Source organism: Coregonus lavaretus (genome assembly GCF_964263955.1).
Source record: "Coregonus lavaretus genome assembly, chromosome: 11".
Taxonomy (NCBI): Eukaryota; Metazoa; Chordata; class Actinopteri; order Salmoniformes; family Salmonidae; genus Coregonus; species Coregonus lavaretus.
The window spans coordinates 30,017,826-30,089,914 of record NC_139998.1 but is presented as its reverse complement, the minus strand read 5'-3'; the positions used below and the strand labels follow the sequence as shown (position 1 = coordinate 30,089,914).

The 72,089-nt window shown below is 42.9% G+C and overlaps 2 protein-coding genes across 3 annotated transcripts; one reads left to right on the top strand and one right to left on the bottom strand.

The window, feature by feature from the left end:
* Window positions 1-39,708: 39,708 nt before the first annotated feature.
* LOC311137324 (isocitrate dehydrogenase [NADP], mitochondrial-like) lies at window positions 39,709-52,797 on the top strand. The gene is made up of 11 exons (XM_084171762.1): window positions 39,709-39,926; window positions 45,228-45,319; window positions 46,078-46,243; window positions 46,435-46,595; window positions 46,677-46,820; window positions 47,197-47,333; window positions 48,844-48,995; window positions 49,158-49,270; window positions 49,590-49,687; window positions 49,957-50,049; window positions 50,237-52,797. Exons 1-11 carry the CDS (start codon window positions 39,812-39,814, stop codon window positions 50,319-50,321), a joined length of 1,356 nt encoding a protein of 451 aa, XP_084027888.1. The 5' UTR covers window positions 39,709-39,811; the 3' UTR covers window positions 50,322-52,797.
* A 63-nt stretch (window positions 52,798-52,860) lies between these two features.
* On the bottom strand, window positions 52,861-58,872 carry LOC311137323 (uncharacterized protein; the record flags this gene model as incomplete). Of its 2 annotated transcripts, none has more annotated exons than XM_084171760.1 (5): window positions 52,861-53,032; window positions 53,563-53,737; window positions 53,827-54,018; window positions 55,157-56,689; window positions 58,828-58,872. In XM_084171760.1, the coding sequence occupies 5 exons, from the start codon at window positions 58,870-58,872 to the stop codon at window positions 52,866-52,868; spliced, it is 2,112 nt and encodes a 703-aa protein (XP_084027886.1). In that variant the 3' UTR covers window positions 52,861-52,865. The 2 variants fall into 2 exon arrangements, with proteins under 2 accessions (XP_084027886.1, XP_084027887.1); XM_084171761.1 differs by having other exon boundaries at window positions 55,187-56,689.
* Between the last annotated feature and the right edge of the window lie 13,217 nt (window positions 58,873-72,089).

Sequence of the window (72,089 nt, the reverse complement as noted above, 5' to 3'; positions counted from 1 at the left end):
TGACAGACAAATTGAGATTGTTTTTCTCCAGAAAATCACATTGTAGGATTTTTTATGAATTTATTTGCAAATTATGGTGGAAAATAAGTATTTGGTCACCTACAAACAAGCAAGATTTCTGGCTCTCACAGACCTGTAACTTCTCCTTTAAGAGGCTCCTCTGTCCTCCACTCGTTACCTGTATTAATAGCACCTGTTTGAACTTGTTATCAATATAAAAGACACCTGTCCACAACCTCAAACAGTCACACTCCAAACTCCACTATGGCCAAGACCAAAGAGCTGTCAAAGGACACCAGAAACAAAATTGTAGACCTGCATCAGGCTGGGAAGACTGAATCTGCAATAGGTAAGCAGCTTGGTTTGAAGATATCAACTGTGGGAGCAATTATTAGGAAATGAAAGACATACAACACCACTGATAATCTCCCTCGATCTGGGGCTCCACGCAAGATCTCACCCCGTGGGGTCAAAATGATCACAAGAACGGTGAGCTAAAATCCCAGAACCACACGGGGGGACCTAGTGAATGACGTGCAGAGAGCTGGGACCAAAGTAACAAAGCCTACCATCAGTAACACACTACGCCGCCAGGGACTCAAATCCTGCAGTGCCAGACGTGTCCCCCTGCTTAAGCCAGTACATGTCCAGGCCCGTCTGAAGTTTGCTAGAGTGCATTTGGATGATCCAGAAGAGGATTGGGAGAATGTCATATGGTCAGATTAAACCAAAATATAACTTTTTGGTAAAAACTCAACTCGTCGTGTTTGGAGGACAAAGAATGCTGAGTTGCATCCAAAGAACACCATACCTACTGTGAAGCATGGGGGTGGAAACATCATGCTTTGGGGCTGTTTTTCTGCAAAGGGACCAGGACGACTGATCTGTGTAAAGGAAAGAATGAATGGGGCCATGTATCGTGAGATTTTGAGTGAAAACCTCCTTCCATCAGCAAGGGCATTGAAGATGAAACGTGGCTGGGTCTTTCAGCATGACAATGATTCCAAACACACCGCCCGGGCAACGAAGGAGTGGCTTCGTAAGAAGCATTTCAAGGTCCTGGAGTGGCCTAGCCAGTCTCCAGATCTCAACCCCATAGAAAATCTTTGGAGGGAGTTGAAAGTCTGTGTTGCCCAGCGACAGCCCCAAAACATCACTGCTCTAGAGGAGATCTGCATGGAGGAATGGGCCAAAATACCAGCAACAGTGTGTGAAAACCGTGTGGAGACTTAGAGAAAACGTTTGACCTGTGTCATTGCCAACAAAGGGTATATAACAAAGTATTGAGAAACTTTTGTTATTGACCAAACACTTATTTTCCACCATAATTTGCAAATAAATTCATAAAAAATCCTACAATGTGATTTTCTGGATTTTTTTTTCTCAATTTGTCTGTCATAGTTGACGTGTACCTATGATGAAAATTACAGGCCTCTCTCATCTTTTTAAGTGGGAGAACATGCACAATTGGTGGCTGACTAAATACTTTTTTCCCCCCACTGTAGCAGACACTCTTATCCAGAGCGACTTACAGTTAGTGCATACATTATTTTAATTTTTAATTTTTCATACTGGCCCCCCGTGGGAATCGAACCCACAACCCTGGCGTTGCAAACCGCAGAGCCTGGATTCGAACCAGGATCTCTAGAGACACAGCTAGCACTGCGATGCAGTGCCTTGGACCACTGAGCGACTCAGGAGATATCATTACGTTAATGATCTTCAGGTCAGAACTCTAGAAAGAGGCCTGAGTTCCTGACTTGGAATTCCGAGTAGGATGACTGTTCAAAACATATTTTCCCAGTCGGAGCTCGTTTTTTTCAGAGTTCCCAGTTGTCTTGAACTCACTGAAGTCTGAGATTTCCCAGTTCCGAGTTTCCAGTTGTTTTGAACGCAACAGAAGTCATGCTGGATTGACAGCATGGCCAATGTTGAATGTTAATCCCTTTACGCTTGGAAAAGAGACTCTTAAACCCAGACTTGGACCAGACATCCACTCCACTGAATAGCAGGCTAGTGATTGTTTTGCAATGCTTGCAGTTAGCCACTGATTCCTTCCAAACCACTCATTGTTGAATTTGCGATTTCCAACTTGTTGTGTAATGTTTATGTCCAATGGCCGATGAGCACCGATACGTTTTATCTATAATTTCTCTTCATAAGTTCTCTTCATATGACAAGGATTGAAAATGACTTGCCAGTAGATTGTCGACTTGATTCATGTTGATGACTGCTAGCTTTGTAGCTAATATTTTGAAAGTGTTATGTTGACATGATCAGTCCAATCAAAGCTACTGTAGATATAACGTGATTTAACGTCATTTTATCAGTGGCCAATGACCTTGAGCTTTCTTGGATGGGCACTACTAATGTAACTCTATGGCAGCACCCAAGGGGCTTGAATTTTTGAGCTATCCACGTAGATTTTGCGGTGACATAGTGTCCCCATGAGTGACAGAACACTGAGCCAATCACGGCGCAACTAGAGAACTTTACCAACCCCTATGCTCCGTATTTTCCGCTGGCTGCCCCACCACCACAGAAAGCACTGAGCTAGGCTGAAACACCTGCATTTTGGAGCTGCCTTTGTATGTGGCTTTATTAACTCAATATTTTTTTTGTACATTGTTTGCAAACTGATATGTGACACGTATTAGTGCCAAAATAACATGCGAAACAGGCAACAAAATATATACAGTGCCAGTCAAAGGTTTGGACACACCTACTCATTACAGGGTTTTCTTTATTTTTACTATTTTCTACATTGTAGAATAATAGTGAGGACATCAAAACTATGAATTAACACATATGGAATCATGTAGTAACCTAAAAGTGTTAAACAAATAAAAATATATTTTATATTTGAGATTCTTCAAATAGCCACCCTTTGCCTTGATGACAGCTTTGCACACTCTTGGCATTCTCTCAACCAGCTTCATGAGATAGTCACCTGGAATGCATTTCAATTAACCAGTGTGCCTTCTTAAAAAGTAATATGTGGAATTTATTTCCTTCTTACTGCGTTTGATCCAATCAGGTGGGTTGTGACAAAGGAGGGGGGGGGGGGTATACAGAAGATAGCCCTATTTGGTAAAAGACCAAGTCCATATTATAGCAAGAACAGCTCAAATAAGCAAAGAGAAATGACAGTCCACCATTCTTTTAAGACATGAAGGTCAGTCAATACGGAACATTTCAAGAACTTTGAACGTTTCTTCAAGTGCAGTCGCAAAAACCATCAAACGCTGTGATGAAACTGGCTCTCATGAGGATTGCGACAGCAATGGAAGACGCATAGTTAACTCTGCTGCAGAGGATAAGTTCATTAGAGTTACCAGCCTCAGAAATTGCAGCCCAAATAAATGCTTCACAGAGTTCAAGTAACAGACACATCTCAACATCAACTGTTCAGAGGGGACTGTGTGAATCAGGCCTTAGTGGTCGAATTGCTGCAAAGAAACCACTGCTAACGGACACTAATAAGAAGAAACCTGCTTGGGCCAAGAAACACGAGCAATGGACATTAGACTGGTGGAAATGTGTCCTTTGGTCTGGAGTCCAAATTGTCGATTTTTGGTTCCAATCGCCGTGTCTTTATGAGACGCGGTGTGGGTGAACGGATGATCTCCGCATGTGTATTTCCCACCGTAAAGCATTGAGGAGGAGGTGTTATGGTGTGGGGGTGCTTTGCTGGTGACACTTTCTGTGATTGATTTAGAATTCAAGGCACACTTAACCAGCATGGCTACCACAGCATTCTACAGCGATACGCCATCCCATGTAGTTTGGGCTTAGTGGGACTATCATTTGTTTTTCAACAGGACAATGATCCAACACACCTCCAGGCTGTGTAAGGGATATTTTACCAAGAAGGAGAGTGATGGATTGCTGCATCAGATGACCTGGCCTCCACAATCCCCCGACCTCAACCCAATTGAGATGGTTTGGGATGAGTCGGACCGCAGAGTGAAGGAAAAACAGCCAACAAGTTCTCAGCATATGTGGGAACTCCTTCAAGACTGTTGGAAAAGCATTCCAGGTGAAGCTGGTTGAGAGAATGCCAAGAGTGTGCAAAGCTGTCATCAAGGCAAAGGGTGGCTATTTGAAGATTCTCAAATATAAAATATACTTTGATTTGTTTAACACTTTTTTGTTTACTACATGATTTAATTTGTGTTATTTCATAGTGTTGATGTCTTCACTATTATTCTACAATGTAAAAATAGTAAATAGAAAGAAAAACCCTTGAATGAGTAGGTGTTCTAGAACTTTTGACTGGTAGTGTAGAATGGCCCATTATCAAATGGGCAGGAACGGGGCAGGAGAAAAAATACATGTCATCATATCCACTCGAATAGCGAATGGAGGACACATTCCCGCCAGTTCCTCATGTCAGGTAGGCTACTCCGGTCTTTTTACTCCACACATCAACCACTATTTGAGGAGCATCCAGCCTCTCGCTGCACGACAGGTGATATTCCATCCAAACTCTGTATACCATGGGCTCTCCAACCCTGTTCCTGCAGATACCCAGTCCTTAATTTGGGAAACCATGTGAAATCTATTCGGGAACATCGATAGTAACATGTGTTAACAATGAAACATATTTAATTAAGCTGTTGACAGCCCCTCTCTCTGCGCTCTTGAGAAATAAATTAAGGAGAGAGGGGAGAAAGAGGAATAGTGAGAAATTCTGTAGCTAAAGGTAATGTGTCAGTATAGCCGGGGGAAGTAGGGGTGCTGCAGCACCCCATGAAAAATCTGAATGTAATATTTTTTTTAGATTGAAAAAAAGTTTTCACAAAAGTAGTGCACTGGGCCTTTACTGGTATTAGCGGACCAATATAGACCTCTGTAGCACGGGCAAAAAACTTTTTTCAGCATCTCTGCTATGGCAAGAAAGGTAGTTGTATAATTTAGAACAGTATCTTGCAGGATTCAATCGTTGGAATTGTAAGAGTTGTGGCCCTGTCTCTTTCTCTATGATTGTCATTCTAATGGAATCCAGAAAGAACAAAACCCTGTCCTCAAACATTTACATCAAAAGGTGCAAAGTTATGGGCAAAGACACAAAACATCCACATCAAATTAAATATTTGTATTGATCAAATAGCATGGAAAACAACCACTTTTTGTGCAGTATTAATTTACCATCATTACAAACCACTTAATTTAAATGTAGGCCCTACATTACTGTTTTGTACATAGGCTGGCCATCTAGGTTTGTACCTGTAGACTTTCCATCACAATGAAGAAAAACAATGCACAACACAGTAATTGAGTACATTGAGACAACAAGTGGTTTGCGATGTGATGATGTGGCTCAGTTGGTAGAGCATGGTGCTTGCAATGCTAGGGTTGTGGGTTCAATTCTCACAGGGGACCAGTATGAAACTGTATTTGCTCACTACTGTAAGTTGCTCTGGATAAGAGTGTCTACTAAAATAGGAAAGTAATGAATAGACCATTTCAGTTTTCACATAGAAATAAGTTGAATTTCCAAAGTATTTAAAGAAACTGGAAAACATACAACACAAAAGTATGTGGACACTCCTTCAAATAAGTGGATTTGGCTATTTCAGCCACACCCGTTGCTGACAGGTGTATAAAATCGAGCACACAGCCATGCTATCTCCATAGACAAACAAGCAACTTCAGCACAAGAACTGTTCGTTGGGAGCTTCATGAAATGGGTTTCCATGGCGGAGCAGCCGCACACAAGCCTAAGATCGCCAAGCTTCGGCTGGAGTGGTGTAAAGCTCGCCGCCATTGGACTCTGGAGCAGCGGAAATGTGTTCTCTGGAGTGATGAATAATGCTTCGCCATCTGGCAGTCCGACGGACAAATCTGGGTTTGGCGAATGCCAGGAGAATGCTACCTGCCCCCAATGCATAGTGCCAACTGTAAAGTTTGGTGGATGATAATTAATGGTCTGGGGCTGTTTTTCATGGTTCGGGCTAGACCCCTTAGTTCCAGTGAAGGGAAATCTTAACGCTACAGCATACAATGACATTCTAGACGATTCTGTGCTTCCAACATTGTGGCAACAGTTTGGGGAAGGCCCTTTCCTGTTTCAGCATGATAATTCCCCCGTGCACAAAGCGAGGCCCATACAGAAATAGATTGGTGTGGATGAACTTGACTGGCCTGCACAAAGCCCTGACCTCAACCCCATCGAACACCTTTGGGATGAATTGGAACGCAGACTACGAGCGAGGCCTATTCACCCAACATCAGTGCCCGACCTCACTAATGCTCTTGTGGCTGAATGAAAGCAAGTCCCCGCAGCAATGTTCCAACATCTAGTGGAAATCTTTCCCACAAGAGTGGAGGCTGTTATAGCAGCAAAGGGGGGACCAACTACATATTAATGCCTATGATTTTGGAATGAAATGTTTGACAAGCAGGTGTCTACATGCTTTTGGTCATGTAGTGTATAAGGCAAGTATTTTTATATTCCACAAGTAGTTACAAATGTTACAAATGCTAGTAAACACTCAATCACACATTTAGTTTACATTTTTTCACAAAAGTAGTGCACTGGGCCTTTACTAGTCCTGTATTAGCGGACCAATATAGATGTCTTCAGCGCAGGCAATTATTTTTTTCTGCATCTTCAAATCGATAAATCACAGTGAGGTGAGTTTTAAAAACACATACTGATTTGATGATAAGTGTTTGATGTGATTTTCGATTGCATTTGTATTGATGTCAGATTGGTTAGAGGGACAATAGAGCCCTGAGTACCAGGCCATTAGCAGCCTGATGATCGTTAGCGAGTTGGGTACTACTAATCAGTGGCGTGTATTTATGGGTGCCAAGGGAAGCCAGGCGTCCCCAAATATTTGACTAATAAATACAGAAAAATCATACAATAATATATATTTCGTCTCTCTCTGTGTTTTCATAATTCTCAGTGAATTCGCAAGTGGCTGAATCTCACCGGAGAAATCATCAGAGCAAGGGAAACAGCGCCCCTCTGTCTCAGTATGTGTAGCCCATGTATCTGATGATGTCTGGACCAAAAGAGTATAACATGTTGCCGCCTTAGCATTTGTTTGATTGATGCCAGCAACATTTGGCCTCCCTTGATAAAAACATTATAAAAGAATTAGCCAATCAGCGTTGAGCTTAGCTCAACAATGGGTTGTCCCGGTGCAGCAAAATGCCCCCCAAGGGAGGCCATTTTGAATTTGGCTTCAGACATATCAAATCAATTCCTTCGCAAAACTTCATTTTCAGAAAAACGTGTCTGTTTCTGGTCTGCTTGTGTTGATGTCCTGCAGTAGCTAGCTTGCTAAATCGGCCCTTTCCTAAGCCATGGACGGAGATAGGGATTTGGAGTTGTGGTTTTGACTTAATTCTCTGTACAGGCCAATGATTATGACGCCGATTCTGATCTAACCATAAATGAATATGTTGTACCACTGGCATGAGACGATTGAAGTTCAATATGTAGCTTAGATGTAGTCTAGTAGGCTCACATTATCTAACGTTAGCTAGCTAGCTAACTTAGTTGGTTCATTGTTGCCCATGCGAGGAAGTCAGGCTAGCAAGCATTTTAGCTAGGTAGCCTATGACACCAAAAACTGTGTACTGTATGACAGAGCCATAGACCGTTTTGCTAATTTGAAAGAGAGAAGGATGGCAAATATTGTTTTACTTGCGCACACATGCGCACACACACACACAAACACACACACACACACACACACACACACACATAAATAAGTACCATGGACAGCCACATGATATTTAGCAACATTGATTGGACTAAATTGATTTTGGTATCTTTAAGTTTGTTGTCAGTGTATTAAACTAAGCATACAGTGCCTTCGGAAACTATTAAGACCCCTTTACTTTTTTCACATTTTGTTACGTTACAGCCTTATTCTAAAATGGATTAAATGAATACAAATCCTCAGCAATCTACACACAGTACTCCATAATGACAAAGCAAAAAAACGTTTTTAGAATTCTTTGCTATATTAATAAAATAAAAACCAGAAATACCTTATTTACATAAGTATTCAGACCCTTTGCTATGAGACTCAAAATTGAGCTCAGGTGCATCCTGTTTCCATTGATCATTCTTGAGATGTTTCTACAACTTGATTGGAGTCCACCTGTGGGAAATTCAATTGATTGGACATGATTTTGAAGGGCACATACATTTGTCTATATAAGGTCCCATAGTTGACAGTGCATGTCAGATCAAAAACCAAGCCATGAGGTCGAAGGAATTGTCCGTAGAGCTCCAAGACAGAAATGTGTCGGGGCACAGATCTGGGGAAGGGCACCAAAACATTTCTGCAGCATTGAAGATCCCCAAGAACACAGTGGCCTCCATTATTCTTAAATGGAAGAAGTTTGGAACCACCAAGACTCTTCCTAGAGCTGACAGCCCGCTTGAAGTTTGCCAAAAGGCACCTAAAGGACTCTCAGACCATGAGAAACAAGATTCTCTGGTCTGATGAAACCAGGATTGAACTCTTTGGCCTGAATGCCAAGTGTCACGTCTGGAGGAAAGCTGGAACCATCCCTACGGTGAAGCATGGTGGTGGCAGCATAATGCTGTGGGGATGTTTTTCAGCGGCAGGGACTGGGAGACTAGTCAGGATCGAGGCAAAGGTGAACAGAGCAAAGTACAGAGATCCTTGATGAAAACCTGTTCCAGACCGCTCGGGAACTCAGACTGGGGCGAAGGTTCACCTTCCAACAGGACAATGACCCTAAGCACACAGCCAAGACAACGCAGGAGTGGCTTCGGGACAAGTCTCTGAATGTCCTTGAGTGGCCCAGCCAGAGTCCGGACATGAACCCGATCGAACATCTCTGAAGAGACCTGAAAATAGTTGTGCAGCGACGCTCCACATCCAACCTGACAGAGCTTGAGAGGATCTGCAGAGAAGAATGGGAGAAACTCCCCAAATACAGGTGTGCCAAGCTTGTAGCGTCATACCCAAGAAGACTCAATGCTGTAATCACTGCCAAAGGTTCTTCAACAAAGTGCTGAGTATAGGGTCTGAATACTTATGTATAAAAACCTGTTTTTGATTTGTCATTATGGGGTATTGTGTGAAGATTTATGAGGGGGGGAAACACAATTTAATTAATTTTAGAATAACAATGTAACATAACCAAATGTGGAAAAAGTAAAGGGGTCTGAAGACTTTCCGAAGGCACTGTATATAGCCTTGTTAATTTGATGTTTAAATGTTTAGGTGGAAATGGTGCTGGAATAGCGGAGGCAGTGCTCCTGTTGTCTTTGTGCTGACTTGCTGTAACCCAGTGGTTCTAAATCAGTAGTTGTTTTGTAAACTGTCGAAAACATTAACTTGCTTGACCATGACCGCTATGCCCTCCGACGAACCATCAAACAGGCAAAGAGTCAATACAGGACTAAGATTGAATCGTATTACACCGGCTCTGACGCTCGTCAGATGTGGCAGGGCTTGAAACTATTACAGACTACAAAGGGAAGCACAGCCGCGAGCTGCCCCGTGACACAATACTTCCAGACGAGCTAAACCACTTCTATGCTCGCTTCGAGGCAAGCAACACTGAAGCATGCATGAGAGCACCAGCTGTTCCCGATGACTATGTGATCACGCTCTCCGTAGCCAATGTGAGTAAGACTTTTAAGCAGGTCAACATTCACAAGGCCGCAGGGCCAGACGGATTACCAGGATGTGTACTCCGAGCATGTGCTGACCAACTGGCAAGTGTCTTCACTGACATTTTCAACATGTCCCTGACTGAGTCTGTAATACCAACATGTTTCAAGCAGACCACCATAGTCCCCATGCCCAAGGACACTAAGATAACCTGCCTAAATGACTACCGACCCGTAGCCATGAAGTGCTTTGAAAGGCTGGTCATGGCTCACATCAACACCATTATCCCAGATACCTAGACCCACTCCAATTTGCATACCGCCCCAACAGATCCACAGATGATGCAATTTCTATTGCACTCCACACTGCCCTTTCCCACCTGGACAAGAGGAACACCTACGTGAGAATGTTATTCATTGACTACAGCTCAGCATTCAACACCATAGTGCCCTCAAAGCGCATCACTAAGCTAAGGATCCTGGGACTAAACACCATCACTAAACTAAGGATCCTGGGACTAAACACCTCCCTCTGCAACTGGATCCTGGACTTCCTGACGGGCCGCCCCCAGGTGGTAAGGGTAGGTAACAACACATCTGCCACACTGATCCTCAACATGGGGGCCCCTCAGGGGTGCGTGCTAAGTCCCTTCCTGTACTCCCTGTTCACCCATGACTACATGGCCAGGCACGACTCCAACACCATCATTAAGTTTGCCGACGACACAACAGTGGTAGGCCTGATCACCGACAATGATGAGACAGCCTATAGGGAGGAGGTCAGAGACCTGGCCGTGTGGTGCCAGGATAACAACCTCTCCCTCAACGTGACCAAGACAAAGGAGATGATTGTGAACTACAGGAAGAAAAAAAAGAGGACTGAGCGTGCCCCCATTCTCATCGACGGGGCTGTGGTGGAACAGGTTGAGAGCTTAAAGTTCCTTGGTGTCCACATCACCAACAAACTATCATGGTCCAAACACACCAAGACATTCGTGAAGAGGGCACGACAAAGCCTATTCCCCCTCAGGAGACTGAAAAGATTTGGCATGGGTCCTCAGATCCTCAAAAAAGTCTACAGCTGCACCATCGAGAGCATGCTGACTGGTTGCATCACCGCCTGGTATGGCAACTGCTCGGCCTCCGACCGCAAGGCACTACAGAGGGTAGTGCGTATGGCCCAGTACATCACTGGGGCCAAGCTTCCTGCCATCCAGGACCTCTTTACCAGGCGGTGTCAGAGGAAGGCCCTCAAAATTGTCAAAGACTCCAGCCACCCTAGTCATAGACTGTTCTCTCTGCTACCACACGGCAAGCGGTACCGGTGTGCCAAGTCTAGGTCCAAAAGACTTCTCAACAGCTTCTACCCCCAAGCCATAAGACTCCTGAACAGCTAATCATGGCTACCCGGACTACCACCCCATCTTTTTACGCTGCTGCTACTCTGTTAATTATTTATGCATAGTCACTTTAACTCTACCCACATGTACATATTACTTCAACTACCTCAACTAGCCGGTGCCCCCGCACATTGACTCTGCACCGGTACCCCCCAGTATACAGTGGGGAAAAAAAGTATTTAGTCAGCCACCAATTGTGCAAGTTCTCCCACTTAAAAAGATGAGAGAGGCCTGTAATTTTCATCATATGTACACTTCAACTATGACAGACAAAATGAGAAAAAAAATTCCAGAAAATCACATCGTAGGATTTTTAATGAATTTATTTGCAAATTATGGTGGAAAATAAGTAATTGGTCAATAACAAAAGTTTCTCAATACTTTGTTATATACCCTTTGTTGGCAATGACACAGGTCAAACGTTTTCTGTAAGTCTTCACAAGGTTTTCACACACTGTTGCTGGTATTTTGGCCCATTCCTCCATGCAGATCTCCTCTAGAGCAGTGATGTTTTGGGGCTGTCGCTGGGCAACACAGACTTTCAACTCCCTCCAAAGATTTTCTATGGGGTTGAGATCTGGAGACTGGCTAGGCCACTCCAGGACCTTGAAATGCTTCTTACGAAGCCACTCCTTCGTTGCCCGGGCGGTGTGTTTGGGATCATTGTCATGCTGAAAGACCCAGCCACGTTTAATCTTCAATGCCCTTGCTGATGGAAGGAGGTTTTCACTCAAAATCTCACGATACATGGCCCCATTCATTCTTTCCTTTACATGGATCAGTCGTCCTGGTCCCTTTGCAGAAAAACAATCCCAAAGCATGATGTTTCCACCCCCATGCTTCACTGAAGGTATGGTGTTCTTTGGATGCAACTCAGCATTCTTTGTCCTCCAAACACGACGAGTTGAGTTTTTACCAAAAAGTTCTATTTTGGTTTCATCTGACCATATGACATTCTCCCAATCCTCTTCTGGATCATCCAAATGCACTCTAGCAAACTTCAGACGGGCCTGGACATGTACTGGCTTAAGCAGGGGGACACGTCTGGCACTGCAGGATTTGAGTCCCTGTCGGCGTAGTGTGTTACTGATGGTAGGCTTTGTTACTTTGGTCCCAGCTCTCTGCAGGTCATTCACTAGGTCCCCCCGTGTGGTTCTGGGATTTTTGCTCACCGTTCTTGTGATCATTTTGACCCCACGGGGTGAGATCTTGCGTGGAGCCCCAGATTGAGGGAGATTATCAGTGGTCTTGTATGTCTTCCATTTCCTAATAATTGCTCCCACAGTTGATTTCTTCCAACCAAGCTGCTTACCTATTGCAGATTCAGTCTTCCCAGCCTGGTGCAGGTCTACAATTTTGTTTCTGGTGTCCTTTGACAGCTCTTTGGTCTTGGCCATAGTGGAGTTTGGAGTGTGACTGTTTGAGGTTGTGGACAGGTGTCTTTTATACTGATAACAAGTTCAAACAGGTGCCATTAATACAGGTAACGAGTGGAGGACAGAGGAGCCTCTTAAAGAAGAAGTTACAGGTCTGTGAGAGCCAGAAATCTTGCTTGTTTGTAAATGACCAAATACTTATTTTCCACCATAATTTGCAAATAAATTCATAAAAAAATCCTAAAGTGTGATTTTCTGGATTATTTTTTCTCAATTTGTCTGTCATAGTTGACGTGTACCTATGATGAAAATTACAGGCCTCTCTCATCTTTTTAAGTGGGAGAACTTGCACAATTGGTGGCTGACTAAATACTTTTTCCCCCACTGTATATAGCCTCCCTGCTGTTATTTTATTTTACTTCTGCTCTTTTTTTGTCAACACATTTTTGTTGTTGTTTTATTCTACTTTTTTTATTAAAAAATAAATGCACTGTTGGTTAAGGGCTGTAAGTAAGCATTTCACTGTAATGTCTGCACCTGTTGTATTCGGCGCATGTGGCCAATAAAATGTGATTTGATTTGATGCTGCAGGTGATGTAATTGTTTGTATACAATATTTGCTTCGTGGACTTTACTGGACAGATGTAGCTTTCCGGTTTTGTGATGAAACAAACGCATGTGTAGTTGAATTTATTCTGCCACTGTGTGACTGTTGTCTTTTTGTTGTCACAGCCTTATTGTACAGTTGAAGTCAGAAGTTTACATACACATACACAGGTTGGAGTCATTAAAACTCGTTTTTCAACCACTCCACACATTTCTTGTTAACAAACTATCGTTTTGGCAAGTCGGTTAGGACATCTACTTTGTGCATGACACAAGTAATTTTTCCAACAATTGTTTACAGACAGATTATTTCACTTTATCACAATTCCAGTGGGTCAGTACACTAAGTTGACTGTGCCTTTAAACAGCTTTGAAAATTCCAGAAAATGATGTCATGGCTTTAGAAGCTTCTGATAGGCTAATTGACATTATTTGAGTAAATTGGAGGTGTACCTGTGGATGTATTTCAAGGCCTACCTTCAAACTCAGTGCCTCTTTGATTGACATCATGGGAAAATCAAAAGAAATCAGCCAAGACCTCAGAAAAATTATTGTAGACCTCCACAAGTTAGGTTCATCCTTGGGAGCAATTTCCAAACGCCTGAAGGTACCACGTTCAGCTGTACAAACAATAGTACACAAGTATAACCACCATGGGACCAAACAGCTGTCATACAGCTCAGGAAGGAGATGCATTCTGTCTCCTAGAGATGAACATACTTTGGTGCGAAAAGTGCAAATCAATCCCAGAACAACAGCAAAGGACCTTGTGAAGATGCTGGAGGAAACAGGTACAAAAGTATCTATATCCACAGTAAAACGAGTCCTATATCGACAAAACCTGAAAGGCCGCTCAGCAAGGAAGAAGCCACTGGTCCAAAACCACCATAAAAAGCCAGACTACGGTTTGCAAATGCAGATGGGGACAAAGATCGTACTTTTTGTAGAAATGTCCTCTGGTCTGAGGAAACAAAAATAGAACTGTTTGGCCATAATGACCATCGTTATGTTTGGAAGAAAAAGGGGAACGCTTGCAAGCCGAAGAACACCATCCCAACCGTGAAGCACGGTGGTGGCAGCATCATGCTGTGGGGGTGCTTTGCTGCAGGAGGGACTGGTGCACTTCACAAAATAGATGGCATCAGGGGAAGGAAAATTATGTGGATATATTGAAGCAACATTTCAATGCATCAGTCAGGAAGTTAAAGCTTGGTCACAAATGGGTCTTCCAAATGGACAATGACCCCAAGCATACTTCCAAAGTTGTGGCAAAATGGCTTAAGGACAACAAAGTCAAGGTATTGGAGTGGCCATCACAAAGCCCTGACCTCAATCCTATAGAAAATGTGTGAGCATAACTGAAAAAGCTGACTCAGTTACACCAGCTCTGTCAGGAGGAATGGGCCACAATTCACCCAACTTATTGTGGGAAGCTTATGGAACGCTACCCGAAACGTTTGACCCAAGTTAAACAATTTAAAGGCAATGCTATTAAATAATAATTGAGTGTATGTAAACTTCTGACCCACTGGGAATGTGATGAAAGAAATAAAAGCTGAAATAAATCATTCTCTCTACTATTATTCTGACATTTCACATTCTTAAAATAAAGTGGTGATTCTAACTGAACTAAGACAGGGAATTTTTACTAGGATTAAATGTCAGGAATTGTGAAGAACCTAGTTTAAATGTATTTGGCTAAGGTGTATGTAAACATCCGACTTCAACTGTGTATCACGGTTGCGTATGAACTAATGGATTATAGAGTAAACAACGCAATTATCACAACATAGGTTGTAATATGGCTTTTTTACTGGCTTGGCTTGGCTTCCTCAGTGATTTTACCCATGCACCGCTACTGCTACTAATGCACGTCCAGAGTGTATAAGACGAGATTACCGGGACTCAACAGTCACTTAGTATTTTACTGTGGTCATGACTCGTGACTGCCGGTGTGGCAGTAATACGGTCACAGCAACAGCCCTACTCATAGCAAACTTTTAGTCTATTCCTGTCAAGAAGAGAGACACAGAAGCTCAGATAGCCTAGCTAGCCTGTAGTTTCAAATGGATGTCGCTAACAAACGTTTTCAACGCTGCAGGAGCTGTGTTTATTTTGCTCTATTCCGGGGACAATGTGGACCATCTGGACTTTCAATGTAGCAACTGTTTGCTTGTAGAGGACTACAGGGGTGAAGTGGCTACTCCTGGCAAACTTACACAAGCTACTGGGGAATCCTTGTCAGCCTACATTTTTCTTTCTCTTCTACTCCAGTAGCTGGACGCAGCTTTGGCCCGGTGGGTGTGTCGCCGCCGTGTCGTCTCTCCACAGCCGACTGGCCGGTGCTCTGCAGGGATCCCTCCCCGAAGGGTTCTCCCCCTTCCCTGGAGAATGGAGTTAGTAGGATGCTTCTGGACGACTTAGTGGATGTTCCTATTCTTGACGCTACCAACCAGCCATGGAGGCACGTCACTCACAAGTCGAAACCAGCGGCCTTTGGCAATACGGGCCTCCTTGGCGGTGGACTTCAAACAGCTTCGCTGCCCTGGATCCAGAGGTTCCGGCACCTTCATCCCTGGGGACTTTGGCTTCGAGATCGGATCCAGAGGTACCTGCGCCGTCCCCTGTTCTGTCTCCTTCACTGGTGGCTTCTATGGTGAATGAGGCTTTGTTGGTTACGTGACACTCGAACCGGTTGCCAAGAGTTGTGGGTGTGCGAGATTCTGCCTCTCGCAAGTCCTCGACGGGTCTCCCGAATCATGCGAGGCATAGGAATGGGTGGATTTCGTCTCCTACCTCGCCAGCTGTTGTTTTAGGCAGCTCTATGCTAAGAAACATCTTGGTTCCTGGAGCAAAAACTCTGTGCTATCCTGGGGCTCGACTACAGAATATTACTAGGCTCCACCCCACCGTTCTACGTCAGCACACGGAGATAGATGCTGTTGTAGTCCATGTGGGATTTAATGACATTAGGAATGGTAGCTCGGAACGGCTGAAACAAGACTTTGAAGAACTGATTGGGTCTCTGCTGGACACCAAAAAACGTCCTATAATTTTTGGCCCTGTGCCTTCGCTGGGTCGAGGTAGTGAATGTTTTAGCAGGCTATTAGCAATTCACAACTGGCTACGTGACTACTGCAGCTCCATGGGTGTAACTTTTGTAGACAACTTTGACATATTTGCAAGCAGAGGATGCTTTATAAGGAGGATGGGATCCACCACAATCATTTGGGTGCCTGGATCCTGTCCAAACACTACAAGGCAGCACTGATCAAATCAAGCTTCTCAAAGGTATTTACTTCTATTATATCGCAGTGATATCTTTCTGCCACAGCTTCCCATGTTGATAGGGATATTGTAAATAGTAATTCTGTGCCTGTTAATTTAATTTCCATTGATAGCTCTGTTAGCTCCCGTAAGGAACCCACTGTTGTTAGCTCCACCTATGCTATTAATAGTCTTCTATTATCGTATTGCTACATGTGCTCATAAGCATAGGGGTATTGTCAATCGTAATCTTGTGCACATTTACCTGAATTCTACTAAGCCCATTGTTGCTAGCTCATCCAGTTCTATTGACTCTTCTGTCACCATGGATACTCCTTCTGTTTTCAAATCTCGCAGAGGGCTTGGACTGTTACATATACATGTGCGAAGCCTCATGTCTAAACTAGACTTTCTGATGTCTGGGTGCATGACACTAGCCCAGACGTTCTGGTCATCTCAGAGACTTGGCCGAATAATTTGATTATGGATAAGGGCATTGCCATTGTGGACTACAACATTTTCAGATGTGATAGACAAAAAAAGGGGGGAGGGGTGGCTATTTAAGCAAAATCTACTCTTCTGGCATCATGCTCTCTTAGCATCTCTGTCCCCGAAATGTGTGAGCTGTTTGGTCCATAAAGTGTCCATAAGCCAAAATATGCATATTCTGTATTTATTGCTGCGGTCTACCACCCCCCAGCTGCTTCGTTGGAGGCTGCTGGTATTATTTCTGATTATTTAAAACCCTTTCTGGTATCTGAACTGGTTGTGTTAGGAGATCTACATCTTGATTGGCTTACACATGCCTCAGATCAACTTAAGAAAATCTGTCTTGAGATCAACTTGACACAGCTGATAACGAAACCCACTCGGATTATTGTAAAAAACCCAGCAAACTCATCATTGATTGACCTTATCCTGACTAATCATCCCCATAAGTATTTGGCTAGTGGTGTTTTTGAAAATGATATCAGCAACCATTGCCCTATTGCTTGCATTAGAGATACCAAATTGAAAAACTCTGACCCTCGTATAATTGTGAAGATACATTTAAAACAAATCTCGCCCCAGGCGTTCCTTCATGATCTATATTATTCAGAGCTTTTTTCTACTAGCTGCATACCAGACCCTGTTTTGGCACTTACATTTTTCTCATCCATTTTTACCTCTCTGGCTGATAAACATGCTCCTTTCAAGCAACTCAGAGACAAAAATCGAACTAATCCATGGTACTCTCTTGTAATCTCAGACCTGCTCTTGATAAGAAATCAAGCCTGGGCCAAGACAAACTGGCTTGTTAGCTGATTGCCAGCTATTTAGGCAATGGAGAAATCGGTTAAACAGGCCAAATCAAACCACTTCCTTAGCGCTATGGCAGACTGTTAGTGAGCCCTCTAAATTCTGGAAAACCGTTAATTCACTAAAGCGGGGTAATTCCTCTTCTTCCCTGCCTAAGCAAGTAGTTTTTGACTCCTGCATTATTACTGAAAAAGTAAAGACTTGTTATGTTTTTAATTAGCATTTTATCTCAGCTGGTTTCTTATTTGAAAGAAATGGTGGTCATACTGGTCTTGGCCAGTCAGTTGACTGTTCTTCCCACATACAGCCTCCAGTTGCCTCGATGGATGATAAGTCAACCTCACTTGACTTGGGAAATGGTAGTCAGAGTTTTTCTTTTTGGCAACTCACAGAAACATAAGTTCTTGCTGCCTTATTAGCTATTGACACCAACAAGTCATTAGGGGCTGACAAATTTGACCAATCTTTGCTTAAGTATGCAGCACCCCTCCTTGCGGGCTAAGTAACACACATTTTTTATTTAACTTCAGTATCAGGAAACATTCCAAAAGTGAGGAAAGCAGCATTTGAGCTGCCACTCCATAAGGACGGGGATAGCAGTGATTTCGATAATTATCAACCATATCCAGGCTCCCTTGTCTTAGAAATCCTAGAATCATTGGTCAAAAACAGCTACATTATTTTATATCTGTAAATGGCATTCTTAATGTTTATCAATCCGAATTCAGACCTAAACGTAGTACCACTACGGTGTCGTGACGTGACTTTCATTAATATGATGACTGTTATTTATCAAATCAACTAACTATGTTTAATTGTTACTTGATTAAATGAATCATGTAACAATTAATTCATTAGGATTTGGGGCACCACGGAATAAGTTGTTTATAGAGTTACCATCTCCTGAATTAAACTCTAAAAGGTCTTTACCTATCAATATGTATAAAACAGTCAACGTATCAATCATTACCTCTTATCAGTCTCATTCTGAACGGTCACAGCATTATTGGATCCACAAGAACCCCAGCTTTACTTATGATTCAGCACTACACAAATTGGCTTAATTATTTATTTACTAGCTAACTAAATAATAACACAGAATACATACAATTAATACATGGGAGAAAGTCCCTAGCGGACTAACAGCATGACTGCTTGGTTATCAAAAGGGGGAGGGGTAAGGAAGAGATAGGGAGGTGGAGAGGGAGAGACAAAGAGAGAGTCAACTTATCGTTGATACATTTGGAAGCTACTCTCTAAGTAATCATAATACTTTGCTAACGAACCACCGCCAATTTGGGTAAGAAGTCATGAATGTATTTATGTGTAGATGTCTTTGTTCGTCGTCACTCCATTGAAACCAATTAAGCCTTCTATGGGAAGGAGTAGATTTTAGTGTCCCGTTTTGGTGTAAGGCTCTGCTTGTCCTCGTGTGGTTAGTCAAAGTTCTAGATCACTTTACACGCACAGCTGCATTCTGGCAATGTTCTGGTCTAGTGAGTTTATCTTCTTCACCTCATGTTGAGATTCAAAGTTCTAACCATTTCAAACGTGTGGACTACCGTCTCCACGCTTCTGGTCTAATGTAAATTTCGTTATAACGGCTTTTTATGCACTCTGGTAAATGGGGCGTTCCTACTTGCTGACACGGTCTCTGAGCTCACTCAGGGAGTGTCTAGTCACCGTGCATAGCTTATATGAAAACCTATGATCTCATTAGAAAACTAAAATCAAAAATACTCTCGTAATTCTCCATATTATATACCCAACATAATGGATGTAAACTTGACATATAAAGTGTGTATACTTTCCAAATTACAGTATTTTCATCATAACATTTTTAATGGCATCACAAAATAATAAACAATATGACATGATTAGTCTTTAGATCTCCACTGACCATTCCAAACATTCAGATGTTAGGAATATTGTTCCAGTGTTTACTTTTTGGGCGTTATAGTTTTGGGGGCAAAAGTATTCTGGGGGACAAAGCACATTCCTTTCACCATACTAGAGGGCCAGAGATAGTTTCTCCTCCTCTTTAATTTATGGCAGAGTGTTAAGGTGTCAAGATCGGCTCCAACAGTGCAGTAATATCTAACAATTTCACAACAATACACACAATACACACAAATCTGAACTAAAGGAATGGAATTAAGAATATATAAGTTTATGGAAGAGCAATGTCGGAGCGTCATAGACAAAAACAGTAAAATAGAATAGATTACAGACCTCTACATGCTTTGTAAGTAGGAAAACCTGCAAAATAGGCAGTGTATCAAATACTTGTTCTCCCCACTGTATATATATATATATATATATATATATATATATATATATATATATATATATATATATATACAGTGGGGAAAAAAAGTATTTAGTCAGCCACCAATTGTGCATGTTCTCCCACTTAAAAAGATGAGAGAGGCCTGTAATTTTCATCATAGGTACACGTCAACTATGACAGACAAATTGAGAAAAAATGTTTCAGAATATCACATTGTAGAATTTTTAATGAATTGATTTGCAAATTATGGTGGAAAATAAGTATTTGGTCACCTACAAACAAGCAAGATTTCTGGCTCTCACAGACCTGTAACTTCTTCTTTAAGAGGCTCCTCTGTCCTCCACTCGTTACCTGTATTAATGGCACCTGTTTGAACTTGTTATCAGTATAAAAGACACCTGTCCACAACCTCAAACAGTCACACTCCAAACTCCACTATGGCCAAGACCAAAGAGCTGTCAAAGGACACCAGAAACAAAATTGTAGACCTGCACCAGGCTGGGAAGACTGAAACTGCAATAGGTAAGCAGCTTGGTTTGAAGAAATCAACTGTGGGAGCAATTATTAGGAAATGGAAGACATACAAGACCACTGATAATCTCCCTCGATCTGGGGCTCCACGCAAGATCTCACCCCGTGGGGTCAAAATGATCACGAGAACGGTGAGCAAAAATCCCAGAACCACACGGGGGGACCTAGTGAATGACCTGCAGAGAGCTGGGACCAAAGTAACAAAGCCTACCATCAGTAACACACTACGCCGCCAGGGACTCAAATCCTGCAGTGCAAGACGTGTCCCCCTGCTTAAGCCAGTACATGTCCAGGCCCGTCTGAAGTTTGCTAGAGTGCATTTGGATGATCCAGAAGAGGATTGGGAGAATGTCATATGGTCAGATGAAACCAAAATATAACTTTTTGGTAAAAACTCAACTCGTCGTGTTTGGAGGACAAAGAATGCTGAGTTGCATCCAAAGAACACCATACCTACTGTGAAGCATGGGGTGGAAACATCATGCTTTGGGGCCGTTTTTCTGCAAAGGGACCAGGACGACTGATCCGTGTAAAGGAAAGAATGAATGGGGCCATGTATCGTGAGATTTTGAGTGAAAACCTCCTTCCATCAGCAAGGGCATTGAAGATGAAACGTGGCTGGGTCTTTCATTATGACAATGATCCCAAACACACCGCCCGGGCAACGAAGGAGTGGCTTCATAAGAAGCATTTCAAGGTCCTGGAGTGGCCTAGCCAGTCTCCAGATCTCAATCCCATAGAAAATCTTTGGAGGGAATTGAAAGTCTGTGTTGCCCAGCGACAGCCCCAAAACATCACTGCTCTAGAGGAGATCTGAATGGAGGAATTGGCCAAAATACCAGCAACAGTGTGTGAAAACCTTGTGAAGACTTACAGAAAACATTTGACCTGTGTCATTGCCAACAAAGGGTATATAACAAAGTATTGAGAAACTTTTGTTATTGACCAAATACTTATTTTCCACCATAATTTGCAAATAAATTCATAAAAAATCCTAAAATGTGATTTTCTGGAGAAAAAAAAGCTCATTTTGTCTGTCATAGTTGACGTGTACCTATGATGAAAATTACAGGCCTCTCTCATCTTTTTAAGTGGGAGAACTTGCACAATTGGTGGCTGACTAAATACTTTTTTCCCCCACTGTATATATATATATATATATATACAGTGAGGGAAAAAAGTATTTGATCCCCTGCTGATTTTGTACATTTGCCCACTGACAAAGACATGATCAGTCTATAATTTTAATGGTAGGTTTATTTGAACAGTGAGAGACAGAAGAGAAGGAATATAATATCTATTGTTTACAGGAAACTCATTCAACAATTCGAGATGAAGTTGCGTGGAAAAAGGAATGGGGGGGGGGGGGGGGGTATACTTCTCCCATGGGCAAAGAAATTCAAAAGGGGTGATGATATTAATTAATAGTAATTTCGATCCGAATGTGCAAATTGTCCAAATAGATACGCAAGGTAGATGGATTATTTTAAATATGTTATTGGACCATAAACAGATATGGCTCATTAACCTTTACGGACCAAATAATGATGATCCACAATTCTTTGACAATATATATAATAAATGATCAACCCTGCAAGCAATTCAATACAATATTATTATGGTGGGGGATTATAATACTGTTTTAAATAGCTCAATGGACCGTAAAGGAAATCACATCACAAACAATCACCCACATGCTCTTAAGGAAATTGTGAATGTCATGGATACATTAGAACTAGTAGATATATGGAGGCTTAAATATCCTGATCTAGTGAGATATACATGGCAGAGACTCAATCAAGCTAGTCGTCTTGACTTCTTTCTTATCTCATTCTCGTTGGCACCAAAAGTTAAAAAAGTGTTGATAGGGGACAGAATGCGGTCGGACCATCATATAATTGGCATATATATTACTCTTACTGAATTTCCACGTGGGCGAGGATATTGGAAATGTAATCAAAGCCTATTGGATGATAATTTATTTTTAATTAGGACAAAGGAATTTATAACTGACTTTTTCCGACATAACATAGGTACAGCAAATCCCCTTATTGTAAGGGACACCTTAAAATGTGCCTTTAGAGGCCATGCAATTCAGTTCTCATCTCGAAAACAAAAGCAATTTAGGTCAAAACAGTTTATACTAACAAAGTAAATAGAAAGTCTAACAGAACAGATAGATGGCAATAAAACTGTAACATAGAGGCTCAGAATAAATTAGAGGAAAAACTAAAAGAAATGGAGAAACTTATTCAAGAAAGATCAAGTGTAATATATTATTTAAAAAAAAGCAAACTGGATGGAATATGGGGAAAAATGCATAAAATTATTTTTTTATCTTCAACATAGGAATGCTACCAAAAATAATTTAATGAAACAGGTTACAATTGACGGGGTCACCCATGATTCACCAAATGATATTTTGAAGGAGGAAACAAAGTACTTTAAGCATATGTTTTATTTTCAGTCGCCTCCATCTCCTCTAACTGAAGCTAATTGTAGAGATTTTTTTTCTATTGATAATGTAAAATTAACAGCCATACAGAAAGACTCATGTGAAGGTGAAATTACAGAGGAGGAACTTCTGGATGCAATTAAAGACTTTAAGTCCGGGAAAACTCCAGGGTTGGATGGCATACCAGTCGAGGTATACCAAACCTTTTTTGATATACTAAGAGGACCGTTATTAGCATGTTTTAACCACTCCTATGTAAATGGTAGATTATCTGACACTCAATAAGAAGATCTCATTATTACTGAAACAGGATACAAGTGGAAATATAAAGATCCAGTCCATTAAAAAAATTGGAGGCCCCTTACACATCAGTGTTGTGATGCAAAAATTCTAGCAAAATGTATAGCGCATAGAATTAAAAAGGTATTGTCGGATATTATTCATTCTAATCAGACAGGTTTTTTTTTACATGGAAGATACATTGGAGATAATATAAGGCAAGTATTGGAAACAATAGAACACTATGGAAAATCTGGGAAACCAGGCATGCTATTCATAGCAGACTTCGAAAAGGCATTTGATAAAGTACGACTGGGGTTTATATATAAATGCCTGGAGCATTTCAATTTTGGAGAATCTCTTATAAAATGGGTCAAAATCATGTATAGTAATCCTAGGTGTAAAATAGTAAATAATGGCTATTTCTCAGAAAGTTTTAAACTGTCAAGAGGAGTGAAACAAGGTTGTCCACTATTGGCATATCTATTTATTGTGGCCATCGAGATGTTAGCTATTAAAATCAGATCCAATAATAATATCAGAGGATTAGAAATCCAGGGCTTAAAAACAAAGGTGTCATTGTACGCTGATGATTCATGTTTTCTTTTAAATGCACAACTAGAATCCCTCTACAGCCTCATAGAGGATCTAGATACATTTTCTAACCTCTCTGGATTACAACCAAATTATGACAAATGTACTATATTACGTATTGGATCACTAAAAAATACAATTTTTACATTACCATGTAGTTTACCAATAAAATGGTCTGATGGTGATGTGGATATACTCGGAATACATATCCCAAAGGAAATAAATGATCTCACTTCAATACATTTTAATAGAAAGTTAGCAAAAATAGATAAGATCTTGCTACCATGTAAAGGTAAATACCTGTCAATTTGTGGAAAAATCACCCTGATTAACTCTTTAGTATTATCCCAGTTTACCTATTTGCTTATGGTCTTGCCTACGCCTAGCGAACAGTTTTTTAAATTATATGAGAAAATAATATTCAATTTTATTTGGAACGGCAAGCCAGACAAAATTAAACGGGCCTATTTATATAATGAATATGAATTCGGAGGACAGAAATTATTAAATATTAAAGCATTAGACCTATCACTAAAAGCTTCAGTCATACAAAAGTTATACTTAAATCCGAACTGGTTCTCAAGCAAATTAGTAAGATTGTCTCACCCAATGTTCAAGAATGGCCTTTTTCCCTTTATTCAGATTACAACCACTCATTTTCAGTTATTTGAAAAGGAAATCATCTCCCAAATATCACTATTTCTAATACAAGCCATAGAAAGTTGGTTGCAATTTCAATGTAATCCTCCAGAAACGACAGAACAATAATGCAACAAATATTGTGGTTAAATTCAAATATAGTAATTGACAAAAATGTCATGATTTAACTGGATATGAACCCACATGCAGACAACTACACCGAGCCAGAGAAGGTTTAGCAGGTTTATTTACACAGTTCAATTCTCCAGGTTTCCACAAATAGGGGAAGAGCAAGTCCAGGTCTACCGGGAGGGTAACAGATCCAGGTTCCGAGCAGGAGAGGTACCGTAACGTCCTAGTGTCCGTGGTGAGTCCAAAAGGGAGGTCCAGTAGTGGAAAGCAGGATGGTGGTGGCAGGAGTGAAGCGGAGGCAGGAGTCAGGTTCCAATAATCTGTGGCACAGGAGAAAAGTAAATAGAACAGGCCAAAAACACAAAGAGCGAAAACAAGCAGGTTGAGTCGGCAGCGAGACTAACATGGTCGTCTTGACTATGATCTGACGATGAGTGGCAAGTTTGACCGGGTCTTAAAGGCTGAGGTGATTATGGTAAATGAGCTGCAGCTGGAACCCTGACTCCCGCACACCAGACTTCACTCCTGCAAACAAAAACAGACAGAGGGGAGGGGGAGAGCAGAGAGAGAGCTACCTAGCAGCAGTAGGCCTAACAAAAAAAACTTTTTGACAAAATGTTTAAAAAAGGTATAAAATTCGTAAATTATATCATCGGTAGGACTGGTGGAGTTATGTCGCACATGCAGCTAACAAAAACATATGGAAATGTCTGCTCTACCCAAAATTACAACCAAATAATTGCAGCCTTATCGCAAAAATGGAAGAGGAAAGTGGAAGGGGGAGAAAGTAAGGAACTTGTCTGTCGGCCTTGCATTAAAGAACATAATTGGTTAAGGAAAACTGTGATAAATAAAAAAGTATATCCGTTTCATTTAAGGACCAAAGGATTGACAGCCGTCCCATATAGATTGCAAAATAGTTGGGAAGAGATTTTTGACGTACCAATCCCATGGCATAGTGTTTATGAACTGACACGCAAAACGACACCGGATTCAAAAATTAGAATCTTTCAATTTAAATTATTATATACAATTATTGCTACCAATAGAATGTTATTTATATGGGGGATACAATCTTCCCAGCTCTGCAGATTTTGTTGTGAAGAGACAGAATCATTAGATCATTTGTTTTGGTTCTGTCCATTTGTAGCTTGTTTTTGGACACAGGTCCAGGAATGGCTAAAGGATTGCAATATTTACCTGGAGCTAACCTTGCAGATAGCATTACTGGGTGATCTGAAAAGTCATAGTCAATCGATCAATAATATAATAATACTTTTAGCTAAAATGTTTATTTTTAATTCACAATCTGTAGAAACAATGAGAATAGAAAGGTTCAGAACTTTTGTAAAACATCACAGTACAGTTGAAATATGTATGGCAAATAGAAATCCTATATGGATGGTGTTAAGAGATAGATGGGAGGTGTTGAATGGAGTTGAAGGATGGGACTAATAACATCTAACAACAAATAATAACAAGATAACTAATAATGTAAGCATACTGTGTCCATAATAAATATATAGGTTGTATGTTGGGAGCTGTTGAGCTTTTGGGAAAGAGCAGAGTTAGAAAGATATGGCATATAGAAGCAAACCGGATGGACATCATGAAAATGATCGGAGAGGTTGAGAGTAGAAGTTCAGGAGAAAAAACAAACAAAATATAATTATTGTAAAATTGACTGTGTCCATAAAATGTAGATAGTAAGTATAAGCTGGAAGTAGAGGCCTAAGCATTGTTGTTCACTAATTTACCCCAAGTAGGGAAAGGATGGTGGGGTAGAAAAGTAATAAAGGGGAGTATATATATATATAAAAAACATGGGGGATTGGAAGTGATGCAGACATTGATGGAAGTTACATTGATGGAAGTTACAATCTATCTGCAATATTAAGCTGATCTAAGACATGATCAGTCTATAATTTTAATGGTAGGTTTATTTGAACAGTGAGAGACAGAATAACAACAACAAAATCCAGAAAGACGCATGTCAAAAATTTTATAAATTGATTTGCATTTTAATGAGGGAAATAAGTATTTGACCCCTCTGCAAAACATGACTTAGTACATGGTGGCAAAACCCTTGTTGGCAATCACAGAGGTCAGACGTTTCTTGTAGTTGGCCACCAGGTTTGCACACATCTCAGGAGGGATTTTGTCCCACTCCTCTTTGCAGATCTTCTCCAAGTCATTAAGGTTTCGAGGCTGACGTTTGGCCACTCGAACCTTCAGCTCCCTCCACAGATTTTCTATGGGATTAAGGTCTGGAGACTGGCTAGGCCACTCCAGGACCTTAATGTGCTTCTTCTTGAGCCACTCCTTTGTTGCCTTGGCCGTGTGTTTTGGGTCATTGTCATGCTGGAATACCCCATCCATGACCCATTTTCAATGCCGTGGCTGAGGGAAGGAGGTTCTCACCCAAGATTTGACGGTACATGGCCCCGTCCATCGTCCCTTTGATGCAGTGAAGTTGTCCTGTCCCCTTAGCAGAAAAACACCCCCAAAGCATAATGTTTCCACCTCCATGTTTGATGGTGGAGATGGTGTTATTGGGGTTATAGGCAGCATTCCTCCTCCTCCAAACACAGAGAGTTGAGTTGATGCCAAAGAGCTTGATTTTGGTCTCATCTGACCACAACACTTTCACCCAGTTCTCCTCTGAATCATTCAGATGTTCATTGGCAAACTTCAGACGGGCCTGTATATGTGCTTTCTTGAGCAGGGGGACCTTGCGGGCACTGCAGGATTTCAGTCATTCACGGCGTAGTGTGTTACCAATTGTTTTCTTGGTGACTATGGTCCCAGCTGCCTTGAGATCATTGACAAGATCCTCCCGTGTAGTTCTGGGCTGATTCCTCACCGTTCTCATGATCATTGCAACTCCACGAGGTGAGATCTTGCATGGAGCCCCAAATGTTTCTTCCATTTGCGAATAATCGCACGAACTGTTGTCACCTTCTCACCAAGCTGCTTGGCGATGGTCTTGTAGCCCATTACAGCCTTGTGTAGGTCTACAATCTTGTCCCTGACATCCTTGGAGAGCTCTTTGGTCTTGGCCATGGTGGAGAGTTTGGAATCTGATTGATTATAATTATATAATTATAACATAATTATAATTAGTCATTTAGCAGACGCTCTTATCCAGAGCGACTTACAGGAGCAATTAGGGTTAAGTGCCTTGCTCAAGGGCACATCGACAGATTTTTCACCTAGTCGGCTCGGGGATTAGAACCAGCGACCTTTCGGTTACTGGCACAACGCTCTTAACCACTAAGCTACCTGCCGCCCTGTGAACAGGTGTCTTTTATACAGGTAACAAACTGAGATTAGGAGCATTCCCTTTAAGAGTGTGCTCCTAATCTCAGCTCGTTACCTGTATAAAAGACACCTGGGAGCCAGAAATCTTTCTGATTGAGAGGGGGTCAAATACTTTTTTCCCTCATTAAAATGCAAATCAATTTATAACATTTTTGACATTTTTCTGGATTTTTTTGTTGTTATTCTGTCTCTCACTGTTCAAATAAACCTACCATTAAAATTATAGACTGATCATTTCTTTGTCAGTGGGCAAACGTACAAAATCAGCAGGGGATCAAATACTTTTTTCCCTCACTGTATATATATATATATACAGTGGGGAGAACAAGTATTTGATACACTGCCTATTTTGCAGGTTTTCCTACTTACAAAGCATGTAGAGGTCTGTAATTTGTATCATAGGTACAGTTCAACTGTGAGAGACGGAATCTAAAACAAAAATCCAGAAAATCACATTGTATGATTTTTAAGTAATTAATTTGCATTTTATTGCATGACATATGTCTTTGATACATCAGAAAAGCAGAACTTTTTAATATTTGGTACAGAAACCTTTGTTTGCAATTACAGAGATCATACGTTTCCTGTAGGTCTTGACCAGGTTTGCACACACTGCAGAAGGGATTTTGGCCCACTCCTCCATACAGACCTTCTCCAGATCCTTCAGGTTTTGGGGCTGTCGCTGGGCAATACGGACTTTCAGCTCCCTCCAAAGATTTTCTATTGGGTTCAGGTCTGGAGACTGGCTAGGCCACTCCAGGACCTTGAGATGTGTCACGGATTCTGCCGAGGCTGCTCCTCCTCCTTGCTCGGGCAGGCTTTACATAAAGGGGTGCTCCAAGGTTCGATACTCGGCCCACTACTCTTTACAATATACAGTTCATTCGGAAAGTATTCTGACCCCTTGACTTTTTCCACATTTTGTTACGTTACAGCCTTATTCTAAAATGGATGAAATTGTTTTTCCCCCTCATCAATCTACACACAATACCCCATAATGACAAAGCCAAAACTAGTTTTTAGAAATCTTTGCAAATTTATGAAAATAAAAAAATGGAAATATTACATTTATATAAGTATTCAGACCTTTTACTCAGAACTTTGTTGAAGCACCTTTGGCAGTGATTACAGCCTCTAGTCTTCTTAGGTATGACGCTACAAGCTTGGCAAACCTGCAGATTTTCTCAAGCTCTGTCAGGTTAAATGGGGAGCGTCGCTGCACAGCTATGTTCAGGTCTCTCGAGAGATGTTAGATCGGGTTCAAGTCTGGGCTCTGGCTGGGACACTCAAGGACATTCAGAGACTTGTCCCGAAGCCACTCCTGCATTGTCTTGGCTGTGTACTTAGGGTTGTTGTCCTGTTGGAAGGTGAACCTTCGCCCCAGTCTGAGGTCCCGAGCGCTCTGGAGCAGGTTTTCATCAAGGATCTCTCTGTACTTTGCTCCGTTCATATTTTCCTCGATCCTGACTAGTCTCCCAGTCCCTGCCGCTGAAAAACATCCCCACAGCATGATGCTGCCACCACCAACTTCACCATAGGGATGGTGCCAGGTTTCCTCCAGACGTGACGCTTGGCATTTAGGCCAAAGAGTTCAATCTTGGTTTCATCAGACCAGAGAATGAGGTGGATTTTTTTAGTGGACTATGAGATAAAACAGAGTTAATCATGAACATATAGTTAGAATTCTCTGTTGCTAGGCAAGAACTTAATTGGGTCATTTCACTGTGTGTGTGTGTGTGAAGTGGGGATCTGAGCTAGGGTCAAATTGCTCGCTCTTACCTAATCCATGGCTGTCTTACCTTATCAGAGACTGAAACCAGACTGTTGCCTAATGCATCTCTCCTCAAACAAAGGTTCTGAGAGTGGAGCCAAAGTTGAACAGCATTTAGACTAGTCATGAGTAATTACAGCTTGACGGGTGGGAGGGATGGGGGGGGGGGGGGGGGGGGGGGGTAGGTTTGGGTATGTTTGAAAAATGAAGTGTGAACCTGTCATGTCGAACAATCAATCTTCAGGTCAAGCTAGGGTGAGCCGGGGTTGAAAGGAGTTTAAACTAAACATTAGTGTTTTTGCAAGACAAGGGTGTGATTGATTGTAATAATATTGTTTCTAAACTGAATGACAGTTAAATTAAGCCACAATCATAAACGAAGGGAGTGGGCGGAGCGGTAGAGAGCGAGAAACTGAAGACAATGGTAGGAGAACCCAAGAGGGAGGGGCTTTTAAGCTAGGATGTGTGTGAATGAGACTATATAGAGGGGGAGCAGAGAGAGAGAAGGGAGGATGCTTTGCAAATCACCCCGGCTTTGTCCATTGTAATAAAGTCTCTCGATTCTACAAAAACTCTATAAGAACTTTGATTTTTTATAAAGTATAGTGACAATTTTCCACATCAAGAATCTTGTTTCTTATGGTCTGGGAGTCCTTTAGGTGCCTTTTGGCAAACTCCAAGCGAGCTGTCATGTGCCTTTTACTGAGGAGTGGCTTCTGTCTGGCCACTCTACCATAAAGGCCTGATTGGTGGAGTGCTGCCGAGATGGTTGTCCTTCTGGAAGGTTCTCCCATCTCCACAGAGGAACTCTGGAGCTCTGTCAGAGTGACCATTCTAATTTTAAATCAGATTCTCTAGCACTGCAGAGGTCATTATTGGATCTAAAGTTAGTGCTAAATGCAAACAAAACAAAATGCATGCTTTTTACTAGGTCCCATAACCCAGATTTAAATGAATTTGTAATGACTAGTTTGAACGGTACACAAATTGTGCGAGTTCCTTCCTACAAATATCTTGGTATCTGGCTTGATTACAAACTGTCATTTAAAAAACATATCAGTGAGCTGGTGAAGAAGTTCAAGGTTGGTTTCTTTTACAGAAACAAAGCATATTTGAATTTTGTTAATAGGAAGGAAATTGTCCAGGGCACTTTTATGTCTATTTTAGATTATGTGGATATTATCAATATGCATGCATGCAGCATCTATACTTAAACCGCTAGATGCCGTTTTCCAATGTGCCCTTAGGTTTATTACTGGTAATGGTTATAGAACTCATTGTGTTTTGTATCAAAAAGTGGGTTGGGCCTCTTTGTATGTAAGGAGAAAGTAGCATTCTCTTGTGTTTATTTACACTCATGCAGAAACTAACTATGTATCTATCATCATTAATTGAATTTAGATGTACAAATGACCAAACCCGGTCACAGGCTTGGATAACACAGGCTTGGATAACACTTTGATCTCCACAGAGATGGGTAAAGCTGCTTTGACTTTTTTTGCGCGCTTTAGGTGGAACTGTCACGACTTCCTCCGAAGCTGCCTCCTCTCCTTGTTTGGGCAGGCTTCGGCGTTCGTCGTCACTGGCCTTCTAGCCACTGCCGCTCCTCATCTCATCATTCCATTTGTTTTGTCTTGTTTATTACACACACCTGTTTCATATCCCCTCATCAGTACCTGTATAAGTGTTCCCTCTGCCCGTTGTCTTTGTGTGTGATTGTTTATTGTAGAGGAGATTATAGCTCGGTGGAGCTCGTTTCTATTGTGTATCGCTGGGTTATTCACCCGTGTGCCTTATTTTCCCCAGTGCACCATTTGTCCGCACTAATGAGTATTACGCATTGCTGCGTACCTCTGTTTATTAATTAAACCATTTATTCTGTGATTTCCTCTCCTGCGTCTGACTCCGTCAATCATCACCCGCTACAGAATCACACACCTGAATACATGGAGTCAGCAGGAACCGGGAATATGTCTGGAGTCGTGGACCGGGTCCGGGAGCATTCGAATATGCTAGCCAGCTTGGGCGAAGCGATGGATTGGGTTCTCCAGGTCGTCCAACGCCTGGAGAGGAGAGGACCCAATCCTTCGGGACCAGCTGGGCTATCGGATCCAGCCACCCACACCCCAGCACCCAGAGGGATTCACCTTTCCCGACCGAGGGAGTACGACGGGACAGCCGCCCGCTGCCAGGGTTTCCTCCTGCAGTTGGACCTCTATTTCTCCACTATCAGCCCGGCTCCCTCGGAGCGGGAGAAGGTGTCCACCCTCGTCTCCTGCCTCTCGGGCAAAGCCTGTTCTTTTGGGTCTGGAGGCGGCAGGCAGGGCACTCTCGTGGCACCCCAGGTATCGAACACCCACAATCATTCAGAGCCCTCTGCTGCGCACTGTACCCTACAGATCCACTTCCCTGATTACCCGGTAGTTCCCCATTGTAAGGTGCTGGTCGATTCAGGCGCAGCTGGGAACTTTATGGACAGGTCTTTAGCACAAAGTCTAGGTATTACATTGGTTCCCCTATCCATTCCACTGCCCATCCAAGCACTTGACAGTCGACCATTAGGGTCAGGGTTCGTTAGGGAGGTTACAGCACCAGTCACGATGGTTACACAATAGACCCATAGAGAGCACGTCACTTTTTTATTATTGAGTCTCCTGATTTCCCTGTTCTGTTGGGTCTTCCCTGGTTAGCACTACATAACCCCACCTTATCATAGCCGCAGAGGGTTCTCACGGGGTGGTCGCGAGAGTGTCAGGGTAGGTGTCTGGCTGTTTCCGTTGGTACAACCATGGTGGAAAGTCCAGACACTACCTCCACCGTGTGCATTCCCCCCGAATACCTCGACTTGGCTCACGCGTTTTCCAAAACGCAGGTGACTAAATTACCACCTCATCGGGTGTGGGGTTGCGCGATAAACCTCCGGGTAGACGCTGTGCCTCCCAGGAGTCATGCATATCCCCTGTCACAGGCTGAAATGGAAGCGATGGAGACATACGTCTCCGAGTCCCTGGGCCAGGGGTGTATACGTCCATCCACTTCACCCGCCTCCTCAAGTTTCTTTTTTGTGAAGAAGAAGGACGGAGGTCTGCGCCCTTGCATTGATTACCGAGCACTGAACAAGGGGAGTATTCGTTATAGTTATCCTCTACTCCTCATTCCATCGGTGATCGAGTCAATGCATGGGGCACGCTTATTCACAAAATTAGATCTCCAGAGTGCGTACAACCTGGTGCGTGTCCGAGAGGGGGATGAGTGGAAGACAGCATTCAGCACAACCACGGAGCATTACGAATACCTGGTGATGCCGTACTGTTTGATGAATGCTCCATCCGTCTTCCAGTCCTTTGTGAACGAGGTGTTTTGGGACATGCTTGGTCGTGGTGTAGTGGTCTACATCGATGACATTCTGGTGTATTCCGCTACGCGCGCCGAGCATGTGTCCCTGGTTTGCAAAGTGCTGGGCCGATTGTTGGAACATGACCTTTATGCCAAGGCAGAAAAGTGTCTGTTTTTCCAACAGTCCGTCTCTTTTCCCGGATACTGCATTACCACCTCAGGTGTGGAGATGGAGGGAGATCGCATTTCAGCCGTGCGTAATTGGCTGACTCCAACCATAGTAAATGAGGTGCAGCGCTTTATTGGCTTTGCCAACTACAATCGGAGGTTTATCCGGGGATTTGGCAAGGTCGCAGCTCCCATCACCTCTCTGTTAAAGGTGGGCCGTCCCGGCTCCGCTGGTCTGCTGAGGCTGACAGGACCTTCAGTAACCCGAGGATTCTGTTCACCTCAGCCCTGGTACTGGCCCATCCCGATCCATCACTAACGTTCGTAGTGGAGGTGGATGCGTCCGAGGTAGTGATAGGCGCTGTCCTATCGCAACTCTCGGGCACACCACCCAAGCTCCGTCAATGTGCCTTCTTCTCCAAGAAGCTCAGCCCGGCGGAGTAGAACTACGACATTGGTGATCGGGAACTGTTGGCTGTTGTCAGAGCTCTGACCGTGTGGAGGCACTGTCTCGAGGGGGCGCGAAACACCCTTTCCTCGTCTGGATGGACAACCGTAACCTGGAGTACATCCGGGCAGCGAGGAGGCTGAACCCTCGCCAGGCCAGGTGGGCCCTATTCTTCACCCGGTTTGATTTTACACTGTCTTACATCCCCGGTACGAAGAACGTGAAGGCAGACGCACTGTCACGGCTGTACGACACAGAGGAGAGGCCAATAGACAACACCCCCATACTCCCGGCCTCCTGCATTGTGGTGCCGGTAGTGTGGGCGATGGATGCAGACATAGAGCGGGCATTACGCACAGAGCCATCTCCACCTCAGTGTCCAGCTGGGCTGCAGTATGTGCCGTTTCTTGTCCGTGACCGTCTGATCTATTGGGCACACACGTCCCCCTATCTGGTCACCCAGGTATTGGCCGTACAGTGCGCTGCCTGACCGGAAAGTACTGGTGGCCTACCTTGGCTAAGGATGTGTGGGTGTATGTCTCCTCCTGCGTGGTGTGCGCCCAGAGTAAGCCACCTATGCACCTCCCAGCGAGTAAGTTACAGCCCTTACCAGTTCCACAATGGCCAAGGTCTCACCTGTGTATTGACTTTCTCACTGATCTTCCCCTCTCTCAGGGTAACACCACCATCCTGGTCGTTGTGGACCGCTTTTCTAAAGCCTGCCACCTCCTTCCTCTGCCCGGTCTCCCCACGGCCCTGCAGACTGCGGAGGCCCTGTCTACTCACGTCTTCCGGCACTACGGGTTGCCAGAGGCCATAGTGTCTGACCGGGGTCCCCAGTTTACATCCAGGGTCTGTAAGGCGTTCGTGGAACGTCTGGGGGTCTCTGTCAGCCTGACCTCTGGGTTTCACCCCGAGAGTAATGGGCAGGTGGAACGGGTGAATCAGGATGTGGGTAGGTTCCTGCGGTCCTACTGCCAGGACGGGCCGGGGCGTGGTCGGTGTTGTTGCCATGGGCTGAATATGCCCAGAACTCTCTCTGCCACTCCTTCACTAACCTATCGCCATTCCAATGTGTTTTAGGTTATCAGCCGGTTCTGGCACCATGGCATCAGTGCCAGACCGAAGCTCCTGCGGTGGATGACTGGTTTCAGCGTGCGGAGGAGACGTGGAACGCTGCTCACGTCCACCTCCAGCGCGCCATGCGTCGCAAGAAGGCCAACGCTGACCGCCACTGCAGTGAGGCCCCAGTCTTTGTACCGGGTGATCAGATCTGCTCTCGACTCGGAATCTGCCCCTCCGCCTGCCTTGCCGGGAGCTGAGCCCGCGGTTTGTTGGGCCGTTCAAAGTCCTGAGGAGAATAAACGAGGTTACCTATAGGTTACTAATCCCTCCAGATTACCGTATTAACCCCTTGTTCCATGTGTCTCTCCTCAGGCCGGTGGTGGCTGGTCCACTCCAGGAGTCTGAGGTGCGGGAGGTCCTCAGCCTTGGGCTGAGTACGCGCAGAATTCCCTCCGCCACTCCTCCACTAACCTCACTCCTTTCCAGTCGGTGTTGGGGTATCAGCCGTCAACTGTCACGGATCCCCCCGGTACTGCTGCACATTCCTTTCACCAGCTCCGGAGGTCTACGTCACCGGCCTTCTAGGTGTCACTGAACTAGATCATTACCACCAACCCCGGACTGTCTTGTCTCATTACGCACACCTGGTTCCCATTCTCCCTGATTACGTGTATATATGTGCCCTCTGTTCCCCGTTGTCCTTGTCGATAATTGTCCCATGTCCGTTGGTCTCGTGAGTACCGTATATTGTGCTCTTGTTGTTTACGGGACTCGTCCCGTGTATTGTGTACAGGTTACACCTCACTCTTTGTTTGGGTTACATCCCTTTGATATATATATATATATATATATATATATATATATATATATATATATATACGTGTTTGTGTTAGGTGGAGTAAATAAAATCCCTAATACGTATTCCTGTGCCGGTCTTCTAATCATTATACAACGTAACAGCACCAAACGGTAGGCTTCACGAACACCGGGAATCTTCAACTTCTATTGATCCACCTACACACTTAATGCTACCTCAGAAATCACTCCTTTCAATGGTGCCCTATACCCAAGAGCAAAGCAAGAAACAGATCTTGTCCCAAGTCACGCGGCACGGAGCGCATGCTCCCTCTGGGCAGAAGAAACACAAAAAATCATCACAAGTCCACTTTGGGTTACCTTCACCGATTTAACAGTACCCAACTTTTTTCCCACCTAACCTGATTCCACATATGGGTCAGCCAAAAGGCAGGGATCCACTTTCTCCAATAATCTCACTCCTTCTGGGCCAGAATCATCGTTGTCATAACCATTGCGATGAGACTCGGGCTCAGGGATCTTCACCACACCTGCCACCTCAGGTAATTCACCCTCACACTCATCAACTTCACTTTCTGAGCTATTGGAGCACAGTTTGCACTGTTTTACTTGGCGCCAATCTTCCTCAACAGACTGTTTCCCTTTGCACTCAGCTCCTCTCCTTCTTCATTGCTTTCCCATCTCCGCTTCCGACCAAGCAACGGGGCCTCCTCCACTCGCCATCTTTCTGGGCTGCTTCTCTCTCTTCGTAACCGCCGGTCTCCAAAGACCATCATCGTACATTTCTGACACCCTTCTTGAAAATGTACCATGTCTCTCCCTTTCCTCCTCATTTCTGCCATCCTCCTTTCCTGCTAAACTTTGAATTTCCGATAACCCTTGTTTCAATACAATACAATTAATCTTCTGTTAGCTAACTTGACAAAGCCATCCAACTAGCCAGCCTCCATCATACCTCCAATTGAACGGTGGAATCCTATTGGTACAGATGAATTGTAATGGCTGCCTATCATTTCATCTACAATATCCATCCAGCAGAGGGCGATCTACGCCCACTCACATTCTACAAATGCATTAACCTTTTATTCCAGCAGGTGGAGTTGATAGAACTGTGTCAAATGATTTTTCATAGTCCTACAACCAATGCTGGAAGTCAATCAAACCCATAAGCGTGATTGATCCAACCAGAGTGTGTAAAAACCACACTGAGGAGATAACCTCTTTCTTGGGCCACATTTAGGCAATGTGATTAATTATATATTGCCTATTGGGTGACTTCTATACTTTAATAACCTCTTTCACATGGAGAAACTGATCCTATAACTGTAGAATGTCATGTTTTTTCTCTCTTACTGGTTTGTATTGTGATACAGTATGTTATGGTAGATTTAGATCATCTGAAATGCTTTTACATTTCACTAGGGTGTACTAGAGAGATGTGGGTAAACTGGACATTCTGTTATCTCTGAACCCAGACCTGAATCTTGCGTGCGCTGACAATCTGTCACGAGAGGAGAGACTACTGTGTGTCCCATCCAGAACAGAAGACATGCCTTAAAGACATGTACCTGACCTTTGTACTGTAGGGCCTTTTCACAGTTTGTTGGGTGATACTAAATATGTTAGACTATTTGAACTGTCATTGGTTGAACTGTATTCCAGACTGTCTGGAGAAAAAACTGTTTACATTCTAAGGGTCCAAAGGTTGGGTGCTCACTGAAGTCATCACATTATGTCATAGCACTGACTCTCATCTGACTGACCTTTCATCTAGATCACTGTAATAGTAAAAATGAATGGAAACATCCTGTCCAGGCATCTAGAGGATAATCAACCACACACCCTCCTATTCAGAAAAATGGATGCATTTGTGTTCTTCTGAGTTTCAAAGTCATACAGTGTTTTTGTCCTTTAATGCTCCCTCTTCCTTGGGAGGTGACCTGGCTGCTCTGAGCTGAGGGACTTTAATAGGCTGGCTCACCTCCAAGCTTTGACTCTCACATGACTACACACTACCCATTCTTTCTCCAAGTATGGTAACCCTCCCCAGCTAACATTAGAACCCTTCACAGCGGTGACTGAGGATACGGAATGTGAGAGGATTGTTTCAGCTTCATAAACCAGTCCATACACCACCCATCTGGGCCTATCAACACATAGAATATATAATCTACACTGTGAATTTGTACAACCAGCATAGTGTCTTTGCTCTTACTGCTGAGAGTCAATTACACCTACAGTACCAGTCAAAAGTTTGGACACACCTACCCATTCAAGGGTTTTTCTTTATTTTTACTATTTTCTACATTGTAGAATAATAGTGAAGACATCAAAACTATGAAATAACACATATGGAATCATGTAGTAACCAAAAAAGTGTTAACCAAATCAAGATATCATTTCTATTTTAGATTCTTCAAAGTAGCCACCCTTTGCCTTGATGACATCTTTGCACACTCTTGGCATTCTCTCAACCATCTTCATGAGGAATGCTTTTCCAACAGTCTTGAAGGAGTTCCCACATATGCTGAGCACTTGTTGGCTGCTTTTCCTTCACTCTGCGGTCCAACTCATCCCAAACCATCTCAATTGGGTTGAGGTCGGGTGATTGTGGAGGCCAGGTCATCTGATGCAGCACTCCATCACTCTCCTTCTTGGTCCTTCTTGGTCAAATAGCCCTTACACAGCCTGGAGGTGTGTTTTAGGTCATTGTCCTGTTGAAAAACAAATGATATTCCCACTAAGCGCAAACCAGATGGGATGGCGTATCGCAGCAGAATGCTGTGGTAGCCATGCTGGTTAAGTGTGCCTTAAATTCTAAATAAATCACAGACAGTGTAACCAGCAAAGCACCCCCACACCATCACACCTTGTCCTCCATGCTTCATGGTGGGAACCACACATGCAGAGATCATCCGTTCACCTACTCTGCATCTCAAATTTAAACTCATCAGACCAAAGGACAGATTTCCACCGGTCTAATGTCCATTGCTCGTGTTTCTTGGCCCAAGCAAGTCTCTTCTTATTATTGGTGTCCTTTAGTAGTGGTTTCTTTGCTGCAATTCGACCATGAAGGCCTGATTCACACAGTCTCCTCTGAACAGTTGATGTTGAGATGTGTCTGTTACTTGAACTATGTGAAGCATTTATTTGGGCTGCAATCTGAGGTGCAGTTAACTCTAATTAACCTATCTTCTGCAGCATAGGTAAATCTGGGTCTTCTTTTCCTGTGGCGGTCCTCATGAGAGCCAGTTTCATCATAGCGCTTGATGGTTTTTGCGACTGCACTTGAAGAAACGTTCACATTTCTTGAAATGTTTCGGATTGACTGACCTTCATGTCTTGAAGTAATGATGGACTGTCGTTTCTCTTTGCTTATTTGAGATGTTCTTGCCATAATATGGATTTGATCTTTTACCAAATAGGGCTATCTTCTTTATACCACCCCTACCTTGTCACAACACAACTGATTGTCTCAAACGCATTAAGAAGGAAAGAAATTCCACAAATTAACTTTTAACAAGGCACACCTGTTAATTTAAATGCATTCCAGGTGACTACCTCAAGAAGCTGGTTGAGAGAATGCCAAGAGTGTGCAAAGCTTTCATCAAGGCAAAGGGTGGCTACTTTGAAGAATCTCAAATATAAAATATATTTTGATTTGTTTAACACTTTTTTGGTTACTACATGATTCCTTATGTGTTATTTCATAGTTTTTATGTCTTCACTATTATTCTACAATGTAAAAATAGTAAATAGAAAGAAAAACCCTTGAATGAGTATGTGTGTCCAAACTTTTGACTCGTACTGTACATAAAGACCTACTAATCTATTCACTTTATAATATATTCAATCTATACATGGCTGCATGGCTATTCACTCTATAATCTATAATATATTTGATCTATGCATGGCAGCATGTAACATTCTGCCTGTATGAAGGTGCAGGCGTCTAACATCAAATGAAATTATATTTGTCACATGCGCCGAATACAACATGTGTAGACTTTACCGTGAAATGCATACTTACGAGCCCTTTCCCAACAATGTTAAAAAATAAGAAACATTTAAAATGATGACACAAGAGGAATAAAAACCACAAGAATTAGGCTATATACAGGGAGAACCAGTACCATATCTCGTACCATACATACATCTACATGAATGAAAATTAACGGACCCTTATCTGGAGTCTAGACAGCAGTACTAGAATGAAGCTCATAAATACTCTGCTGATTAGGGATGGTGAATTAGAAGTCCCTCCCTCCAATATCACTTTTGACGTAGCGTCAAGGGTGTAGAATGGGGAGGTGCTGTGTCTATTGCAGTGCGCGGCAATTCGTTTCGGCCCTTCTTTGCTCGGAGTTTCTCGGATATCAACTGCTAGTAATTTGGGCAAGCCATGGCTGGATACTTGAAGGTCCTCAGCTCTCTATCTAGGTCAGCGGCCACTCTCTCCAAAAACCCCGCCGTGCTCGCGCCAGCTGCAACCTGCCAGAGTTTGCAACAGAGGAACTGTGAGTTTTGAGCAAAATAGCGGACCTTTAACATGGTTACATTATATTTTATAAAATCATACATAAAGTGAATGTATAATGCCTATCGCAAAACCAATAACGTTAGCCTATTCACTTCATGGAAGCGAGACATCCCACTCATCTTTTTTCTGGTCATTTGTATGAACTAAGAAAGTAGACCGTAGACCAGACCCAGTTGCTATCGCATTGGTGGTTTAGTTAGTAGCCTAGCTTGGTCGCCGTTACTTTTAGCTAGGCTGTATCTTGCGCCCCATTTGTGCAGTTTTAGATTGTTTATTTAGGTTGTTGGTGTAGTAACTGTTGCTACTATAATATTAAATATTCTTCAGTTCGCAAAATTATCCCATTAATGCAGAGTCCCATATTTGCTCAGGGAATGGAGCTAGGTAGCTGTCGCAAAATTAACTCGCCTCTCAAACAAAGAAATGATCTGCCTGACCTAGAAACCGGTAGCGAGGGGAAGATTAGAGGGTCGAGGGAGATTTCTTTGTCTGTGTCGCTCTTTATTGGCCATACAAATAAATCACATTTCATGTACATACAGTTAAACTTCAGATTCAGAATTTAGCCTATCTCGAGATTAGTTAAAAGTACTACAAATATTTGAATCTAAAATCGGACTACTTCCATTCGCCACGCAACCAAACCAATTGGCTGCAATTGAATAGAATCGAATACCACAAGCCATCTGCCCATGCCAATCATGCATGTGACCTGTGTAAAAACGGTGTAAAAGTGTATCAATCAATTAGAAATATTGAATATGCATTGATACAATTGTTTCCAAACAGTTGTCAAAAGTTTACACCTCCATTGTTTGAGCGCTAGCTACTTTTTTGCTAAGAAACTTTCCCCAAGGTCAGCCTACAGTGGGACGCTCTGCAACAGAGTGCAATGGCTGACACAAGTGTTCAATGTCCTACCAAATCCAATTTTCTGCAGCAACATAACTAAATCATGCCACAACTGTGGAGTCTATCTAGAAAGCTGTTTGACAGTTTTACACGCACTGAAGATACATTTTTTTTTACCCTCTTTGGCCTCCCATATAACTTTACAGATGACCTAATAACCTTCAAATTAGAAAGTCCAAAATATGATGGTATTTAGGCTAGCTGTTTTGTTAGATAGCTATAAGGCCTATATTGCCCTGCCCCCTCTATTCTTTGACTTTGAAGCATTGTATAAATTAGCAGGTCAATTGAAGGGCAGTTTGTTTTCCCCTCTACCTTCCCCTCTGTCTGCACATTCTACACTCAGCTATCTCTGAATCATGATCCAGATATTCACCCTTTTGAAGAAGTCACTGATGTGTGTGTTTGTCCAGTATATGGTTATGTGAGGATTGAATCAAATGAAGGGGCTCTAGATAGATAAAGGCTTTGGTCCTGTTAAAGCAACCCACTATCTGTCCAGTCACATACCCTTGTTGTGGTTGTAAGGACAGATGTAAAAAGATTAGGCTGATTTTAAAGCAATCACAGGCCACACTTATGTTAAAGTTTTACAATGATCCTGGATGGAAAAACGTTTTCAAACTATGGGGGATGTTTTGGGTCATTGTATTTTGGTGTGACATTATTTTACCTAATGTCTTAGCACCCATGTTTTTTTGCCTGGTCATGCAATGCTTTTTTATTTATTTTTTCTTAACCAAAAACAGATCATTGGTTTGATTTTGTATTGCATTGATTCAATTGACATGTAGATCAAATTCAGTGATCTATTTTTGTTTTAAAAGTTGAGTGATATACAGAAAATGGGAGTCATGGAAATCTACGTAGTAGCACACATCTGTTTGTACCATACACAATACCTTCAAAAATCAATGACTACTTTCATTTGCTAATTTCATGCAAGTGCACAGTTTTAAACAGATTACTAAAATGTAGGCCCTGTGTTTTAAAAATGACCATAAATCCACTCGTAACTGATATTTCAACTAGTAGAATATGCATAGCAAAGGTGTTGACCTTCAAAAGCTAAGCACATGTAGATATTTTGGTTTGTATTGTCCTTGACTACTCAAACTCTGCATGTCATTTGGGTATGAAAGATTGCATTGTGATACACACCTCTTTGAGATAAGGAAACCTCTAAGTTGTTTGCTCAGGTAACAACGTTGGCACCCTTACTGATATTTTTTATATCTTAAGCAGTATGATTACTTGGGTATAAACCTGTTTTGTGAAAGCTTACATCGAGATAAATGTTTAAATGCAGAGTTGATGCCTACTGTCGTGTATAATGGAGCCATGTGCTCTATAGTCACTCAGCCTGTTCGGTTTCACCCTTTTTGTAGTATGCAACTCCTCTCTCTTGCAATCAATACCACCAAAGATAACCTTCATCTGGGGGTATCAAAATTACATTTCAATGTGATCGTCTTATTAGGCCAATCACAAATGCGTGTCGGTTCATGCCTTCTAAGAGTTATATATAGGCCTATGTACATACACCGGCTTTGGTTCAGCTGTCACTACAGATTCCACTTAGTTCTTAGAAACTGCTTATAATCACCTTTCACCCATCCCCCTACCCACACACAGACCGTCTGCATTGAATCTGATCTATACTGCTTGTGCAGACAGATTTAGGGTGTTGTGTAATTCAGCCAAAATCATCAGCTTCAAAAATATATATAAATACATCTACCCATTATGCATTGCAGCAAGACACACCTGGGTCTAACTGGAATTACAAATGGGGGAGGGTAAATCTGTCTCATTCATACTTCACCCCAGTGTCAGTGTGTGCTTTTCACACATGGCAAACTTGTGCTCATAACACATCTTCTGATTTCTGCTACATGTTCTCTACAGTACTAAAAAGTGGTGAAGGACAGCCTAATCCTTTCCTATTGTCGTCTTCACGCAAAGTCAACTATTGGCTCGCAATGGATGTGCTTTATGCTTTACGACGTGAATGAGTCTTCCTTTGCGTTGTCTGTATTACTGCATGCAATCATAATCTCCCTTGCAACTACTGACAAACATTTTTATTGGATGATGTCCAAGGAATGTAGGCCTAAATGAAGCTAACAGGCTTGCGGGAGAAAGGAATAGACGAAGCAGTCAGTGTATATACCCAGATCTTTGCTTGCGGGCAAGGTTAGCCTATATGGGCCTTGTTTTACACAATCTCTTATTTTGCTGAGAGGGTTTGTTAATGTCCAACAGAGTTTGGGAGTAGGCTGTTTTGACAGGTGCATAGTCGCACTAAAGGTCTCATGTTCTTGTGTATACTTGGTATAAAGGTTGTCATACAGCTTAGATCCACGTGATGGTGTTATTTGATCATTCCACTGGATACCGCCATTTTGTTTCTCCTTAAGTATAAACACTATTCTTGGACGTACTGGGGAGCAGTGGAAGCATAGACTTGGCAAGAACATCAGAAAGTCACTTGATTCCCTGCACCTCCCCTTTTCCACTCTCTCTCCATTGCATGGTCTAGCTGGGAGAGTGGGTGAGGGCCTGCCTTCTCCCAGGGCCACTAAAAGGCAGAGCAGTGTGGGAGCAGAGACTTGTTTTACTAGATAATTAGTCTACTAGTCTGGGTGAATCAAAGAGCAAGATGCATTGCAGCTATAGATGAAGGAAAATAGAAGTGTCTTGCTGTCAATGTTCTTTAGTTATGGGCATTAATCTCTACGGGATCGGTGTCCCGTATACGGGACGGTTGAGCTAATGTGATTAGCATGACTGTTGTAAGTAACAGCAAACTTTCCAGGACATAGACATGTCTTATATGGGCAGAAAGCTTACATTCTTGTTAATCTAACTGTCCAGTTTACAGTAGCTATTCCAGTGAAAAAATATCATGCAATTGTTTGAGGAGGGTGCACACCAAAAAAACTTAAGGCAACTGGTTTGATACATTCACAAATAATGTACTTACATTCAGTTGTCTTCCTCTGATTTGTCATCCTAAGGGTCCCAGAGATAAAATATAGCATCGTTTTTTGTTTTGATAAAATCAATTTTTATATTCAAATGTAGGAACTGGGTTCTATAGTTTGAACCCCTGCTGTCTCTGGCTCCACACCCACCCTGCCCGGCCATCTAGATGTGTGAAAGTTGGTGTATAAGCTAATGATCCATCATGTATGACATTCCTGGGAGTGTGTAAACTTACATTTTGTATTACCATATCATTTTTGTATGTTCTCTATAGTTATGTACTTGAAAATGTATGGGGGGAAAAAATGTATGCACTCACTAACTGTAAAAGTCGCTCTGGATAAGAGCGTCTGCTAAATGACTAAAATGTAATTGACCAATTCTTCACATTTGGGCAGACTTGATACAAAATAGTCCAGTATTGCAACACTTCACTGGATCAATCTGGAACTTTGCACACACTGCTGCCATCTTGTGGCCAATATCTAAATTGTGCCTACATTTCGATATTATACTGTCTCTTGAATTTCAAAGATGATGGAATAAAAAAATAACTGGAAAACGCATGTTTTTGTTTTGTATGATCTTTTACCAGATCTAATGTGTTATTCTCCTACATTAATTTCACATTTCCACAAACTTCAAAGTGTTCCGTTTCAAATGGTATCAAGAATATGCATATCCTTGCTTCAGGTCCTGAGCTACAGGCAGTTAGATTTGGGTATGTCATTTTAGGCAAAAATTGAAAGTGTCCAATCCTTAAGAGGTTATTAAGAGAGCTGAATATGTAACTGTCCATGGAGATTTGAAACCATGAAGTGCAAATGACAGTCTCTTTGTAGGATGAGGTGACTTTGATCACATGACTCCCCTAATTTAGAACAAACTGTTTCTAGAACCCTCACGAACAGCATGAGCCTATTCAGGGAACATTTCCCGAGCCCTTTAGATGCTGTATAGGCTATTCATAGAGACCATGTCATAGAAAATATTCCAGTATGTAGTATTGGTTGTCATAGCTTTTCGGGGGGCATGTTGCAGCCGAACATATCCTTTTTTTAATGTATTTTTTATATATACATACATACACACACACACACACACACACACACACACACACACACACACACACACACACACACACACACACACACACACACACACACACACACACACACACACATACATATATATATATATATATATATATATATATATATATATATATATATATATATATATATATATATATATATATATATATATATATATATATGGTAATAATCAGAGTGACTATGGGTGCTCCTTACTACTGTGTATAGGTCAACATTTTGACAAATGCAGTTTCCATTGATCCACTGTTTTCTATTTTGGACAGATGGGGACAAGCGCATCAAGGTGTCCCAGCCTGTGGTGGAGATGGACGGAGATGAGATGACCAGGATCATCTGGGAGTTCATCAAAGAGAAGGTGCTGAACTGGGACCAGTGGAGGGAGGTGGACGACACAGTTGTCTGTCTGTCAGCCCCAGGGAAGCACTGCTCTGACTAGTCTATTTTTACACAACTGACTGACACATATATTGCGAGTGAATGAGTGAGTGAGTGTGTGTGTGTGCCTGAGTGCAGGGAGACTATGTCTGTATGATGTGGGGGGGGGTGGTTTTTTGTAAGGTTTCAGTCACTCACTGGCTGCTCGCCGCCGGAGAGAGCAGATGGTTTGTTGGCTCAGTCTGAACATGGAGATTCATGGGAGAAAAACATTAGCTATTTTCTGACAATAAACATAATGTTTAATGCATATTGTCCCCCATGTAAAACAATATGGGATCACACTACACATGAATGAAGATATGATTATTACATCTATCAATAGAGATGGTGCAATCTATATTGCATTAATTCATAGCATCTTTTAAAAATTGTTCTTGTCAATATTGACTTGACCATCTTAATGTTTATTATTTTGACACTTATGTGCTTGGACTGTGGTGTGGACATTGACTAAAGCACATCCATACCATCGGTCTAAGTTCACTGACTTAAACAATGTCTGAAATCCTCTTGTCCTCAGAATACATTATACCCAAGGTCAACTTTTTTTGTCTGAGACAACCTGCAGCTGGACATAGTTTCCTTGACAGGACATCAAATAAAAATGTAGCGCAGTTGACAATGTAAAGAAAGAATGAGTTCTGATTCCTCTGTCACTATATTCTGCTTTTCCAGCTCATCCTCTCCAATGTGGATGTGGAGCTGAAGTACTACGACTTGGGTCTGCCATACCGTGACCAGACTGACGACCAGGTCACCATCGACTCTGCCATCGCCACCCAGAAGTACCATGTCGCTGTTAAATGTGCCACCATCACTCCCGACGAACAAAGAGTAGAAGGTATTTGAATAGCATATAAGCAGTATTTTATAGTTTTGCTATAAAGGTTTCATTCCTTCTCCAAATGCCCCCTTTAAGGGTCACTCTGCTTAGAGAACAATCACACATTGCCCTATTTTTGTAGTTAAACCGACAATAGGAACCTGTGGTTTAAATGTTGCTGTTTTGTGAGAACTGTGGTTTACCATCAGAGTTCAAACTGAAAAAGATGTGGAAGAGCCCCAACGGAACCATCAGGAACATCCTGGGCGGCACAGTCTTCCGTGAGCCAATCATCTGCAAGAACATTCCCAGGCTTGTTCCAGGTTGGACAAAGCCCATCACCATTGGCAGACATGCCTTCGGTGACCAGGTCAGTTCCTTCTAAATTGGAGAGATTTATTTTTTAAAATCTTCAGTATATGTGATTTGTAACAGATCCATTGTTTTACAGTACAGAGCAACAGACTTTGTTATCAGCCAACCAGGCACATTCAAGATGGTCTTCTCTCCTACTGATGGGAGTAAAGGCCAGGAGTGGGAGGTCTTCAAGTTCCCCGGAGGTGGCTGTGGAATGGGCATGTACAACACAGATGAGGTGAGTTCAGCACTGCATTCACCTCTTAATACTGTGGTTTGTTTTGCCAACTAGATTCATTATTTATATATATATATTTTTTTAACCTTATTTTGCCACAGGGTTTTCTCTTCATGAAATGATTGCAGTAGTGCATGGAGTGAGTTGGCCTCCTGTGAACATGCCTTAACACTGTTTACCATCACAAGCGGGAGTCTGTTTGATTTTACACCATCAGAGGTCATGTGGCAGGCTTTCAACTTGTCTAGTGGAAATACAACTGTGAAGTGGGGGCTAGTTGGGGGTTAACAGATAGGTTGTTAACCTCTTTAAATGCTTCTCATATAACCTGCACGCTACACTAGTGGAGACCTTTGTACTCTTTCTATTCCATCAGTCTATTTCAGGCTTTGCACATAGCTGCTTCCAGTACGCCATTGGCAAGAAGTGGCCCCTCTATCTGAGCACCAAGAACACCATTCTCAAAGCTTATGACGGCAGATTCAAGGACATCTTTGAGGAAATCTACCAGGCGTTAGTATTTGTTTCTTTTTATGATCCCATTGGCCTCAACATGTATTGGGCAGTGGTCCTGGATGCAGATTGGCTGAAACAGCATTCCAGACCGAATACCAGTACCTCAACCATGCATGCATTATTAAGTCTGAAGTCTAATATTGGGTTTCTAGTATATTGTCAGTTTATATTGGCCATGATAAACTGGGTGGTTCGAGCCCTGAATGCTGATTGGCTAAAAGCCGTGTATATCAGACTGTATACCACTGGTATGACAAAACATTTATTTTTACAGCTCTAATTACATTGGTAACCAGTTTCTAATAGCAATAAGGCACCTCGGGGGTATGTGATATATGGCCAATAAAGCCCCACATTGGAGGTGTCATAATGCTCTATTTACTCAGATTCAAAAATGCTAATTAACATCAAAGTAGACATTATACAAAAAAACAAATCCCTGCAAGCTCCTGCACGTCATCTTTAACTGACACCTTTGCTAATAGGTATTGTGTCAATTTAAAACTTGCACAAGACAGTTCACAGAATTGTCCATTTAAAGAAATGTTGCCAATTTATTCATTGCTACGTTTAGTTCACATTAGGTAGTTAATCCAGAGATTCTTACTTTTGCCTGGATTCGGCAGTCTCATCCAGATCGTCATGGCATTTGTAGTTCTTTATGATAGCCACATTAGCAGCTAATTAGCATTTCATTCTTTTTTTTGGGGGGGGGGGGGTAAATACAGGCAAATATATTGATAAAAGTCACATTGTCCTAGTGAGATTTACATGGTTATCAAAATGTTATGCCAGGGTAAGCCTACACGAAACCCTGCCCTTATTTTAAGTATTTCTAAAATCCCCTGTGGAAAAACCATTGGAACCATTTCCCTGTTTGACCGTTAGGTTTTATGGGAAATACTGTGGTACTTTGTATACCATGGCTAAGGGCTGTATCCAAGCACTCAGCGTTGCATCGTGCGAAAAGAACAGCCCATAGCCGTGGTATATTGACCATATAACACAATACCTCCCGAGTGGCGCAGTGGTCTAAGGCACTGCATCACAGTGCTAGCTGTGCCACTAGAGATCCTGGTTCGAATCCAGGCTCTGTTGTTGCCGGCCGAGACCGGGAGACCCATGGGGCGGCGCACAATTGGCTCAGTTGGTAGAGCATGGCGTTTGCAACGCCAGGGTTGTGGGTTCGATACCCACAGGGGGCCAGTATGAAAAAAATAATGTATGCACTCACTAACTGGAAGTCGCTCTGGATAAGAGCATCTGCTAAATGACTAATACAAAAATAAAATAAAAACCCTGAGGTGCCTTACTGCTATTAAAAACTGGTTACCAACATAAATATAACAGTAAACAAGTAGTTTTGTGCCATACCAAAGGGTATATATTGTCTGATATACACCCAGCTGGAATGCTGTTTCAGCCAATCCGCATCAAGGACCCAAACTACCCAGGTTATAATGTTTAATGCAGTGCACTCACACTACCATGTGTTTTGTGTCCATAGGAACTACAAGCCAGAGTTTGACAAGCTGAAGATCTGGTATGAGCACAGGCTCATTGATGACATGGTTGCCCAGGTGCTGAAGTCCGATGGTGCCTTCGTGTGGGCCTGCAAGAACTACGATGGAGACGTACAGTCTGACATCCTGGCTCAGGGTGAGGGATTAGGAACGCCTCAATTTATTTTCAAATGGAATAGAAATGATGATCCAAATGTTGAGTGCAGTAGAGATTGGATGAAGAGAGTCCTATAACAGATTTGACTATGGGTGACGGACATACTGTATGGGTGACGGACATACTGTATGGGCTCCACAGGTTTCGGCTCGCTGGGGCTGATGACGTCAGTGCTGGTGTGTCCCGATGGTAAGACCATTGAGGCTGAGGCAGCCCACGGCACAGTGACCAGACACTACCGCGAGCACCAGAAGGTTAGACTCATTCTACTAACCCCCTCTATTACAGCCCTAGATCCATATTTAGAGAAACATAAATCATGTTGCGTGGTGCATTCAACAGTCAAATTACAGTGGCTCTCTGTTTGAATGTCTGTTTGATTTGTGTATGAACAGTGCCATCTTGTGGTGGAAAATATGCTGCTAGAATGACTTCATAGGATGAAAGAAATGATCCATCAACATGGGATTATTGGAGTCATATGTTGTCCATGCGTTTACATAATCTGTAAATTATCTGTATTTCTGTTGGTAAACTGTAACCTAACTTTACCCCTTCTGTATCCACCTTTAGGGAAACCCAACCAGCACCAACCCCATTGCCAGCATCTTTGCCTGGACCAGAGGGCTTGAGCATCGGGGTAAACTAGATGGCAACCCTGACCTGATCAAGTAAGAAATGAATGCAGCGTGTCATTTTCAACTTGTCATTTTTTAAACTAATATTGTCACTAACTATAATGGTGTACTGTTAATTGAGTTCCTAATTGAACATATTCTCCATATACCATCATTGGAATTAATTGTTTCAGAAAAAGCATCTGTGGTATAAGTCCCTGTGTCCTATTCCATTAGTGTTTGCCAGGCAAATGGCAAAGTGTTTTTATATTCACAAGCCAATTGTTGTGCCTATTACTAAATCTAGTTTGTTTGACCTGCAGGTTCGCCCTGACTCTGGAGAGGGTGTGTGTGGAGACCGTTGAGAGTGGTGTTATGACTAAGGACCTCGCCGGCTGCATTCACGGACTTTCCAAGTGAGCTCCTTACTGTTGCATTTGCCAACTTCTTGATCAGACTAACATGTTTATTAATGCATGGATTGTATTATAGTCATGGGGGGAATCATATTTCCCCATCATTGGAAGTATGCATGATTCTCTGTCTCAGGGACAGGGTCCTGACTGTGAGGACTGAGTAACGTGTTCTGATCTGTGATTGCAGATGCAAGCTGAATGAGCACTACGTCAACACTGAGGACTTCCTGGATGCCATCAAGAACAACCTGGACAAAGCCCTGGGCAAATGAAGTATTTGAATTAAGAGTACAGCTAGCCTGCAAATGACAAATGTTGTCATTCTGTTTTTGTACCTCATTTTTAACTTACGTCAAGATGGCCACATGCATAATTTCTGAAGGAAGAAGTAATCTGTAGAGCATTATGCTGTGTGCCAGATTAGTTAATTATACTATTAAGAGCTCTGTTCCGTCTAGCACTCCTTCACCCTTCTATCCCCATGTCTCCGAGGTTATATTTTTGTAATGTGAAGTACTGTATTCTGATACTGTATTATACCTTGGAAGAAACTTGAAGGCCATGTCAAGAATATTTGCTAATAAATCTTCCTTGTTGGATCCTATGCTTGTATTCTGCCTACATATTAATCTTGTAAGATAAAAGGCGCACACTGATTTAAATGTAAATAAATTTATTATTTTACAGTATTGTGTTACACATTTTACATTTCTATCAACAGAATATTTTCACACCAATGTGTAACACAGAAAGCCATTCAAGTTCCAGATCTTGTTTTTTTTTTTCTCCATTTGTTTCATCACTAAAGACAGATCTTTTTTCCCCCACACAAATTAGCATTTTCTATATTAAACTCACTATCAACATTGTGTATGGATACCATAATGGTGTTATAACAAATGGCTGCTTCAGATGAGAGGCCATGTCCGTGGCAGATCTACCCGATCCAGTCACAAACTGAACCTTCGCCCTACTTGGACTGACACATACAACAACCCAATGCCTTACTTTGAGACTGCTTAATGCTGCTTAACTGCAATATTGTATACTACATCTCAAATTTATTTTATTTACGTAGGCCTATGTATGCTGCAATTCAGCTTTTAGCTGCAAACGTGTACAATTTCAAAATAAACCTTAAATATATATATATACCTAATTTGCAGGTGATGTTTGTAAAGCTAAGCACAGGGAAACAATATATAGGGAATTTCCCGAGTCATTTTCTGCTGGGTCTGTGGCCCTGTCACATGTTGGGAGGTTGTCGTTCATCACTTTCGACCAGTGTGCAGCATGATGGATGGCACACTCCTGGAGACACAAGGGCACTTAATATTTGTGATATTTCTGTCAAGTTTTTTAGGACAGATCCTGTTGCGATTCACCCATCAAAACCGCAATGAGTATGCAAGGGCTCCGTTTGCGTTTGAGAAATGTTGCAGTCTGTTCCATGAAGGCTTGCATGGGGCATCGATTGTGAAGTATCCTGAAAAGAAAACTGCACTAGTGTCTTAGTGGTAATCGTTTTGAAAAATCTACTGGGGGGAGGATGAAGCTTAAAAAGTAATTGCATGAAGTCTGCAATTGGGCAACGTGAAATCGAATGTCCCAACTTTACAAAGCAGAGAGTGGGTGCCACTAGACTGCTATTGTCCTCAGCTGCAGGGTTTGGCAATATGACCCAAAATTGGTCCGATTCTTTGGCATGTGGTGGCTACATCAGAAGGGCAATGCGAAAATATTTTATTTTGCTTTTAGCTCACTTAAAGATGAGGGCTGCATCAATACAATTATTTAATTGGGGATCAATAACAAAAGTGATGTCTGCCAATGCAGGAACTTCAAATCAAGCTGGTTACATGGGGCCATAAAGTGATGACGTGAGCAGAACCAGCCAACTCGAGGAGTCTGAATGACACTGGGCGAATGATTCTTTCTGCACATTTAAAATACAACAGAATATGAAATGAAAATCCTATGTTATCTAAAACCTTGAACTGTAGTTGAAACTACTCACAGTATAAATCTAAAACAGAAGTAAAAAAAAAAAAGATGGTTGGCTAACCAAACATCACGAGAACTGCTTGAATTATCAGCTTTGGTAAGTGACATGAACAGAGGGCACGTTTATTTGACTGGCTTGTATGCGTTGTTATATATGTTAATAAAAGCAATAATACTCAGCCGTATTCTGATTTACCCACACAGACTTGCTGGGGGATGGGTCTGAATTAGTAAATTAATTTCACTATTACATTTTAGTCATTAAACAGTCACTCTAATACAGAGCGAGTTACAGTAGCAAGTGGATACATTTTCGTACTGGTCCCCCGTGGGAATCAAACTCACAACCCTGGCATTGCAACTGCCGTGCTCTACCAACTGAGCCACACAGCTATACTGTATGTGTGTATCCCTACAAAGTGTGCTTACGGAGTTAGGCCGCCTCTGGGGATGTATGTTGAGTACGACTCTCCCAGAGGTTTAGATTATGGTTTATTTTCAGATATGACCCCTTTTTCCTGTGAACACTACATTTATCAATCACAATGTTGTGGCAGCTAGAGCTGAAGTCACACTTCAGTACAAAACAAACGGGCCGATGAGAAATCTAAAATCCCAAATGACCTGTCTCTCACTCCCAATGAATATCAGAGCGAGATAACAGATTCCAGTGTATATGAATGGGCAGACTCCACCACTTTAAATCATGCCCTTACAGTGAGTAAAAGCTCATCGCATTGCCTTCAGCTGCTAGCGGCACTAACTTCCTTTATTAGTTTACACTTCTACTCAATATTGGGTCTTTTAATAATTCATGCAGTTTTGTAGCGCCCTGCACCCTTGGCGTAGCTGCTATAATACTCAATTTCAGACAGTTTAGCAATGTCTGGTGTATTGTTACTGGCCAGGTTCTCTCGTTCGCTGAATTCAAAGTTCTCTTCGTCATAGTCCTCCTGGCCCTCTATGTCAGGGGGGGCTTCTAAGGAAGGAAATGCACAGACACACACATGAGCCTATCCTGTCCCCCCCCCCCACACACACACACACACACACGAGCCTATCCTGTCCACACACACACACACACACACACACACACACACACACACAAGCCCATCCTGTCCACACACCCACACACATACACAACCACACACACAGCTACTCCCAGCCTCATAGAGGAGAGTACAGTCCTCCCCTGCCTCCCTATCACTCTCTACCGATAGAGACAGGCATGTCTAATCCAAGCACTTCTATATTTACAAAACACTGAGGGAGGGGAGCGGCAGAGAAGCACCAAAACACTTGTCAGTAGATTACAGTACATGCTGAGTCAAAGTGCATTAAGGGCAGACTGACTGACTGACAACACAATGCAACACGGAGCCCACTGAAATGTCTAGTGTATCTGAGAAATAAACAAAAATCACATAACTGAATTAGTTAATTCAAGATCAAATCATAACTGACAAGGTACATAACTGAAGGATAGTATCAATGAATAATGTTAGTCACCTTGTCCGTCTGGTGAAGCGTCCAGGATGCCGTGTTTGACCTTCATGTGTCGGCTCAGATTGCCCTTCAGGTTGAACTTGCTGGAGCAGTAAGGACACTTGAAGGGCTTGCTGCCAGCGTGGAGGTGCATGTGGCCCAGGAGGTTGTACATTCTGTTGAAAGATTTGCCACACACCTGGAACACAAGAGAACAACAATCAATCTCAACACTCTGGGAACAGTGGAACTAAACCCATGCTGTCTATAGAGACCTACTCCTCTTACCTTGCATTTGAAAGGCTTGACAGGCAGGTGGACGATCATGTGTGTTTTGAGGGTCTGTTTCTGGACAAAGGTCTTGAAGCAGACGTGACACTGGAAGGGCCTGATGCTGGCGTGAATCAGCATGTGCCTCTTGAGGTTAGCAGAGAGGGTGAACTCCCGGGCACACACATCACATTTGAATTCCTTCATACTCTGGGAAAATAAAGATGATTGGCGCTTTAATTAATTTGTTTGAATAAAGTTGGTTTTATTGTTGATAAACAGCAAGTTACGGTTTGAACAGCAAGTTACATATTGAAATTAACACTAAGATAAGTGGTTGTTATAGTCATAGTTATCAGATGATCAAGCATTCACACAAAAACACACTTAAATTATAGGTCAGTCCAAGAGGTGTAACTGCTGTAGGTGTGAAAACCTTGCATAATGGCTGCAACTTGATACATACACGTTAGCGCCACCAAGTGTTGGCTCTCTGAGCCTGTGATACTCTCACAATATGGAGAGGTGCATGATTAGTATTGAAAAGCATGTTAAAACATTAACATTAATGTTTGAATACACTTACATTTTGATGAATGCTAAAAATAAATCTAATTGTTTGCCAATATTTGATTAAATTCTCTGTTAATGTGACACTACAATTACTCAGACTGAGGCTCTAGGCCTAGAATGAATCAGTGTAGAGATCAGAGCAGTGGAGGCTGTTGAGGGGAGGACGGCTCATAATAATGGCTAGAATGAAGCTAATGGAATGGCATCAAACCTTGTGTTTGATGTATTTGATACCATTCCACTGATTCCTCTCCAGCCATTACCACGAGCCCGTCCTCCCCAATTAAGGTGCCACCAATCTCCTGTGGATCAAAGCATAGACTGTAGCATAAAGGCATAAAGGGTGGTATGAGTTTGTATGACAACTCACACACAAAGCACATGCAGGAAGAGGTCAGGCCAAACACAATGAACCAAGCATTTTGAAGGCTATGTTTACACTGCAACTGGTTCAGGCAATAGGAATAACAGCCTTTAGGTATTTTGATATACCTCTGAGTTCACCTAACCCTGTCTGTCTCTGCCTGTTAATTAAAGTCACTGTGAATTTATAGAAACAGTTCAGAGAGTGTGTTGTTCAGTGAGCAGCCCACTATGGATATTGTCTTAGGGTTTATTGCATCAATCAAGAGATTTGTGATTCTTGATGACCATCAAGAGCTGGTGTGACCCCTGGGAGACCCTGTGAGAGCTTGGACTCTCTGATACTCTGAGCTGGAGTTAGAACAGAATAATGTAATATATGGAACATCACAAGTCAGTGGGGTTTCAGTACCTGGTCGGCGAGGGCCTGTGGTGTCAGTACCTTGTGAGTGAGGGCATGCTGCTTGAGGTGATGGATTTGGACAAACTCCATGCCACACTCTGGGCAGACGTAGGGCCTTACGTTCTGGTGCTTCATGAGGTGATTCTGCAGCTGACTGCGGTAGGCAAAGGACTTGTTGCACTCGGTGCACTGGTAAGTGGTGGGGCCCTGGTGGCTGGTCTGGTGGCGCTTCAGGTAGGCGTGGGTGGGGAACTCCATGGCGCACTGGGAACACACATGGCAGTGGCCGATTTCGTGCTTGTTCTCGTGGGACCGGAGCTCGCTGGGGTAGGCGAAGCCTCGGCCACAGAAGCGGCAGCTGTAGGGCTTGACGTCCGAGTGCTGCAGCATGTGCCTCTTCAGGTGGCTGGTCTGGGTGAAGGCCTTCTTACACACGGTGCACTTGTGTGGCCGGGTGCCCTGGTGGGTGAGCAGGTGGGTCTGGAGGTGGCTGGGCTGCTTGAACAGCTTGCCGCAGTGCAGGCACTCATGGGGCTTAATGCCGTTGTGGCCCAGGATGTGGGTGACCAGGTTGTACTTGGAGGTGTAAGACTTCTCACACATGCGGCACTTCCATCTCTTCAGGCCCTCTCCCACATCCACGCAGTAGGACTCATCTATCTGGACGTTGACATCCAGCCGGTCGATCTGCATGCGCCTGGCTATCCCCTCAGCGTCTGCAGCCCACAACATGCCCTGGCTGGTCTCGTCATAGTCCCCCACGGCCATGTCAGCAGACTCATAGGCCACCTCGCTGGACTCAAAGTAGCGGTTCATGACGGGATTGGGACTGTCTCCCCTGTCTCCTACAGTCTTGAGGTTCAACACTCCTTCTTCCTCCTCAGCTACCTCCTCTTCTTGCCCCTCTCCTCCTCTCCCCCTCCTCTCCTCTGGCCCCTGCTCTGGCCGTGCGTCTGTCTGGGTCTGACTGGACGTCTCTCTCACACACATAGCACAGTTACCACAGCTCTGCTCCTCCTTCAGGGGCCCTCTGTGAGTGGCTGGCTCATCAGTCTTGCCTGGGCTGCTACGGCTCTTCACCATGTGGATGCAGGACGGAGGGGTGTCAGACTCTCCCCGCTCCCCTTTAACCTCAGCCTGTATGCTGGGGACTCTGTGAGGGGGCTCCCCTGGCACTCCTCCTTCACTCCTGGGTCTCCTGGTCCTCCCTCTGGGCCCGGGGCGCCTCCTCTCACTGCTGTGGGGCTCCGACTCCCCTGCAGGCTCAGCCAGGTAGTCCCCATTGGCCCCTATCAGCTGGTCAGCGTACTCATACTCCATGCCCTCTGGAGGAGGAGGGGTCCTGCCATACTCCCTGGGCTCGCCCATGTAGAAGCCATTGGGGGCAATGGTGGCTCCAAAGATCTCATTCTGGGAGATGAGGCCCAGAACAGCAGCCTGGGCCAGAGACAGCACCACCACGGGGTCTGTCTGTGTTCCTGCATCAGCCTGGCCCTCCATCACCTTAGGGTAGCACCGCACCAGACGGCCACTCCCCTCCTCCTGACAGAGAACAAACATTCAGCGCTGATCAGGTCAGCACACAGTAGCAGACCACATCACACAAAGACATGTATTCAACATTGTGAGATTGCTTTATAATATACTGCCGTTATATAAGCCACATATTGCTTAAGTACAAGGACTGACCGTCAGATCTCTCTAGGTGATACGGATTCCTAAGAAATCAATGGTAGGTGTGTGTGGTGGGAATAATGATTAAGGATAGTTCTTAAGATCCCTGAAGTGGTCTGACACATTTGTTTTTTATGCAACTCCCTACAGCCAGCTAGAGACAGTCAGCTGCATTCTGGCAACGTCTTGCTTCTTTGCTCTGAATCCAGCAGAGAACATTAGATGGAGGAGATAAGGCAGATCGGTGCCTGAGCCCCGCTACCTTCCTTGACAGCTTTTAAAATCATAAGGAACACAAATGGGATGCAGGTCAAACCAGGAAGGACTTCCGTGGCCTGTCCACAGAGCTTCCTGTGTAGTCCAGAGTGGCCCTGGCCAGGCTGACCATGCTGGGTTCATCGTCACTGTTCTGGAGGCTGGGGCTATCTATCAGTCCCATTCATGAGGAGCAAGCCTAGCCGTCTGTCTTGCACTGCTAATACTAGGCTAACACCAAACACATGGTCTTATCTCACAGTTCACCTACACTGCCACAGGGTTTCCGTAACAAGGTGATATATGACAGACTCAGTTATAACCATGCCAGAAATATGATTGAGAGGAGAACTGATTAAGTATTCAATACTTATACATAAGAGTAATGTTATGGTATACACTAAAAAGCAGCATTATAGTCTTGAAATGATTGTTTGCCCTCTAGATGATTGAAACGGCAAAACAGAGTGGAACTAGAGGAAAGCAACATTCTGGCACAACCAACCAGCTGGAGCTCCATGATAAATGAGAGGTCACTAGTGTACCCCAATACTTTCAGGTCATTTCCTTCAAACCTGGCGTAATGATGGGAAAATACCTTAGAAAGACCCTAGTCTCTTTATACACCTTAGTCTAGGACCCCCAAACTCAACTCTGGACCTCATAGTCAGTTCCACTGCATTTTTTTCATTGTTCCCCTCTAATCAGGAACTGATTTAGACCTAGGACACCAGGTGGGTGCAATTCATTATCAGGTAAAACAGAAAACCAGCAGGCTCCGGACCTCGTGGGTAACAGCTGAGTACCCCTGGTCTAGGACATACACTACCACATAGTATGAGACACTACCTTTCATAATACAATACTGAGGAAAGAGACAGAGAGGGGATGGAGAGAGAGGAAAAAGGAGGAAGAGAAAGGAGGGAAAGAGGGAAGAGTGGGGGGAGGGTAGACCTGGATGCCCTGATAACCACATCATTTATAATTACTGCTTTTAAAGTAGTCAGACAGAGACAGACTGTGTGTTTGTGAGAGGAACACAGAGAGTGAGGTGTGTACTCTCTCTCTCTCTCTCTCTCTGTGTGTGTGTGTGTGTCTGTGAGAGAGAAAGAGTAGGAGAGGGAGGAAAAGAAAGAGAAAGCGAGATGTGGGCAGGGGGAGGAGTGGAGGGAGAGGGAGCGAAATGAGATGGAGGGGCTGAAAGATAAAGAAAGGGGGGGAGGGGGGGAAGGGAGAGATTGAGTGAGCATGTGAGAGAGATGGGGAGAGGGAGAAAAGGAAAAGGAGAGGAGGGGTGTGGGAGGAGTGAGAGAGACAGAGAGAACAGAGTGAGTGAGTGAGAGAAAGGAGGGAGGTAGAGAGGGGGAAGGAAGGAGAAAAAGCACGACAAAATGAAAGACAAATAGACAAATGACAGAGAAACAGAAAGACAAGATAGTAATTGCAAGAGTCTATACACTTTTGAAGTTGAATGTGAAAGAAGGTTTAAGACAAAATATCAAACAATCAGAACAATCTGAATACAGCCTAGCAGAGGTGTGACAGAGACAGAGAGGAGAGAATAGTTAGTAGTCTAATCTAGTGGTCTACTCTTAGCTGTATAATATGTTCTTGCTGCAGTACTGTATGAATGTAGAAAAGTAATCTCCTTTGACTTAGAGAGACACAGTGTAACCATCTTTAAAACAACATACAACAACCCCACTGAACTAGTATTGTAATAACGGTCTCAGTTTAGGCTAACAACTCACCACATTGTTCCTGGTGTGATGTTTGAGGTGTTTCAGGGATCTCATGCTTCAGGAGAACTGAGTGGAGTAAAAAAATCTGGCTCCTATTTATATCTGTGGGAGAGTGGGGCGGTCCCACAGCTCATCCTCCTCCTACTGTTGCTGTTATCAGAACTGACTGTGCCTGCCCCCCCCTCCCCACCCCCTCCACCACACACACACACACACCATTTCTTTCTTTCTTTCTCTCTCCCTCCCTCCCCCCTCCCCCCTCCCTCCCTCCTAGCTCACTTCTCTTTATCTCTCTCCCCCTCTCCTTTTTCTTTCTCTTTCTAGTCTCTCTCTCTCTCTCTCTCTCTCTCTCTCTCTCTTTCACTCGCACAGACACACCGACAAACACACGCACATACAGCACACACATTTTATCTCTCTTTCTCACCACACACAATTCAGCATGACCCTTCAACACACGTTTCTCTTTAAGGCACACAGACACCCAAGCTCTAGCCTATCTGCTCTTTATCACACTCATACTTTGCATTTCCTTTTGCAAGCATAATCAAACACACAAACAATTATAAAATCGAATCGGTAGATCCTCTGTGGGTGCGTACTTACACACAGACACAGGCACACACACACACACACACACACACACACACACACACACACACACACACACACACACACACACACACACACACACACACACACACACACACACACACATACATGCACACACGCACAGTATAGGTGGATGTGTCTCTCTCAGTGGTTAACTGTGAAACAGTGTCTAAGATGTGCTAACATTTTAACTTTCCAGAGAACATGTAGTTTTCTGTCTTTATTTATTACATTTAATTAATTAAACGCGAGACAGTTTGAAGTGTACCATGTCTGAGATTCAGTTGAAAAATGAGTGACAAAAGAAAGAGAAGGAGAAAGAAAGGAGAGAAAAGCAGTCAGGAAAGAGAGGGAGGGAGTGAGACAGACGTGGGGGAGAGAGAATAAGGAAGAAAGAGGGAGAGGGAGGGGGAGTGAGGCAGAGAGGAGGGAGGAAGGGGGGGTGAGAGAGACAGAGACAGAAAGAAAAAGAGAGAGAGGAAAGAGAGATGGGGGAGGGGGAGGAAAGAACAGAATGCAGCAAAACAGGAGGAAGAAGGGAAAGGAGAGACGGGGTGAGCAAAAGCATAAGAAAGGATGTGGTAAAAGAAAGAGAAAAAGAAATAAGAAAAGAAAGAAAAGAAAAGAGGAGGGGGGAGTGCTCTAGAGGGGTGGGGAAGAGAGATAAAGAGAGGGAGGGCTGAAAGAACATGCAGTGAAAGAGGGAGAAGGGGAAGGGAGGGCTAGAGGAAAGAAGGAGAGGAAAAAAGAGAACAAAAAAAGGGGGTATGGTGGAGTGTGAAAATAAAAAGAAGAGTCCATCAGCAAGAGAGAGAGAGAGGGGGAGTACAGAATGAAGGAGAGGGGGGAGGTGAGAGCGAGGGGAATGGAGAGAGCGGAAAGGAGATAGAGGGAGGGAGCGAGGGAGAGAGAGTGAGGAAAAGGAAAAACAGCAAGGGAAGACATTAACTATTGAACTTCCAGATTTCTTTCTGTCTGTGTTCAGAAAGAGTGCGGCAAAGTATCTACGGGCTGGGCACTGGGTGTGTGTGTGGTAAGGTAGTCAGTGGTCGAGCTGATCTTGGTAATGAGACAGGTGCGCTATTATGAACATGCTTCTCTTTAATTCAGAAACAACTGATCAATATCCCTGACAGAGTGCTACTGTCACAACACACACACCGACACACAAACACACAGTCTACAGTAAATGAACACATGCTAATCCTGATTGTATGGAGGCAGGCTGTGCATAATGTTCTCCACTAAATAACAGGAAAGGGCAAACCTTGAAAACCTTGATCAATCATCAGTGGTTGGGAGTGCTGAGAATGAGAGAGAGATAGAGAGAGGAAGGGAGAAGGAGATAGGGAGATAGGGAGTTAGAGCGAGGGAAGGAGGGGGAGAGAGAGATTGAGTGAGGGTGTGAGTGAGGGGGAGAGATAGCAGGAAGTCAAGAGAGAAAATAGGAGAGAAAATAGAAGGAGAGCAAGGGAAGAAACAAAGAGATATGAGGCTGAAAGACAAAGAAACCACATGGAAGAAACAACAAGGGGCACGTACATAAAACAACACAGGACTAGCCTATGGGGAAAATGAAAAAGATTACAAAAGTTTTAGGAAGGAACACACAATCTCAGTTCCAGGCCCGCATCTTCACAACACCAGAACTTGTCCAATTGTAGTGATGAGGGGAAAAAAATTGATTGTTATTTATAAATATATATATATATATATATATATATATATATATATATATATATATATATATATATAGGACAATATTATATTGATACTTTGACTCCAAGTATCGATTTGTAATTGATACTTGGAGTATCGAGGTATCGTTAGCTAAGTAGCGGTAGCTAGCGCTAGTCGGCTGTACCAAAACTCCGGTATTTCTCATCCTATAGCTTGTTCTCCACCTTCTTTCTAAATAGTGAGCCAACATGTTTTCAGCACTTTTATTTCGATGACTGATCAAAACTCATTTTCTAATGCTGTCTCTTGTCTCTGCAGGAGACATAGTGAGTGATAATATAATGTTTGGAACACCAAATCGCAATAAAATCGTTCTATCGAATCGTAGTAAAACATAGAATCGTGAGAATCACAATACATATCGTATCGGCACCTAAGTATGGTGATAATATCGTATCGTGAGGTCCCTGGCAATTCCCAGCCCTATCCAATTGCCCATTTGCCAGTAGATATGGGGCTGCTGCTGGAAACCAGCACTAATATGATAGAGAGAGAGAGAGAGAGAGAGAGAGAGAGAGAGAGAGAGAGAGAGAGAGAGAGAGAGAGAGAGAGAGAGAGAGAGAGAGAGAGAGAGAAACATACGATGAATAATGAGAGCCTGCTCATGTCAATCCTCCCTCTCTGTGTTTCCACAGGTTTCCACACGCATCATGTACTGAGAGAAACAGAGGGAAGTGAGCCATGGCCCAGCTCTCACTAGTGTAGCTACTAACCCTCAGCTGGGGTTTCCACTGTAGGTGTGTGTGTGTGTGTGTGTGTGTGTGTGTGTGTGTGTGTGTGTGTGTGTGTGTGTATGTGTGTGTGTATGTGAGCGTTTCTGTGAACAGGGACAGGCGCACACTGACACCAACACACACTTTCAGTTCCCTCCACCGCCCTACAGCTCTGAAACAACACACTTGACATGGGTGTCTGTGTGAGTTACTGTAAAAGTGTTCCTTTAAATTTCCTCACAGACTGGTTCTTTACATGTGTAAGAAGAACCATAATATAGCCAACAGTATCATATCTCAGTGATAGTCAGATTTGATAACATTTCTTCTGAGAGAGGGAGAGAGAGAGAGAGAGAGAGAGAGAGAGAGAGCGAGAGAAAGAGAGAGAGAGAGAGAGAGAGAGAGAGAGAGAGAGAGAGAGAGAGAGAGAGAGAGAGAGAGAGAGAGAGAGAGAGAGAGAGAGAGAGAGAGAGAGAGACTCAGCTACCAGGGGTCAGCCTTACCCATTGAGGATGGACTTCTAGTGATGAGTAATTATTCTGTGAGACACTCATTGACTGTAAATACAAAATATCTTCCTGTGTCTTTGTTAAACACCCACACACACACACGTTTTTCTAACAATGCAGAAACACCCACACACTCTTCAGTCTCAAGAAGGTGTTCCTAATGTTTGGTATAATCAGTGTACGGAGAAGGACTAACCTAATATTGAGCTGCACCTCCATTAGGCCTACTAGTAGCCATCTACAAAACAAATTTAAAGATATATTCAAATTTCAGGTAAGGTATTGAAAGTGTGTTCGTTGACCCCTGTCTTTCCAGTAAACCCCCATTTTCTACACCCTGGGAAACAATGTGAAAAAACCTTAAAAGGAAATCACTCCCTCTCTGGTTTTGAACCTGGACTTGTGATCAGTCCTGTGGGCTAATGTTGTTTGTGGTCTAGTGGCCTTCCATCTCAGACCTGTATCAGGAAGCAGCCAGGCTCGAGTCAGAGCCACACAAGCCTCACCTCTGCATGGCACACTGATATAATAGTGTGCCTCAAGCATGATTAGCTGCCGTAATTAAGCTTCTCCCAAAAACACACAGCAGGCTTTTTCATAAGCACAGACAATTGCACAGATTGAATGTGAGTGTCACAGATGGAATATTGCAATGGGTAAAAAAGCTGCCTCACCATGCCTGCATCTCTCCAACTGTCTTCTCAACCTGGACTCAGGGGTAGACGAAACATAGTAAACGAAATCCGTATGATATGTTACTATTGGTATGGAATGTATTAATTTATGGATATCCATCATCCATTTCGTATGATATGATACAAATTCCAATTCATATAATACGAATTCCAATTTGTTGTGGCTAACGTTAGCTAGGTAGCAAACACTAACGTTAGCTAGGTGGCTAACGTTAGATAGGCTAGGGGTTAAGTTAGGGCTTAAGGTTAGGGTTAAGGTTAGGGTTAAAGGGCTTAGGGGTTAGGTGCAAAGTAGCTAAAAAGTATACTGAACAAAAATATAAATGCAACATGTAAAGCATTGGTCATATGTTTCATGAGCTGAAATAAAAGATCCCAGAAATGTTCCATACGCACAAAAAGTTTATTTCTCTAAAATTTTGTGCACAAATTAGTTTACATCCCTGTTAATGAGCATTTCTCCTTTGCCAAGATAATTCATCCACCTGACAGGTGTGGTATATCAAGAAGCTGATGAAACAGCATGATCATTACACATGTGCACCTTGTGCGGGGGACAATAAAAGGTCACTCTAAAATGTGCAGTTTTGTCACACAACACAATGCCACAGATGTCTCAAGTTTTGAGGGAGCGTGCAATTGGTATGCTGACTGCAGGAATGTCCACCAGATCTGTTGCCAGTTAATTAATTCCTCTACCATAAGCCGCATCGAACGTCATTTTAGAGAATTTGGTAGTACGTCCAACCGGCCTCACAACCACAGACCACATGTAACCATGCCAGCCCAGGACTTCCACATCCGTCTTCACCTGCGGGATCGTCTGAGACCTGCCACCCGGACAGCTGATGAAACTGTGGGTTTGCACAACTGAATAATTTCTGCACAAACTGTCAGAAACCGTCTCAGGGAAGCTCATCTGCGTGCTCGTCGTCCTCACCAGGGTCATGACCTGACTGCAGTTCGGCGTCGTAACCGACTTCAATGGGTAAATGCTCACCTTCGATGGCCACTGGCACGCTGGAGAAGTGTGTTCTCCACGGATGAATCCCGGTTTCGACTGTACTGGGCAGATGGCAGACGTGTGGGCGAGCAGTTTGCTGATGTCAACGTTGTGAACAGAGTGCCCCATGGTGGCGGTGGGGTATGGGCAGGCATAAACTACGGACAATGAACACAATTGCATTTTATCGATGGCAATTTGAATGCACATAGATACCGTGACGAGATCCTGAAGGCCATTGTCGTGCCATTCATCCGCCACCATCACCTCATGTTTCAGTATTCTAATGTGTAGCCGGCATGCTGGCATCATTTTTATGGATATATACAAAGGAATATTGGGTTAGTTTTCAGGCCTTTTGGGCGGGTTTTGATTGGTCATTCGCCTACAAATTTTATCTAGACCTAGCAACCCTGCCCGCTGGAATATACACGCTGATGACCAGAAGATTCTAGACTGCTGATGAATGAGAAAATGTGCTTGAAAATAGTATATAGAATATTTTGGATAAATTAAACCACTACAACTTGCTCCTCACCTGAAGCTTCCTTCCATGTTGAGGGATAGTTTTGAGCAAGATTTTGTTGAGTTTGTACGACCTATGACTTTGGCGAACTAAATGTGCTAGCTCTGTTAGCAGCTAAGCTAGTTAGCATGCTAACCACTCCATTCACTTAACATTGAGCATTGCAATTTCGAATTATTTTAAAGGTGCACTATGCAGAAATCGCTCTGCCATTTTCTGGTTGCTAAAATTCTAACAGTTTGTCAAATTTCAGTTTATGTGACAAAAGGAGCAAGTATAGTGTAGAGAATTATTGTAACATCTAAACCACTGTGAAATATATTTTCAATAACCAAAAATATTGTATTTTCAGCTGTTTGAAGCTGGTGTACAAAACCGAAAGTAAAAGATGCAAAAACTAAACTTAAGAAAGAGAAGCATAGAAATAGCGCACGTAGAACATATCTACCACTTCTTAGACTTGCGTTCAATGAGAATAACAGATCTATAATGTACATTTCTATGTGAATTTGGTCTGGTCGCCCAAAAAGTTACATATTGCAGCTTTAACTGTAAAATAGCTCTTGAATGTGAACTGTATTATTTTCCCCTCATGCCTTATGTTTTGAGAATTATTTTAAGTTGCACTAGATGCACTGTTGTTTGTTTAATTGCACTTTTAACCCTTACTTAATTTACTCAATGAAATTACTTACTTAATGCACATTGTTGGATATTTGTTTCCCCTATCTGCGTCCTTGTGTACTGCACGCCACCACCTCGTGACAGTCTAAGAGTGCACGTAGCATTGAGCGATTGGTGAGAAAAGCCATTTTATTTGATATCATGTTGAAATAATATGTTTATTTTGTACTGAAGTTAATTGAATTAATGTTATTTGTTATACTTAAACTTTACTATACTGTGACTCTATTTCTTTTGGCCTTTTTTGCATGACAGGTCAGGTTTTTTTGTGAGGATTCGATTCTCTGTTCCAACCAAGGATGGCAAGCCGCCCCCAGATAACGGACCTCAACCGTTTTTTCTTTTCTTAATGCAAATACTTTTTCCCTGGAAGGACATAGAGCCCTTTGTTTGCTGCACTTACACTACATGACCAAAAGTACGTGGACACCTGCTCGTCGAACATCTCATTCCAAAATCATGGGCATTAATATGGAGTTGGTCCCCCCTTTGCTGCTATAAAATCCTCCACTCCTCTGGGAAGGCTTTCCACTAGATGTTGGAACATTTCTGCGGGGACTTGCTTCCATTCAGCCACAAGAGCATTAGTGAGGTCGGGCACTGATGTTGGGCGATAAGGCCTGGTTTGCAGTCTATGTTCCAATTCATCTCAAAGGTGTTCGATGGGGTTGAGGTCAGGGCTCTGTGCAGGCCAGTCAAGTTCTTCCACATCGATCTTGACAAAACATTTCTGTATGGACCTCGCTTTGTGCATGGGGGCATTATTATGCTGAAACAGGAAAGGGCCTTCCCCAAACTGTTGCCACAAAGTTGGAAGCACAGAATCATCTAGAATGTCATTGTATGCTGTAGCGTTAAGATTTCCCTTCAGTGGAACTAAGGGGCCTAGCCCAAACCATGAAAAATAGCCCCAGAGCATTACTTCTCCTCCAAACCTTACAGTTGGCAATATGCATTCAGGCAGGTAGCGTTTTCCTGGCATCCGCCAAACCCAGATTCGTCCATCGGACTGCCAGATGGTGAAGCGTGATTAATCACTCCAGAGAACGCGCTTCCACTGCTCCAGAGTCCAATGGCGGCGAGCTTTACACCACTCCAGCCGACGCTTGGCATTGCGCATGGTGATCTTAGGCTTGTGTGCGGCTGCTCGGCCATGGAAACCCATTTCATGAAACTCCCGACTAACAGTTCTTGTGCTGACGTTGCTTCCAGAGGCAGTTTGGAACTCGGTAGTGACCGAGGACAGACTATTTTTACGTGCTACGCGCTTCAGCTCTCGGCGGTCCCATTCTGTGAGCTTGTGTGGCCTTCCACTTTGCAGCTGAGCCGTTGTATCTCCTAGACATTTTCACTTCACAATAACAGCACTTACAGTTGACCGGGGCAGCTCTAGCAGGGAAGAAATTTGACGAACTGGCTTTTTGGAAAGGTGGCATCCTATGACGGTGCCACATTGAAAGTCATTGAGCTCTTCAGTAAGGCCATTCTACTGCCAATGTTTGTCTATGGAGATTGCATGGTGGTGTGCTTGATTTTATACACCTTTCAGCAACGGGTGTGGCTGAAATAGCCAAATCCACTAATTTGAAGGGGTGTCCACATATCTTTGTTTATATAGTGTACTCAGGTGTGGTAGGAGGAAACTATTCACAATTCACACTCATTGCTCTGCACATTTCAGTGTAGACTCTCACATTTCTATTGCACTCACTTTGGTTACACTGTGGATTATTTACTAACGTTGTGGGATTATTGTATTATTGAATGTGTGAATTGATTGTATTTAACTATAGATTTTTTTTATACATTTCTGAAACAGATTTTGTGTACTCAAGTGTATTGGTACATTGTATTTCTATCAGGTTTAGATTTAAAGGGTGCACCCGGTAGATTATAATTACCCAGGTAGATTATAATTACCTATAAATACTATTGACTGCCTAAAAGAGTTTGTACACAACAAGATTACTATGAGGTTGTTTCTTACCCATTGTCATTACATTGATTATTACAATTTCTATGTTCATTGTACTACCTTGCACACATTGTATATTGATAGATCATATTACCTTATTCCTATTTCTATTTCAATACAGCATTATCTTTTACACTTTACAACTGTGTCCTGGTCTCATTATTTACCCATTCTGCTCCAGCAGCGAACCTTGATACCAAACGTATCATACTCGTTTGAGTGTTTACTATGTTATGTCTAGTCTATGAGACCAGGCTGCTCTACTATCAGGTGTACCCTGATAGGAAACGACACATGGACAGGTGAGCACCCAACACAGTGATAGGGGCTCAGTCCTCATCTGAGTACATACTATGCAGTAAGTGTCAGATATGCATGATCTGCAAGTGTATGCAGACAAAGTTGGCCTGTAAGTGACTCACACAGACGACGCTTACTCAAGCAAACAAACACGTATCTGCAGCAAATGCAGCATTACTGATTGATCAATACTGATTTCTGAAGTCTTTTTTTTACACTGTTAGATTCTTCTATCAAATCAGTCTCACAGACACAGAGAGACAGGATACAGAGATGGGCAGAGCCAAAATAAAAGTTTACTCCCCTCATTCAGCACAGGGCTACTAAATGGAAGGACATAATATTAGGAATGAAATAGCTCTGCTAGGAGACAACATTAGAGAAAGGAGTGTGGGGAGAGCTGGAAAAAAAGACTGAATATAAAGAAGAAAAGACAGAGTTGAGGGAGGAGAGGAGAAGAGCATTCAGCAAGGAGGATATAAAAGGAACAGAGAGGGGGGCGAGGGAGTGAGACAGAGCGCTATGGAAGGAAAGAGAGAAAGAGGAGAGAGAGCATAAGAGAGTGAGAGAAAGAGGGGGGCATGGGAGAGCAAGAGAGAGAGAGCGGGAGCGGGAGTGGATAGAGATTGAGAGGAGAGAGATATCAAGAGAGAGAGGGGGAGGGAGGAGTGGAGGGAGGTGGAGTGAGTGAGAGAGAAACAGAGACAGAGGACGAGAGAGAAAGACAGAGAAGAGAAAAACAGAGAGGGGGAAGGGAGAAAGAGAGAGCCACAAGAGACTCAAAAACAACAATAAAAAGCCTCTGTTTGCCTGTAACTCTCTCTCTCTCTCTCTCTCTCTATATATATATATATATATATATATATATATACAAATATGATTTTTACTATGCAGATATCTGTAGCTCTTTATGCACTTATGATGGAGTAGAAGACGACAGTACAGCATATAGCATGGACCTCAAATTAATTGAATCAATATCTAAACGTAAAGTGGCACTGTGGAGGAAGGAGCCATATATTTTCCTGTCATATATAGCCTACAGCTTCATATCAATACAAGGTTTGTGATAGATCTACCCAGATATCTCATCCCAAGGACTTTGAGCCTCATGACTCTTCACACCACACAGCACATGTAAAGGTATCTCTCAACTGAGGTATAGTCTCATCAAGTTTCATCCAGTCATTGTGTGGACCTGACACTTTGCACACCAAGAGTTAAAGGCCAGTGTCCTACATTACTCCCATGTCTCCAGATTTACTCAAGGTGAGGCCCACAATGAGCCAGTGAAGCCTATTAACACTAGAGGTCTCTGGAGTACCTAGTGTTGGGAAGAGCCCACCTCATTCACATTGACTCATAAACAGACAGCAGGACCAAGCTGCTGTTGTCCCTCTATGGTCCTCCTTACTCTTTTGTATTATTCCTTCACCTCCCGGTAACACATTTCAGTCCGAATTACTTTTCCTTCGTCCAAGTTTCATTCTTTTAAATCAAAACCCTTTGTCTATCTCTTCTTTTGTACCTTCCTCCTGTTTCCATGGTTACCCCTCTCTCTGCTCTGTACACTATCTATCTCTTCCTCCGTTTCCCTCTCTGTCTCTCTCACTCTGTTCTTATCTTTCTCATTTTGCTTTCATCTCTGCCTCCCTTCCTCCTGCTTTATCCCACACCTTCCTCTCTCTGGCTTTTATCTCGCTTCACTTTCATCTGTCTTTCACCTTTCTCTCCCCTTCAAGCCTGCCATTCCATCATCCTGGTTTTTGGTTCTTCCTTATGGAGAGAAAGTTTTATCGGTTTCCCTGTCAATTCTGCATTTTTAATCATTTCCAATTTATCCAACCCACTTTCCATTGCCATGATGTTTTTCTATGCTGTCAATTATTGTCCAAGAAAGAATGCGTGACTGTTACATAGAAACCAAAGGTGCTTAGACAGGCTACTCTTTTACCATCATAAAAACAATCAAGATATCTTGGGATTAACTGCTTGATTTTAAATGATTTATTCTGAGTAACAATCATTGACTGAGGTTGCTCTATCCACCTTCATACTGTAGCTTAAACATATGTTACTAAACAAATAACTGTTTATTCATTCATGTTGTTTGTATTGGTAGTTAGAGTGCAGTCCCAGATAATAGTAATAACTTTATTTATATAGCACTTTTCAATACAAGTAACAAGGTGCTTCATATCATAAAATAATAAAATGACTAACAAAGAAACAAAGATAGCTAATTAATATCATACAGTACATTGGAATCATACATTAAAAGCATCTTTATAAAAGTGTGTCTTCAGCAGGGATTTAAAAAGAGGCACTGAATCTGCACGCCTGATCTCCTCTGGCAGACCAATCCAAAGTCTAGGGGCCCTAATGGCAACTGCCTGGTCTCCTTTCCTTTTCAACCTAGACTATGGAATGGTCAACAGTGCCCTGACAGGGTATCTCAGGCTGCATCCTGGCTCGTAGGGATATAAAAGATATGTGATTTAGGATGGGGCTAAACCAAGCCTAGCCTTAAACGTAATTCATACATTTTTTAAATATATTCTAAAAGTGACTGGTAGCTAGTGTAAAGAAGCTAAAATAGGTGTGATAAGGTTACATTTTCTGGTTCCTGTTAAAAGCCGAGCTGCAGCATTTTGAACTAACTGTAGACAATGGAGTGAATATCTGACTGGGACATGTAGAGTGCATTTGGAAAGTATTCAGACCCCTTCACTTTTTCCACATTTTGTTACGTTACAGCCTTATTCTCAAATGGATTACATATATTTTTTTCTTCATCAATCTACACACAATACCCCATAATGACAAAGCGAAAACAGGTTTTTAGAAATCTTTACAAATGTATTACAAATAAAAAAACATAAATACCTTATTTACATAAGTATTCAGACCCTTTGCTATGAGACTCGAAATTGAGCTCAGGTACATCCTGTTTCCATTGATCATCCTTGAGATGTTTCTACAACTTCATTGGAGTCCACCTGTGGTAAATTCAATTGATTTGACATGATTTGGAAAGGCACACAACTGCCTATATAAGGTCCCACAGTTAACAGTGCATGTCAGAGCAAAAACCAAGCCATGTCGAAGGAATTGTCCGTAGAGCTCCAAGACAGGATTGTGTCGAGGCACAGATCTGGGGAAGGGTACCAAAATATTTCTGCAGCATTGAAAGTCCCCAAGAACACAGTGGCCTCCATCATGCTTAAATGGAAGAAGTTTGGACTAGTCAAGACTCTTCCTAGAGCTGGCCGCCCGGCCAAACTGAGCAATCGCGGGAGAAGGGCCTTGGTCAGGGAGGTGACCAAGAACCCGATGGTCACTCTGACAGAGCTCTAGAGTTACTCTGTGGAGATGGGAGAACCTTCCAGAAGGACAACCATCTCCGCAGCACTCCACCAATCAGGCCTTTATGGTAGAGTGGCCAGATGGAAGCCACTCCTCTGTAAAAGGCACATGACAGCCCGCTTGGTGTTTCCCAAAAGGCACCTTAAGGACTCTCAGACCATGAGAATCAATCAAGATTCTCTCGTCTGATGAAACCAAGATTGAACTTTGCGTCACGTCTGGAGGAAACCTGGCACCATCCCTACGGTGAAGCATGGTGGTGGCAGCATCATGTTGTGGGGATGTTTTTCAGCGGTAGGGAGTGGGAGACTAGTCAGGATCGAGGGAAAGATGAATGGAGCAAAGTACAGAGAGATCCTTGAGGAAAACCAGCTCCAGAGCGCTCAGGACCTCAGACTGGGGCGAAGGTTCACCTTCTAACAGGACAATGTCCCTAAGCACACAGTCAAGACAATGCAGGAGTGGGTTCGGGACAAGTCTCTGAATGTCCTTGAGTGGCCAAGCCAGAGCCCAGACTTGAACTCGATTTAACATCTCTGGAGAGACCTGAACATAGCTGTGCAGCAATGCTCCCCATCCAAGCTGACAGAGCTTGAGCGGATCTGCAGAGAAGAATGGGAGAAACTCCCCAAATACAGGTGTGCCAAGCTCGTAGCGTCATACCCAAGAAGACTCGAGGCTGTAATCGCTGCCAAAGGTGCTTCAACAAAGTACTGAGTAAAGGGTCTGAATACTTATGTAAATGTGATATTTCCGTTAATTTTATTTTATACATTTGCAAACATTTCTAAAAACCAGTTTTTGATTTGTCATTATAGGGTATTGTGTTTAGATTGATGAGGGAAAAAAAAACAATTTCATCAATTTTAGAATAAGGCTGTAACAAGAAAATGTGGAAAAAGTCAAGGGGTCTGAATAATTTCCGAATGCACTGTACAATAAGTTACAGTAATCTAGATGTGCTTATCTGAGTGGATCTCCACTGAGACTGAGGCCTGTGAGTAGGTAACGCTACTCTACATGGCATCCCCTCCTCTAGCCTGTCATCTCTGTGCAGTGATGAATATGTTCTTGTGTAGGGCAAATGCCTATTCCCTGTACATGTCTCTGTTGGGAGAAAACAACATTTGCACACAGCTGTGGCAGTT

What these genes read in the sequence shown, in the direction of transcription:
- LOC311137324 (XM_084171762.1), top strand. Translation starts at nt 39,812, where the DNA reads ATGGCTGGATACTTGAAGGTCCTCAGCTCTCTATCTAGGTCAGCGGCC. An exon ending in GGGAGTTCATCAAAGAGAAG is followed by an intron (nt 45,320 to 46,077) that starts GTGCTGAACTGG and finishes CTGCTTTTCCAG; the next exon opens with CTCATCCTCTCCAATGTGGA. An exon ending in TGCATTCACGGACTTTCCAA is followed by an intron (nt 50,050 to 50,236) that starts GTGAGCTCCTTA and finishes CTGTGATTGCAG; the next exon opens with ATGCAAGCTGAATGAGCACT.